Source organism: Lepeophtheirus salmonis, chromosome 3 (assembly GCF_016086655.4).
Source record: "Lepeophtheirus salmonis chromosome 3, UVic_Lsal_1.4, whole genome shotgun sequence".
Taxonomy (NCBI): Eukaryota; Metazoa; Arthropoda; class Copepoda; order Siphonostomatoida; family Caligidae; genus Lepeophtheirus; species Lepeophtheirus salmonis.
Genome location: NC_052133.2, coordinates 40577400 through 40649488, shown reverse-complemented (window position 1 = coordinate 40649488; position 72089 = coordinate 40577400). Strand labels below are relative to the sequence as shown.

At 32.5% G+C, this 72089-nt stretch overlaps 7 protein-coding genes and 2 long non-coding RNA genes across 16 annotated transcripts; 4 read left to right on the top strand and 5 right to left on the bottom strand.

Moving 5' to 3' along the window:
- Positions 1–27468: 27468 nt before the first annotated feature.
- LOC139904866 (uncharacterized) lies at positions 27469–27944 on the bottom strand. The gene is made up of 2 exons (XR_011779117.1): positions 27668–27944; positions 27469–27617 (listed from the first exon to the last, which is right to left on the bottom strand). It is a non-coding gene; the product is annotated as an uncharacterized lncRNA (long non-coding RNA).
- A 2854-nt stretch (positions 27945–30798) lies between these two features.
- Positions 30799–32134, top strand: Etfb (Electron transfer flavoprotein beta subunit). Its single transcript, XM_040709293.2, has 3 exons — positions 30799–31121; positions 31178–31630; positions 31695–32134. Exons 1-3 carry the CDS (start codon positions 30915–30917, stop codon positions 31788–31790), a joined length of 756 nt encoding a protein of 251 aa, XP_040565227.1. The 5' UTR covers positions 30799–30914; the 3' UTR covers positions 31791–32134.
- LOC121115119 (speedy protein A) lies at positions 31873–33528 on the bottom strand. Its single transcript, XM_071887400.1, has 3 exons — positions 32581–33528; positions 32164–32468; positions 31873–32097 (listed from the first exon to the last, which is right to left on the bottom strand). Exons 1-3 carry the CDS (start codon positions 32744–32746, stop codon positions 31957–31959), a joined length of 612 nt encoding a protein of 203 aa, XP_071743501.1. The 5' UTR covers positions 32747–33528; the 3' UTR covers positions 31873–31956.
- Positions 33529–33672: 144 nt separating this feature from the next.
- On the bottom strand, positions 33673–44421 carry LOC121115117 (AKT-interacting protein). Of its 3 annotated transcripts, none has more exons than XM_071887398.1 (6): positions 44283–44421; positions 35604–35889; positions 34812–34912; positions 34545–34735; positions 34134–34317; positions 33673–34072 (listed from the first exon to the last, which is right to left on the bottom strand). In XM_071887398.1, exons 2-6 carry the CDS (start codon positions 35809–35811, stop codon positions 33947–33949), a joined length of 810 nt encoding a protein of 269 aa, XP_071743499.1. In that variant the 5' UTR covers positions 35812–35889; positions 44283–44421; the 3' UTR covers positions 33673–33946. The 3 variants fall into 3 exon arrangements, with proteins under 3 accessions (XP_071743499.1, XP_040565223.1, XP_040565222.1); XM_040709289.2 differs by lacking the exon at positions 44283–44421 and adding an exon at positions 41029–41162; XM_040709288.2 differs by lacking the exon at positions 44283–44421 and adding an exon at positions 36048–36181.
- LOC139905010 (uncharacterized) lies at positions 37583–43748 on the top strand. 2 transcript variants are annotated; one of them, XR_011779427.1, is made up of 3 exons: positions 37583–37944; positions 38571–41343; positions 41409–43748. It is a non-coding gene; the product is annotated as an uncharacterized lncRNA (long non-coding RNA). The 2 variants fall into 2 exon arrangements; XR_011779428.1 differs by having other exon boundaries at positions 37584–37944; positions 38694–41343.
- Positions 44422–44725: 304 nt separating the features above from the next.
- On the top strand, positions 44726–46445 carry LOC121115118 (uncharacterized). The gene is made up of 2 exons (XM_040709291.2): positions 44726–45566; positions 45630–46445. The coding sequence occupies exon 1, from the start codon at positions 44726–44728 to the stop codon at positions 45545–45547; it is 822 nt and encodes a 273-aa protein (XP_040565225.1). The 3' UTR covers positions 45548–45566; positions 45630–46445.
- On the bottom strand, positions 46378–48484 carry LOC121115116 (ferroportin). The gene is given in 3 exon segments (XM_071887397.1): positions 46378–46802; positions 46867–47300; positions 47365–48484. Coding segments are annotated over 3 exon segments (1350 nt in total). The 5' UTR covers positions 47931–48484; the 3' UTR covers positions 46378–46452.
- LOC121115366 (uncharacterized) lies at positions 48480–48857 on the bottom strand. The gene has a single exon (XM_040709588.1). It carries the CDS (start codon positions 48855–48857, stop codon positions 48480–48482), a length of 378 nt encoding a protein of 125 aa, XP_040565522.1.
- An 8175-nt stretch (positions 48858–57032) lies between these two features.
- On the top strand, positions 57033–60034 carry LOC121115115 (ribonuclease H1). Of its 5 annotated transcripts, none has more exons than XM_040709283.2 (6): positions 57041–57244; positions 57343–57492; positions 57561–57655; positions 57706–57882; positions 58000–58385; positions 58453–58827. In XM_040709283.2, the coding sequence occupies exons 1-6, from the start codon at positions 57236–57238 to the stop codon at positions 58761–58763; spliced, it is 1128 nt and encodes a 375-aa protein (XP_040565217.1). In that variant the 5' UTR covers positions 57041–57235; the 3' UTR covers positions 58764–58827. The 5 variants fall into 5 exon arrangements, with proteins under 5 accessions (XP_040565218.1, XP_040565217.1, XP_040565219.1 ...); XM_040709282.2 differs by having other exon boundaries at positions 57104–57244; positions 57558–57655; XM_040709281.2 differs by having other exon boundaries at positions 57104–57244; positions 57555–57655.
- The last annotated feature ends 12055 nt before the right edge of the window (positions 60035–72089 follow it).

Sequence of the window (72089 nt, the reverse complement as noted above, 5' to 3'; positions counted from 1 at the left end):
ATGATGATAAATGACCTTAAAGTACGTAAAAATAAACATTTTACAATGGTTATGTTTTTGATTAATTTTTTTCTCCTGTATAAAGACCAACGACTCACTTTGGCAAAGTTCAACGTCTCCTTGACTATTGTAATTGTCCAAAATGGGATTTTTGGGTCAAAATTCGCAGAAATGGGGACTTGGAATCAAGACATGCTATCCGACTTGAACTCAAGTCTATATTTTAAAGAGTAAAAAAGAGTTTAAAAAGTAGAATAGTTTGTACATGGGCGTCCACAAGAAGTAGGCTAGAGGGGCTCTAGCCCCCTCCCAAAAATTAAGGAATTTAATCTTTGAAAAAAAAAAAAAAAAAAAAAATTAATTTTTCAAATTTCTAAAAAAAAATCATTTTTGGATTTTTTTTCTAAAAACCAAGTCTTCCCCCCCCCCCAAGAAAAAAATTATATATAATCCGACTGTACCTTGCCAAAAATAACATGAAATACTTCAAAGATTGCCAAAGTCAGTTTTTTTTTTTATATTTCCCATTAGAAAATTAGAAAATATCCTTGCACAGTGTGTAAAAAATATGAACTCGAAAATGGGAGAGTCTAACGTAGATATCTATGTTAAGGAGCTTCACTAAGTAAAGATAATAGGAATTGTATTCTATATAGTGTTGTGTCGAGCCTTATTCAAGACTGAAGACTGCAATCCCCTCGAGTTCAGTCTTACATATCAGTCCTAAAATTTATAAAGTTCGGTCCTTGATGACGTCACTCAACATTATTTCTTCTGTTATTAATCAGTTCTAGAAGTGATGGTCCGAAGGCCCGACGGTTTTAAGGACCTGTTCTAAGACTGAACCGAATAAATAATCACTGATACACCACTAATTTAGTATAGATTTAACGAGGAAATAACTAAGAGCCTCAAGAAAGAGAAAATTCATTTCTTTTGAACACAATCAAGCATTTAAATAAAATCATGAGTAAGAATTATTCACGGATAATAATATTAATTTGTTGGAATGTACATACGTGGTAGGGAAGAAAAATAAGTTCCAGGAAGGGACTGGATTTATCATCTCATTTCATTTACACAATGAAGACAAAAAGAATGATTTTAAAGTATCATCATCATTCATCATGTCAAATACCTTTTTTAAACAGGCAGCGCAAAAAAATGGCCATAAAAATATCGGTGATTCAATTTCGTATACAATGCCATATGTAATAGTCTTGTTGTCTTAAATCGTTTGAGTCGAGTCGAGTTATTAATAGTATTGGGTGGTTATCCGGTCCTATAGAGGAACTGGGAGACTGACGTGTTTAAAAGGTCCGATACTAAATTGGTACTTGACAGATGCGTCCCCAGGGGAGAAGGGGTTGTAGCCCCTTCAAATTAAGAATTGTTGCTTTTAAAATATTTTTTTGTTGAGGATGAAAAAAATTTAAGCAAAAATCAAGGCAAATTATGCAGCAATGCAATAAATTAAATATCATAGTTGTTTTTCCAAAAAAATTAATTTTTTGTGAATAGCTGTAGATTTAAAAAAAAAAATCAAAAGTTAATATTTGAAATTTCATTTTTGAACTATTTTCCCAAAAATTCAATTTTCTGTGAATTGTAGATTTTGACGTTTTTTTTTCTATAAATTTAATTTTTGAACTATCTTTTGTGAAATTTAGTTTTTGTATTTTCATTTTTTTTCAACAAAATTCTAGAAACCAAGCCCTTCGTATATATATACATGGTTCGGAAGTAAAACGTGGACTGTTAATAAATACTAATTATGTAATTAAAAATTGGGAAGTTTTTTGATTTTTTCCTGAATATTCCGAATTTCTTGTCCTTTCTTCATAAGCAAACTATTATAAACATTTCTCTAATCTTTCATCATGAGTGAGCAAGAAGCAAAATGGCAAAGGATCTCAGACCTTCTGGACGCCAAAATTGAGGTGGCAGAGATTATGGGCATTTTGAAGTGCTCCAGGAGCCTCATTTTCAAAGTGGCCAAGATGAAAAGGGATTGAAAAGACCTATGAAGGAAAAAAGGAAGTGGGGGACACAACTTGAAAAGGGATTCTGAGTTTCTGGGGGACCTGAAGAAGAAGATCAAGGAGGACCCCAAAAAATCCATGAATCGCCTCTCCAACGATTTTGACGTTGACGTAGGGACAATCAGGAGGAATGTGAAGGAGGACTTCCTAAATAATTTACCTTTTTTTTCGTAATATCAAATGGTAAACCAATAAAAACAAAAAAAAATTGTAAAACAAGTTTTTTAAAGGACCATGAGCAGCTGAGATGGAGGCCAAAAGCAATCGATTGTCAGCACTTCTTGACGTAGGAATGAGATATAACGAGACGTTCCGGATCATCACCTGCAACAAAGGTACCATTCAGTGTTTTTTAAGATTTAAGATTCATTAAGATTTAATTATTTATATAAAGTTAAATAAATATATAAAATTTCATTGTTCTACAACTTGTACTTTTTGAGAATCTTGATGAAGTTCATCTGGGGAAAATATTAACCTCCCCATCTTGTAAACACTTAAATTTCTGAGCTTTCCCCTCTTTCCAATTAAAAATGTCCTGTATAAAACAACCAAGAATTATTATTATAAAAAAAGTCATCAAATTTCAGAACTACCTCCACCCCAAACAAAAATCCTGCGGACGCCCACGTAAATTACTTTTAACGATCATTTTGTATTATATTTTTACCTAAAAAAGTATGGAAAGTATTGAAATACTGATAGTTATTTTAGTAGAACTGGTACAAAATATTGGCATCATGCCTACAGTAGTCGTCCTTAGTTGGTCCAATAATGGAAGAAAAAAAAATTATTGAATGTCTCATGTAAAGAATATTCCTTCCTTAAAGTCGTTCCCTCAATTGAACATTTGTTACAGAATATCCAATAGAGTCCCAGAAGGTCTTTGAATTATGGGAAATAATCATTATTTTATGAAAAGTCTTTTTATAATGAATAAATGCATTAGAAATCCGTTTTGAGTTCAACAATAGATTATAATACTTTACAGATTCCTACATTTTTGTATATCCAATATATGTCCTACTCATTTACCCTCAAGGATATTTATTTTTTTATCTTCTTGAGAGTAAGTATTATTAGTGTTCATGCTCGGTCTGAGACCGAATATTCCCCCCCACCCCCAGTGATAAATTTAGACCAATAACAGCGTTACCTTAATAACTAAAAATTACTGGTTATTTTTTCGTCTAATCAGTGTTCTGAACGTTAATTGATCGAATTCAAAATTATCTATTGTTAAACTACGATAATCCCCTACAATTATTGAACAATAGTTCCATAGTTACAAAGAATAGGGGTACCTTTTTTATGTTTCTTTTTACAATGAAAGGCTGCGTGAAGTCATCAAAGTTCTGTTCAATCGGGTGCAGAATAACAGCTCTATATGAAATCATATATAATTATAAAGACACGAATACCATGGGATTCATATTTTCAAATACGTGTTTGTGTACAAATACCTATAAAATAAAGGGTACTCATGTGTACAGGTGGGGGATACTCGATACATCTCTGTTTTCAACTATAGAATCAATGCTGAGAAGATAAAATCGATTTGATGTATCCTCAGCTGGGTTGCGTTTGCATTGAATGTATGCTACACACATAGATAATTTAAAATGCAAATTCTTTAAAATATATTTTAAAGAAAAAAAAAATCAAGGCTAAATTGCACGGTGTAGTACTTAATGTCTATGAATGAAAGAGGCCCAATAGTTTATCATGAGATATGGGTATTAGGGTGACGATTTTTTCACAATCTCATATCTCTGAAACTTTTTGGGATTAATGTTATGTAAAATTTGAATAAAATTTAGTTATAGTATTAATTTGAGCAAAAGACGTCATGCATAGAAGGATTTCAAATTTAGGACATTGGCTCATACAATATATATATTTTGGGATAAACAAATGGTATTATAATTATTTTAATACAAACTTAAGAATCGAATGAATACAAAATTAAATCAATATCATTCAACTCTTCAAGAATCTAAATGAGATGTAATACAGTTATTGGGGATAGAATGAATCTAAGAAATGAGCTATCTTTTAGACGACAGAATCTTTATAAATCTTTTATTAAACAACTTTTAATTAACTTATAATAATAAATTATTTCGAAACTCCTTATTTCGAGGCAACCCCTGTTTGATTAGATCCTGTTTTTTACAGATCATCGATGATCTCTTTGATCCACTCTCTGTATCCGACCTATAAGAGCTCCATGACCCTCTTTTGGGTAACAACTAGCGACCCACCTATTGAGAAAAACATTTCAGAAACACATGGTAATGATATTCAAATAACTATAAACAATAGATATATGCATTATGTATTTGTAGAAACCAAGAGCGAACAGGGATTAGGGATCCTCCAATAAACATTAGAAACTACCAAATAAAAGAATAAATTTCTTTGTCGGGGCCCCAAAAATGTACAAAATTACACGTTAAATACTGTGTTAATCTTATACTAATATAATACTATCAATGACCATAAAAATAACTTATGCGTGATTAAAAAAATATATATATTCAAGCAAGACAATTTTTGTAATTTTGTTGTACACATTCATTCATTAGCATTTCAGGACATTGATTTTGAAGGAAAGTTAAAAAATCATTACCTTATTATTATTTTATGCAAATACTAATGTATGTAGTATCGATACTTAAAATCTTGTATTGAACAAAGAATGCCACAGGGAAGGAATCTACTCCTGATACATTATACATTTCCCATACCAAAGACAATTTAATATGGGATATCCAATCCATGATACGCATATTTAGTAGACCATGAATGTACTCATACTTACTTACTCTTCATAGGGAACATATATCCTTCATATTATAAACAGCATGGAGTTACAACTTGTTTTGGACTCGACTTCACTAAATCCGATAATTTTCTGAAAATTACTCAAACACATCCGAAATATTTTTGGATAAATTTGACTAAACTTGAACTTGAATAATCCATGATATATCAGGCATCCTTTTTTCTACAACGACAGGCAAACATGACGCAAGGAATATAAATTTAATTTATCTTCCTCCCCGTGTTGAGTTTTTGATGGCTGGTGATTTAAAATGTGGTCCTTCTCTTATGGGTAGTTGTAAGATTTATACTTAATACGTTACAAAATTGGGACCCCTTTTCAATCCGTTTTCTTATGAAAACAGTGTCTCTCACAAACTTTGTCGCAAGATATTTAGGAACTGTTAAAATAAATCGAAACATTCGTGTAATGAATAGTCAAATCTGGAATTTCTATTATCCCTCATAAGCAGACTTAGAATTTGTTAGCAATCGCTCATTCGCACAAAAATTGCTCATTTTGACTTCTTTTTTTTATATGGCTTATATTGCTATGTTTTTTGTGAAAATTGCATGTGGTTTGGAATATAAATAGAAATTTTGGGTTTTAGCTAGATTACACAACAGCTTTTGATTATTATTTGATGATATTTTTCAAGGCAACATCTACCTGCAAAAACCTTCCTTCACTAGGCTCTCTTTTGGGAGGTAAAATATGTATATTATCAAATCAGGGTTATGATTACCTGATCGGATATGTAAGGTAGCCAGATTCTAACAATAGCCAAATAAAGGAAACATAAATTTGGGGTAAACTTGACTGTTGAATAATCCACATTTAACCTTGCAACAAATGAGAAATACATTTACGCCAAATTGCCAAATCATCATCTTCCATTCATGCAAAAGGTTGGACGTAAAATCAGTGGTGGTGACGATGAGATCCCTCTATTTTATGTATAGCGTAGTTATACATTTGTAATTCCTTTCTACCCTAGCTATTTTAGATACAAACATCAAAATATTGCAATAAGAATCTGATCACCCTGAGTCTCAGTACATCTACGATATGTGTTACATCTCATATCTCATCCTCTTTCTGTTTATACCCTTTTATGGTCAAAAGGGTATAAATATAAATAGTTAAATTAAAATTTTAAAAAATGAGTGAAAAATCCGTAGACATAACGATGCAAAACAAGATACCGCCCTTCTATGAATGCGTCATTTACGACGTACTATCATCATCAGTGGAGATTATTGCCACGCACGGTGCGACCCACTCAAAATCTGACGCAAAATTCAAATCCTTTATGGATGAATTTTATAAGTTAAACAGTGTGTCGATTTACAACTGGCTATAACGATAGCAAATCCGGAAATTACGCGCTTGGAGGTAGTGCCACAATTAACTAGTCTAACTGACATACACAAGAATTTCAGATTGACTTCTAGACCCATTATGGGGCCTATGAGGAAATAATTAATATTTCTAGATAGTTAACTGTGATCCCTACCTCTGCCGATCTTTTGAATGAAGTAACAAGCAAGGAAAGAAACTACGATTTTTTCGAAGCCATGGCCATGTGATTAAAGGAATGGGATCATTACCGTGTTTCCTTCATGGAACACTTCCCTTCTATGAAAGGGTATTTTTTTTACTGCGTGCAATTCCTGAGAAGAATGAAAAAGCTCTTTAAGGATGCTATAAGGATACAGGGAGCGGGGATCAAATTGTCGGCAAAATATTTTTCTACAAAAAGCAACACAAAATATACATTTTTTAACTTTTTTATTGAAAATCAAACTATGACGAGAATATAGGTATAGAGTAGCCATTCATTCGATATAATCACCGTTGGCATCAATAACGGCCTCAATACGACCTCTGAACCAACCGCAGGCTCTTCTGACCATCTCATTGTCCATGTTGCCGAATACCTCCTTGATGGAGTCCATCAAGCTGGCCTTGGTGCTATGGGGATGTCTGTTGGTATGTCTCTCGATATAGCCCCAGACAAAATAGTCCAAAGGATTAAGGTTGGGAGAGTTAGGAGCCACAAATCCTTGGTTACGACGTCATAACAGTTCTCGGTTAACCACTGCATGGAGATTTTGGACACATGGCAGGGTGCTGAGATAGACAGTCCCTTATTGTTTTCTCATGGCAGCCCAGATCCCTCGCCATGGCCTTCATGGACCTGGTAGGGTCATCCTCAGCCATCTTCTTCACCTTGTTGACAAAGTCGGTGCCCTTGACCTTCCTGTCGGGCCCTCCTCCTTGGGTGCCCTCTTTATGGTGGCATCAACATCCCAGGTATCCTCTAGCTTCTTACAGATACGCTGAACAGTCCGTAAATTCACTCCTAAGGTTGAAACAATCGTTGAATTGGAGATTTCACCTACATTATTAACCAATGCCATGACTACGGCGGACCTCGAAAGTTCCTCATTCCACTTATAGCTCTTTATCTCCTCATATGATGACGGCATGATGCTAACTGAACTACGTATCGTCAGCTGACAAGAATAGCTTTCCTATTTGAAACCAGTTTTTATTTGATAATGTCGTCTTCCAGTTATCAAGGTTTAAAGTAGGCGACAATCTTATCCCCGCTCCCTGTACTTTTTGTCTATGCCTTAAAAGAGCCCCTTCTAACATCAATCCTTGCGGAGGAATCACAAGCCTCGACACAAAACCATCTTATATCTGGTATTTCATCAATCAAGATGATGACGGACAATGTTCGGAATGACCGAGCATTGTTTAATGCAATATGGAAGGGGGCAGGGTATCGAAAGATACCTTTTGGGTAGACAACGGCTAACAAGCCTTAAAATCCTAACCCTTCCTTAAGGTCAACACTCCGCCTAATATTTTTATGGGACCTCCAAGAGAAGGATACAGAAGTACTCTTCCTTGAGTTATTCCTCATTTAGGTATATTTTAGATTTTGAAACTTTAGATAAAGTAATTCAAATACTTTCAAATTTGGGGCTTAACTTCTTTTCTGATTACTTTTTCCAGCTACTCATAGGACTAGGACTATGTTTACATAACTGTACCATTTTAATTAAAATTAAATCTATATTTAATATTTTGAATATGGTTATAAACCACAATTTTTATCTAAAGCACCTTCTTATTCTTATGCGGGATGCAACCCTCCTTTATACACTGAGACTAAGCAAGCAATGAATAAAGAAGTTGTATAGTTGTTTTCCGGAGCTATTGAGACGGTTGCTGAAAGTGATTAGTCTCCTTTCTTCATTTCCGGAATATTCTCTGTAAAAAGAAAGACTCTCCATGGAGTGTATCAATAAATCTGAAGGCATTTTATAAATTTAATCTAAATTTAAATTAGAATCAGGTTCCTTTTTATGCTCTTCAGATCTGTTGGATACATATCATTCATTTATGAATTTTCCTGACCACCATCGTTTTTTTTGTTTTGTTTTTCAGGTTTCAGTGGAAAAACAATGTTTACCAGTTCAATGCTTATTGTTTCGCTCTGTCATCAGCACCAATAATTTTTACTAAGCTTTTGAAACAAATAGTTTAATATATGTTTTAGGTGACAGCTTAAGACAAGTTGTAGCATCTATTTAGATGACTTAATTTTGCAGGGACTGCTGTTGTGCATGCCTCACTCTCTCCGTGTTTAGGATAGTATGTTATACTAATCCTTGGTTTCAAGGTCAATTTGACTAAGAGTTCTTGGATTTCAAGGACCCAACTTATTCATTTAGGGTTGTTATGGGATCATTTGTCCTTAGCTATTATCCTTGCTGAGAAGAAAGCGCAAAAGATATTTATTATTCAATATTAAGATTTGAAAACGTCACACCCCATGAAATTGTAATTTATTATGAACCATATTCTCAGAATAATAACTAATTATTTGCAAGACACAACCCAGACGTGGAGTTTAATCAAAAAGATCATCACCCCTTTTTCTTCATATGGAAGTTGCTATATACAATTGTGTACAGGATAGACATATCTCTACCGATGAGATCTAAATAATTATTAATAGTAAAGTAAATGTCAAAATCATAAAATTAGGCAATAAATATACTAATAAAAAAATGTTACAAATAAATCCATCTTAAAGATTTAGAGCAAAAGCTAATTATGTAGTAATGTCCGGCGATATTACTCCTTATTAAGAGCATCAAAAAAGATTTTCCCCTCGTTATTTATGCTTGTATAACAACATACTATTATCATGAAGGATACGCACAATTGCTAATTATAATGCTACACCCAATGTAACTACCCCCTTTGTTGTGACCATTTAAGCAGTTGTTTTTGCCTTTTATTAGTTTTCTGAACACCATTTCTTGGAGTTTATCAACCATAGCTAATCCATAAGTGATAAAAAAGTAATATTTATTGACTATGTAATTTTGGAAAACCTAATGATCATACCAAAGTCTTTAAGTGAAGAAATTAGTGTCAGAAAACTAGTTGTGAACCATCCAAAGCTACTACCCACGTTGATGTGACCATTTAACCAGTTGTTTTTGCCATTTAATGAGCTGTGTATTATAATTCTTGATATTTTTAGCTGAAATAGAATCATATTTTATGGTTAGATTTAAAAAAATGAATACTTACTGTTAGATGGTACAAAATTCAGAGTTCCATTTCGAAATTAGTAAATATTTTATACTTTTTACTGATAACTTTGATCGTAATTTGGTGTGGATGACTCAAAACATGCTGAAAATTATCTCAACTTCACAATTTACAATGGGGGTATTTCTATAAATGACATAATTACCAACATCATCCATTAATTTAATTATTGTTCCTCGGGAAGGGATGGGTTTAAACGTATATTTCTCCATATTTATTTTAAAAGTAGGATGATTAGCAACGTATGAGGGCATATTGCATGCAATAATCATCTTTGTGAGATCAGAGTTAAAGTCTGACTTGATGTATTCATCATTAACTTGATTTTTTAGATGAATATCCATTCTCTTGATAGGAGAAGAGGATAATGAGGGGCGTTTAATTCTAGACGGGGGACTAAAGGGACATTTATATCAACAAATCCGGCAAGCCATCTATTTCTTGTCTCGTAAGTATTTCCAAATTCCTGGGTCTCCATTTCCAGAAATCCAGACAAAGGGAAACGTTATTTAAGGAATGTTATTCAGTTCTTTATTGACTATCAGTATCTAATATTATATTAATATTGAATAATAAAGGCGGGAATTGATAGGGTTCTTGATGGAGGAAGATGTTTATTATTTTAGTCAATGGACAATGATACCATAAGTATTTCTTCTCTTCTCCTCGCACGCTTTTGTATCCATATCAAAATGATCAACCTTACACATCTCGTAGAGGTAGTGAGATTCAGGGTGACCAGTTCTCATTGTAAAGTTTTGGTGTCTGTTTCTAAAATAGCTAGCGTAGAGCGGAATTACAAATGTATAGCTACGGTTTTAATAAAATATGACATTAATACGGTAGGCTTAGTTAATGTCTACTATTTAACAAGACTCCAGAAGATCTTACCAACTTCAAATTTCCTTCAACTATTCATGTGGACGTCTACCAACACTGATCGAAGGCAAAAATTAACGGAAGAAAATATTTTTTAAATCATGCATTGTCGAAATGAAATAGCCAGATTTATGAATAAGTTAAAAAATACTAAATAACACCAATTACTTTAATTCATCCTAATAAAACTGTCATTTTCTTTAAATAAAAAATGCTAAATTTTGATATATTTTCGGTGTCCATTTTCAAAAATTAAACAGAAACTAAATGTGAACAAAAGTTTTCTAAATACATGTGGACTGTGCAGATATGGTTATTTTATGGGAATCAGTTTTGTAAAGGGATCAAGGAAAGCTCCTTGTGCAAAATTTGCCTACAGAAAGTTTGCCGTGGGATTACTTGCCCTTTGAAAAATCGCCAAGCAAAAAGCTCACCGGGTAGAGGAATAGTATCAAGTGAAACGAGGGAATCGACAGCCGACAACACAATATACTGGGTATTTTTGTGTTAGCGAATTAATGCCATGTTTAAGAATGTAGTCCAAGGACCAATCCAACACTAATAATTGCCATTCCAAACTAAATTAATGATATTCAACTTTGATGGACTGACAGTTTTATAAAAAGTTAACAAATCAGTTTTAGTTGAGGTTGTAGGATTCTCTTGTTAGCGGACTCAATAAAATTATGAAGTCGTCTTTTCAAAGGGGAATACCTACAAATTAATTATATTAGCATGTTATATCCATACTCTATAGGCCGGTATAAAGGTCTACATATGAGTATTGAATATAATTATTTGTAATTTTCCTTACAATACAATGTTTCTAGACATTATTAGATTCTTCATTTAATGTTTGTTTTTTTAACAACAATACATTATGTTGTTTTGTATAATAATGGAAGATATTACATACAAATAATAGCCATTCAATTCATTCCTTTCTAAGTAAATGACTATGCTGTTTTTTTCCTTATTTTACATTATAAAATAATAGCACATCGTACAATACACATGTGTATTCAAGAATAAATACATAACATTACAGAGCTATATTTTAAAAAAAACAGATATCTCAATATATGTTCTAGAGAGGAGCGGAGCTCCTAAAAAATTGCTTTTTTCTTCTTCTTTTAAGTCTCACTCAAATTTGAATAATAGGTACATAATAAGTGATGTTTAATTTATTTGATGGAAGGAAATTTGCTATGGGTTTTTAAGAAAAGAGTTGTTCATTTTAGAAGCTGTATGCATAATGTACAATTATGGCAAGTCATAGTGGTATCTAAACTTTCTCATTTCCCAGGAAATTGTCTTTGAGAATTTTAGGAGAAAAATGGGAAGGAAAGGTGACAAAGTGAGGAAAATGGCAAATTATTTTAAGCTGATTTAAAAGCCATCACCAATATAATACATGATTAGATCAGGCTTGTTGTCCTTCACCTTTTTTAATCCTTTAGTTCACTTTCCAAATTCATTCAGTTCACTAAATCGTTCACATTGAATTTGTTTAATCGTTCATTTTTTAAATGACTTTTCGTTTCGCTTTAACCAGTTTCAGAAAAAAAGCAATTATATGTAGTAAATTAAAGAAATTCCTGCATATTTTAATACAAGGGTCGTCAAACTAAGACTTCGAGCCACATCCGGATCGACATGACCTTTTGATGGGCCCCCAAATAGTGTAGTTGATTTATTTCCTTTCATTAAATATCCTTACATCTTTAGACAGAGTAAGATTCAGAGTAAATTATTATAATTTAATAGTATTATTATTATTGGACTACCTTGTTAGAGCACATTAGAAGTTGCTCCTCAAAATGCTGAAAGGATATCATCATCCTATTATCCCTTAGGATTAATGTTCCTTGGCTGAAGAGCCGTTCCCCCAGTGTTGAGGTTGGGATAATGGTGTTATATTTAATAAAAACCTTCTTGATCCTTCTGTAGGATAAGACGGACTCCAAGCTCATGGACCAGTCATCCAAAAATCGATTTACTTCATAGACTGGCTTATCTTCCATATCTGATTCAATTCAAAAGTATCCAATATTGTTATATGCTTTGATTTCTTGGTTCTTCAATGTATCTTCCAATGAAGTTTCCTCTTCTATTAAGTACTTTCTTGCTAGATCTTTCAGATTAGAGTTGAACATACGTGTTTTTTTAATTCAGGGAGATAGCTTGTTGCTACCAATATCTCTCTGGACTCAAAATATGAGTGAAACAGATCATGAACCCACTTGAGCAATGGATTCGCTAATGTTCTGAATTTGGTTAGCTTTTCCCTATTTCTTCACAAATGAAAGCGAGGAGACAATAAAATAGGAAGAAACTCGAATCGGCCAAGAAAAAGTTGGATTTTACGCCCTAGAGAATATCTAAGGCCTGGCCAGGGGGCTGGAGATAGACATCCATTCTTCCAGAAACAACCACTTCTGTGTTCGTAATGGTATGGTCGACACATCAACGAATAGGCCGGCCAGGGCAGATTGGTCTTGCTTCTTTAGCAGAATAATTCTTTGCACCGAGTCGTACAGGCTATTCTAGTGAGTTTGAGTCGGTGTGACCAATTATGCCTTGCTACCAAACTTTACTTTAAATTCATCGCAGAATTTGGAAGAGTGGTTGTATCTTGTCCAAAGTGCTTGCAAACCCCCAAAAATTGTACGTGATATTCGACTGTATTCTTTGGAGTACTAATCGTTCCTCTGGTTGGTGGTCTTCTTAGCATCTGTGACTGCGATTAAATTCAAGGAATGAGCTGCAATCTTGTTGGAAAGAAAATAATTTGTCTTCTGAAATATGTATATCGTAAAATCGAGAAAAAAAAATATGCAGTTAGAACGCTATCAAATCTTTTTGTCAAATAAAGACATATATTACCTAAAATGTATCAGAAGGTTGCAGTTCATGTTGCTAGGCTATCATCTAAAATATTTTAGGTACTGAATTCCTTCTAATCCTGCATCATCCTGTTCCTTCTCTTCTAAATCCTCTTGGATCTGATCTGTTGCTGGGAGAAGAAAGGCTTGAGTAGGATCGTCACCCTCATGCAAGGCTTCACTCTGCGTACCATAGATAAAAAATACTTTTGAGAAATAAGAAGAGTTGTCTATGGTAATTTCTACGGATTTCTATTGGATGTTTACCTAGTCCTAGAGAACTTTTTGAGCAAATATTTCCCTCTAGATCCTTCCATTTTTGACTACCAGCACGTGGGAAGGCATTCCCAGATAACTTTAGTGGCTCCTTGACCAAATATCGTAGGTTGTTCCAAAAAATACACCTGTTGCAAACTTGGCTTGCGATGGATCTTCATATCATTGTATACCCTGCTAATTTTTCAATAGAGGACATTCCTGGACATGGCTTGTTTTTTTGGGCTGAAGAGTCTTGATCAACTTGATGATTTTTTTTATATTCAATATGATTAAACGAAGGCCGCAGTTGACTGAGTCACATAAAATGGCTTCTTATCAGAAGAATCAGGTCTCTCTCTAGCATTGCTTAGAAATAGACTATCAAGGCAGCAAACTCTCGCATGTGAAATGTTTTCATGTGCCAATTGAGATTTGTACGCCTGCTCGAATTGAGTTTCAATATATTTCTGTTGCCACAATTGCAGCTTACTTAAAGTAAACTAATAATGAAGTGGACCATTCTTATAATATAAAAAAAGAAGTAATCGTTGTGTCTAAAGTTGTTATAAATGACTTATTTGGATAACTACGAAATGATTTTGGTCCTCTTTTCTGTTTCTTTTTGGATGAAAAATTTCGTGATACAATAAAGGTGAGGACGTGAGTACTGACATTCCGATGAAATGGTATCCAGCAATTTCGTAAATAAATTATATAATTTAAAAGATGCTGGAAACACAAGCTGGATTAAATACCCAGCACTTGACTAGTACCTATGTAGCTCGATCAATGTCTTATTGTCTTACAATAACTCATTCTTATCCAACCAATCAATAGAATAAGTAGAGTTTACATTTTTGTAAGGAAAAAAAGGAGAAGGCGGGAAGGAGACATATGGTATTACCAAATTAAGACCATTGATAATATCTACTCCCTATTATATAATTTTTTGGGAGAAAATGAATTACTGTTTATAAGAGGAGAACCTTCTTCATTTAAAATAGCATTAGTATAGGAAAAATATCATCATTATATTCAAATTCATATTTATGTATTTTATTATATAATTTAAAAACAATTTACACCAAAGATATGCGAGTATGCTTACTTCAGACAGAGAAGTAACACCACCACGACCTATTAAATAATGAACAAAAAAGACGAAAGAGAACACACAACAACCGTTTTTCCTTTTCTAACTTTTAGATGTATTCTACATTCTCCTCAACCTTTCCTCAAAAAAGGAACAGAAAAATGCCCAATTGTGTTATAACTTCTGCCCCGTACATATGCATAGATTTGTTGTTTTTTCCCCATATTTTTTTAGATGTGAAACTGGACTGCGGTCCTTGAGCCTAAACTAAGACCAACACAACCCTATGCAGTCAAAAACATTTCTGGGGAGAACTGTGTCCTCAGTTAATTTTACAGAAAGTTTAATGACTAATTAATATAATTACTAGCAATTAAACATTATAAATGCATGATAGTTATGACGCTGCGTGACTTCCGCTGGGTTGTCCACCGCTTTTGGACGTAAAAATGTAAACAATAACTAAATAAATGACAGTCATTTCGTTGTCAACATTTTTCTTCCAAAAGCTTCACACATCATCAAATTATTACTTGAGTGTATTCACAGACTGCATCATAGCCAAAAGCAACGGCATTTTAGGGGCCTAGAGTTGGTTAATATTTTTATTAAATAAAATGGAGAAATTTATCAAAGAAAAAATCTTGAATTTTTTTTTCTAATGGCAATAAAAAAAAGAAACTTAACACCTGTATTGAATACAACTTGATGCAAAAGATAAATACTAAAAACCCTTTGATAGGTGTATATTTTTACAATTTATTCTGTTCCGGATGAATTAAGGACGACAAAAGTAGAATAATTGGAAAAAACTATGTAATCTCTCAAATTTACTAGTTAAATTAATGTCCAAACAAGTGGTTCTCAAACTGTTGTACGCGTACCACTGATGGTATACAAACTCCCTCTACTGATAAACGGAGTAACGGCATACATATGTTAAACGTCTTCTATTGTTTATTCAGTTAAGTCATAATTAACAAAGGGATCTGTGTAAAGAAAGACTTAGTATATTGATTAGAAAGGGAAAAACGGTTGATACATGTGGTTTTTCTTCTTTTTTGTTAATTATTTAATAAGTTTTTGGTGTGTTAACATATCCCTCTAAAAGAAGAATTCTCCCCTATCTTTGGTGCAAAATGATTTAAAAATCCATAATAAAATAATCATAATTGGATTTTACAATACATATAATTATAATATTTTCACTGCACTTAAGCTATTTTTAAATGAAGAAAGTTATCCTCTTTATATCATTACTTCATTTTCTCCCTCCAAAATCATGTAACAGGCAGCTGACATTAACAAAAGTCTTAATTTAGTAATGCCATAAATCTTGCTCCCCTTTTCTCCTACCACTCTTACAAAAAAAGCCATAGTCATAATAAAGGTAGTACTTAGAGATATTGATAATATTTTCTCAGGTGGACTAGACTGTGAAAATAGTGAGAATCACTAGTCTACACCATGTTAATAATTATTTGTAATGATTGATAACATATTATTAATTTAATACAAATTATATTCTGAAATATAATATAACTAGGCACTAGAACTATAGATTTTTGATGGACAATATGTAAATTTTAAGTCATTTTGTTCCCATTTTGGCACTCAAGCACATAAGTGAAGTTTGGGGATGGGTGCAACTAGCTTTTTTATCCACTCTCGACCTCAACTCTCAAAAGGGTAAAGGAAATTATTAAATATATATATATATAGCCAGCTTTCTGTATTTTTTTTGTTGCAAACTATGAAGTAAATTATTCATAGCAGTTATTCCCAACCTGTGGGCCTCGCATAATATACATTGTGTACATTGTATATATAAGATATTTTAAGAATTGGTGTCGTTTCCTAATTACTTGATATGAAATGAGTAGATATATTTGAAAGGTTGGGAGCAACTGATTTAGAAAATAGATATTACTTATTATTTTGATTGAATTAATAATTTTAACGAAATAAGTATCAATAACGGAGTATGAAATGACACAAATTCTAAACAAAGGTTCTTAATTTCTAAAAATGAATATAAAAAACGAAATCATTTGTATTCATAATATGTAAAGTCGACTTATGAAAATTAATGAACATCACCTTAGAAGCAGTAATTCACATTTTTTCCTAATCTTATTTTTTATGTTTATATTCTTATCAAACTTTATTGTTTAGGTCCCATGATGGCCGACATCAACAATGCTGACGTTACATTAAAATGCTCTATTGTAAAATCAAGACAATACGCTAAAAGTAAATATTGACTTGGAATTATTGAAGAAATATAAATTTGTGTAGAAATGAAATTTGAAATCCAAAGTGTAAAGGGATTTTTAAGCGTCATGTTCTTTATAATTTCACATTTGAATTTCACTACATGTACAGTTAAACAAACTCCTTTGAAGTTTGAAAAATAAATAAATATATACAAAAATAAGGAATAGGTCAGAAGTTAGTTATAAAACAGATGTTTATTTCAATAACAGGAGGAATTTTTGCGAATTTTGAAAACAGTTATTTTTTTTTTTTTTTTTGCTTAGATAAATGTGCTCAATGTCTTGAACTTCAATATTTCCACTTTTAAATATTTAATAGCCAAAAAATTAAAGAGAATGGTTTACATAGATAGTTACGAATAATTAACTAAATAACTTGTGACTTCAGATTACAATGGATTTTTTTGTTGTTGTTTAATATTGTATTATTAGAGATACACCGAAATTACACTATTATGAATGATGACGATAGAGAATTAGATTAATTATGTTTCACTTTTTGTATCTTGCAAACCTTTCTTACAAAAACAAAGAGGGGAGGAAAACATTCAAAATAATTGATTAATAAATAGTTGTTAAATAGTTGTAAACTCAGAAGATAATAATTTTTTTCGCCTACAACATTTCTGTTATCTATATTCACGCAACCTAACCCGCGTATTATATTTAAATTTCTTAATAAATGTTAAAAACTAAATTGGCCCAAAATCCATCAATCCTTTTTTAAATGCATTTTTTTAATCGTATTTAAGTTTGGAAAATTAATTTACGAATAAGAAAGATTTTTTTTTAATGTAATCTCCACACTCCAAGGAGCTGGCGGTGTCTCTGAAGGAAGTTACGTCTGACTTTAAAGTGGCCAGCTAAATGAGTGGCAAACTCATCAATTGAAGACAGCAGAGTGCCACAGATACAGCATGGAAAAAAAGATTCTAGCTTGTCTTGAGACATAAATTTAACTGTCTCTTCTTGTAATCTTTAACATTATTTTTTAATTCTCAAATTTTCGATGTTATCTCATAAGATGTAGAAAACGCAAAACGCAATACAAATTAATACAAATGAGCGCAAATTCGAGTGATATTTTTGTTCTTTTAAAATGGCGAGCGCGCTCTCACTCTCGCTTGCTATTTAAAGCAATGAGCGCGCTCCTGCTCTCCCTTGATAATTATGAGAAGCGCTCAATTGAGCACAGCTCACTTATGCTTTGTAAATTAGTCAAACACACATAACAATCTTTATTAGGTCCCTCAACCTTCCCTCTTTTTAATAGATAATTATATTAATAATAATTTAGAGTGTGTTAGTGATGCATTCAAATTTGAGGGATCGTACTCGAGTCTTAATATAGCCTCCATAAATTATGACTCATAACTTGACTTGGATTAATAAAAAATGAATTGTGAATAGTTCTACATGAGGAGACTAACGCAACAATTGAAATTTAATCACATTCATTCGATATGTTAGCGGTGATTTTTTCTTTTTTTTATAATGAAAATGATTAATTAGCAAGTATTTTTGGCACATCAAAAAATTAAAGAGGTCACAGTTCCATCACTCGTATTATGTGCATAATAAAAATGTAATTTCAATAGATCAAAATGAAATGCTATCATCAATTAATATTATATAATCAAATATGTAACGCAATATGAGACGTACAAGCTTTAACTAGTTCAATATGCTACTACAAGACGTACCAAATTATGTACAATATTCAATATTGTGTACAGCTTCCTACATAAAAATCTATAGCATTTCAGAATTATGTTAAATGATCACGCAACCATATAGTGATAAGGTAATTATCTAATATTATATGAATAAAGCAAAATTAAGTAATAACTTTCACTAAAGAAATACTAAATGATACTGTCTACAGGGGGGTCCGCAGGATTATATTGGAGAGGGGAAATTCAGAGCTGTTCACAAAATATTAAATTAGATATTAATATTAAAAACAGATACATACTTTAGACATAAAATAAAAGTAGTTTAGAATTTTGAGTTACATACTTAAGGCTATATTTCAGTCTGATCAAACCAGATTCCTGGCTCTGGATGGCAAGTTTGTTTTTTCACTAATAAGTTTACTCTCTTCATAAAGCATGATCGATTCCCCCATGTCTCAAAGTTTTTTTAAGGTATGAGCTGTCGATTCGAAAATGTACGGGGAAAAAATCCAAAATCCAAAACATGAACTATTGTACTAACGGAAAAAGGGCAAAAGTATATTGAGTAAGAATTAAAAAAGGGAATTAGGTAAATGAAGGAAGAAGAGGATGAGTGAGTTAGTATTAGGATGCATCTTCATTATGGTTGAAGGAAGAACAGATTTTGAATTATCCTAATTATAATGACCAAGGGATGGAAGAACTTCAAATATTGACAAGTTTTACTAAATTTTGGAGTTATTTAAAGCATTAATCAAATAATTCAAAGTAAAATATATAAATATATAGAAGAGTAGATATATTTGTATATAGCACTAACATTGTTTCTCGCACGAATGTTACTTTAAATGTAGAAGACTCTTCTCTTTATAGTAGATATTTATTCTCCCTCCAAAATCATATAGAAAAGAAGCTGATATTAACATGGGTCTTTATTCAGTAATGCCATACGTCTCGCTCCCCTCTTCTCCTTGTCCTCTTTATATAAAAAATAATCTCTAATCATGACTAAGAACACAGTCCTTGGAGCAGTAGTAGTGAGATTGGGTCGTCATATTTCCTCCGGGTGTGGTAAATGCCTGAATTTCTTTTTGACCTCGTCTCGAGTAAATGATTGGTGCAAATAAATGAATAATTTTTGCCCTCAATTTCCTCTACATATTAATTTAAATACGTCTTTAAAATAGTCTGCATGTATCTAATCGACCCTTTATAGGATGATAAACTCTTTGCATTCTCTTTTTTTATCTATATTTTTTAAGCATGTGGATAAACAATTAGGCTTGATCGACCAAAATATATCAGAAATACTTTCCCCACTTCTTTTTCTAGAGTTTTATTATTAGAAACTTGAAATGATACGGACTTGTTGCATGTATTTTTCATACATGTACAAAAATAGCAACAACAACAATTTTGCATTTCTCACCAATGCAAGGGATGAATGAAGAGGAAAAACACGCGAGGGTCTTTAAAATAAGTATAATTAGGTCAAACACGGATTAAAACAAACATTTATGGATGGATCCCAATCTACTTGTCAGATAACCTCTGGCAAAAAACAACAAAGACAGGAATTGAAATTTAACGATTGGTTCCATGAATAAGAATTAACAATAAGACTATGAATACCAAGGATAAACTTTATCCTTAAATAATGACGACATGGATTATGTGGTTATAGTACACTTTGCTGAAAAAAATTATAAATATATTTGATGAGGATTCATGAGCTATATAATTAACTATTAGACTACTCTTGATAGTCGAGCACATCTTGATAATTATAAGGTCAGAGACAACCTCGGTATAGAGGAGTTTCAATACAGACTTGACCAGATACATAAGAGCTCCAACAGGTTCGATATAAACGATTTATTTATTCGTATTGTCAATTGAATCTCAATCGTTGATTGCTTTATTGACTTCTTCTCTTCTTTAGACATTATTCCTCTTTTTAATTTATTATTGAACAGTTGTCATTTTGGCCTAATAGCGGGTTTAGTCAACTGTTGAAGTATCCTTATAACGAAATGAATCAACTATTAATTAATTACAACTTAATCATTGCAATTATTTCTAATGTATTTAATATTTTTTTCGGCAAATGTCCGTTTGGTAAAGTGACCACACAATGGGTAATTGGACATCGCTGTGCAAAAATTATTTCAATATAACTTATTTTGTTGAATAAAATTCGATGATGGATCAAGTTTCTTATTTGACGTCATTTATTTGTGTTTACTACGTTGTTTTACCAACATAAAAAAATACTATATATTTAGCCGTCAGTTGTCGATTATTCTGCTAATTTCCCCTTATTTTTAGTGTTCTGAACTTTGATTGGTTTAATTTAGATCAATTGTTTTTGTAGTTTTATAAAATAATAAATCTATTTTTGGGAAGAAATCGCTTACGGATTAATAGATTTCGTGAAACTTGAATGGCTTTAACTCTGTTTGTTTTTGTTTTTTTGCCAAAGTAAGGATAGGATTTTAGAATATGTCCTGATGGACCGTTTTAAGTCAACAACAAAGATGGGAGTTCTCTTCATGTTATAGAACATCTTGTGGATGTCTCTACTATCCCGGTCATCGATCACTAAAATGTGTTCTTGGATTAACCAAGTAAGTTATTGATTACTCCAGGACGGTAATCCACGTAAGCTAAAAACTGTAAAACGGATTAGGGCCTTTTTTATATATTTCCTTGTTAAGGAAAGGTTGTGAGATACACAAAAAGTAGTGACGTGATTTTGAAAAATAGAAAATAATTTCCTCCTTTTCACTAAGCCATCTTCAATGCATCCCTCAGCCTCCCACTCTCTCCAAAAAGAAGGTGGGAATCAACTGGTGGTAAGCTCTTTTAGCCATATATCCAACAGTTAGACTATTCGGTATGTACCTAATAGTAGGGATATTCACAGACGCTGAAGCTAAGCATGTAATCGATATTAATAAAGTTCAACATCTTGCTTCTTTCAATCAAGAAGGATGTTCCGTTACGGAAATGAGGACATTTCATTATGTGATTATATTTAAGTATTCAGGGATTTGATACAATTTGACTGAATTGAGTGAAACATCTCCTCTTTTGGTTATTAAAAAGTAACACTGATTCAAATTAAAAACCCAGAGTAAAAAAGTAGATGTGTGTAATCTGTACAGTCATTTTTGCTCATTATTATTATTAAAAAAAATACAAATGTGGGTATATAAAATAATGAAGTCGACATAAGGCATATAATAATTGAAACCTGTTAGTGAAGGCCCAAGGGCGCCTACTACAAATGGTGTAGAAGGACAGAAAAATCACTTCAATGGCATAACAAAAGTTCAAAAGGGTATTTGTCAAGGTTAATAGAAATACAAAGTTTTACCATAACGCGTGTACGACTGATGTTTGACTTCCACCACGCTTTTAATATTGACGTCATAGTAAATGAGTGGTTGCGTGTTTTGTCAAAATCTACCGATATTACTCAGCAGTCGGTACGATACATCAAATTGAAAATTCTAGCAACTCCGATTGCATGACCCTTGTATGTCTATTAACCTTGGCATTTATCATATTTTTGGAAAAAGAAATGTTAGATTTACATTGTCAAACATATATATATATATAATCAGGCCTGTGTCATTCATATATCACACCTTTATAAAAATATTTAATTACAATATCAACCCTATCATAGACCCTTTTTTATGTATAGGCATACGTTCCACTGATTGAATCAAATAAATGGGTGTTTTTTTCCATAAAAATACGACAAATGGTTGATAAATGACCTAATGATCCCATTTGTAACGGGTGCTCTTGTGCCTTCCCTTACAGGTTTCTAGTATCATTATTGAGATGTAAATTTTTTTCCTTCGACAACTCCACACAAAGAATTCCCTATCGTGTTAGCCCAAGACTCTAACAGCTTCAATTTTCTGATGAAATAAAGTACATTCTTTGAACAATATATCAGCACATGAAGGAGAAATCCTCATCTTTAAGTGCCAGGACCCTGGATGTAAATGATGTCTTGAAGATTTAGTAAGTGGAAACCCATATTTTCCATTATTTATCAGGGAGTTTGTGGTACGGTTCAAGTCATGAACAGTAATTATATTATCAGTATAGTTGATAATATTGTAGAGAAAAACGCGTGCGAGGAGACAGGGGGGAGAAAGACACATGGTATCATTGTTTAAAATACTGATGTGATTATCACTGATAATCACATCAGTATTTATCAGTTGCCTGCTTTATTATGATTTTTGAGGGTGTAACGAAAGTATTTATTAGCAAAATGTTTAATAAAGATATACTACGTATAATTGACTTAGACGATTTTTATCCCTTACAGTAGATTTGGAAACGTCACACTCCATGAAATAGTAATTTATTGTGAACCATATTCTCAGAAAAATAACTAATAAAACGACAAAATAAGAGTATTTCGAAATATATTTCAAGTTCCAAATTTAAAATAGAAGGGTTAAATTAAATATAATCTACATACTAAAAATAAACCATCATACATTTAAGTTAAATATACAAAATTAAACAATTAGAATCATATAACTAATAATAACAATAAATTATAAATACAGAATATTGAAATAATAGATTGATCCAAATAATATCTTCTTGTTCTAACATCGGAATTCAGTTCAATATGTCATAACTTGAGGTTGCAAAATACAAGCCATATACAATTGTGCACAGGATAGATATATTTCTACCGATGAGATTTTAATAATTATTAATAATAAAGTAAATCATAAAATAATGTTATATTTCAATCCATATCTTCTTCCAATCTTAGTAAGAACAGCTTTTAGAATCCCACTTTCATTTATTTTATATTTATCTAAAAAAGAAAAGTTAATCCATGCAGTCAAATTTAACTGATAAGACAATTCAGGCAACCATTCTTGACTTATTGTAGTTTTCTAACATGACATCGTAAAGATTTAGAGCAAAAGCTAATTATGTAGTAATGTCCGGCGATATTACTCCTTATTAAGAGCATCAAAAAAGATTTTTTTCTCCGCTATTTATGCTTATATAACAACATATATGCACAATTGGTCATTATAATGCTACATCCAATGCAACTACCCCCGTTGTTGTGACCATTTAAGCAGTTGTTTTTGCCTTTTATGAGTTTTCTGAACACCATTTCTTGGAGCCTATCAACCATAGCTAAGCCTTAAGTGATAAAGAAGTAATATTTATTGACTATGTAATATTGGAAAACCTAATGATCATACCCAAGTCTTTAAGTGAAGAAACTAGTCTCAGACAAACTAGTTGCAAACCATCCAAAGCCACTACCCCCGTTGTTGTGACCATTTAAGCAGTTGTTTTTACTATTTAATGAGTTGTGTATCATAATTCTTGATATGTTTAGCTAAAATAGAATCATATTTTAGGGTTAGATTTAAAAAAAATTGAATACTTACTGTTAGATAGTACAAAATTCAGAGTTTCATTTCGAAATTAGTAAATATTTTATACTTTTTACTGATAACTTGATCGTCATTTGGTGTGGACGACTCAAAACATTTTTACATGTATTTCTATAAATGACATCAGTACCAACATTCTCCATTAATTTAATGATGGCTCCTCGGGAAGGGATAGGTTTACTCGTGTATTTCTTCATAAATTTTTTGAACATAAATGATTAGCAATTGATAAGGTTATATTACATGCAATAAGCATCTTTGTGAGATCAGAGTTAAAGTTTGACTTGATGTATTCATCATTAACTTGATTTTATAGATGAATATCCATACTCTTGTTATGAGATGAGAATAATGAGTGGCGTGTAATTCTAGATAGGAGACCAAAGGCACATTTATTTGACAAATCCGACAAACCATCTGTTTCTCATCTGGTAAGTATTTACCAAATTCCTGGGCCTCCATTTTCATAAATCCAGACAGAAGGCGACGTCATTTTGGGGATTTTATTCAGTTCTCTATCGACTATCACCATCTAATATTATATTAATATTGAATAATAAAGGCGGGAATGATGATGTTCTTGATTGATAGAAGAAGATGTATATTATTTAATCAATGATGCCATAAGTATTTCTTCTCTTCTGCTCGCACGCTTTTCTATTCTTACCAAAATTATCACCCTTAATTATCAGTTATCGCTTTCATTTATAAGTCCCTAGGATTTTCTAGGACTCTTGAAAAAATATCTTATGTTTGCATTTTGTCTCACGATATACACTTTTGACGTAGAATTAAAGACAGGATCCCCATGCAATATAATTCTTTGAACTGATGCCCAAGTTTGAGGGATGGACTCCAAAAAACTATTTGATTGGTCAGAGCTGAGCATAATCCAAGAATATATACTTGAATTACACACAGCCGATCTCCATTCAAGATTGGGTTTATTGGACATATCAATTAATTTTTTTAAATATTTTTGGTAAAACTCTGTTCGAAGGTACGAATCGACCACCGAGATATTTTCTAAGTATTTTAAGAGCCGAAATATAACACTTGTGAAAGAGAAACAAAAGTCATTTGCTCTCCTCTTTATTTACCAAATCTGCCAATTATGGTAGAGATGATCCCTTGTATAGGACTAAAGGAATTATAAATGTATTATAAAAGTCAATACGTGTCTGAAGGTTCAAAATTCGACGAAAAGAGATTGTTTTATAAGCTCTAAGTATAACCCAATTTGAATCAGATTACCCTTGACTTTCCTACTCAATGCCCAAAACAGTAGTTTTTCCTTTGATAGTGCAATCCACCAGCTTTGATCTTATAATAGGACTCAATTCACTTAATGGTAGAATACTCGTTTTTCTGTGATTAATTTCTAACCCAGACTTCTATTTCATTTTTTTTTTTTAAATACAAAATAACCTCAATTCTCCTAATGAGTTGGTTTGATGAGTTGGCTTCTATAAACAACGTCACATTGTTGACGTAGAGGTAAATTATATGGGATTTGTCATCAAGTAAAATACCACAGTCACCATACTTTTGTTTAATTTTTATGGTTAATTCTTCTATGGCCATAACAAACAATAGAGGAGCAGTCGGATATCCTTGACAACAGCTTCTATTTAACATTATTGGATTACATTTTTCTCACTCTATATTAATTGTAGAGGTCCTGTTTTCTTCCTTTTAGGAGACCTTTCGGATGTGTAACAATCTTCTTATTCAATATTGTCTGAATCTGGTAGGCAATTACTCCAGATAAAATTCGATATCTCTCGTTTATCACTGTTATCAACCTCCAGTGACCAATGTCCGCCCCATCTTCCTTTTTTGGAATTAATACAATTCTTCCCTCTGTGATTGATCTAAGAAGCTTTCCGTATATTTCCATAGATTTAACAAACACATAAAATATGGAACAATCTCATCTTTAAACAAAGAATAAACTTTTCCTCCTATTCCATCAGGACCAGGAGCTTTGTTGTCCTTAAAGGTTATTTTGAATATTATTTCAGAAGAAAAAACAGGAGTTTTATTTTTCAAAAATTTATCAATCTTCTCTTGTAAGCCATTAGCTGCCCTCCTTGCAGTGAAGGATGCATTGAATTTCTCTTTTGATCTTTCCTACAGTAGTTATATATATTTATCGTCTATTAAAATCCACTTTGGGATTTTGAATATACGTGATGAAGAAACACTCCTAAACTCAAGTTCCAATATTTTATGGTCTGAAGATAGTTCAGCAAGAGACGACGTTTTTCTCGAATACATGTGAAAATATTTAAAGCTATGAAGGAACTGATAATCCATGAAAAGTTTTCGTTATTGAGATCTAATAAGAATCTTTTCTCTATACTCTATAATGAGAGGTATATCTGAAAGGAATTGAAAATTTCTTATGTACAAACAAATTATCCCTTCCTTCCAATAAATCGAGTTATTCTTGAAGAAAGAGTTTAATTATAATTGGATTGGCCCTACATAAATTATGTCAAATTGGAGAGAAGAATATATGCGGAACATTTTTACCCTCTAACAACACCAATGTACTTGATAATGACCACGAATGGTCTTTGAAGAAGTCGTTCATATATAAAAATGAAATCTGTCACTAGACGATTCACATCTACATTTCCATCTTCAATTAATGTAATGAAGGTCTTCTCAGAGATATGGAAGATCAAAATTAGTCAATCTAAAACTTCTTTTTTTTAAATAATGTAATTCTTTTTACAAAAGAAAGGTGCTATATATGGAAATTGTGCGGCAATTGTCTATCTAGGCTTTATTATTCATGCCTTGACACAATTCTTAAGTATCTATTGGAATAATAACAATATTATGAAAAAAAAAATGAAAAAAAGAACATGTAAGATTAAGATATTTAATGAGGTTCAAATGTATTTATTAAATATTATAATCCTGATTAACTTAATAAAAGTCAAAAATGCAGTCTGCTGGTTTGATTAAATAAGTAATAGGGCATCTAAGGACTTTTCATAAGTTCATAAAATGTCCAGTTATAAGAAAGGCAAATGGTACATTTAAAAAATCAACTTAAAGAAAGACAAAAAACCAAAATAAGTTATGTAAAAAAGCAAGAAACAAAATATATTTTCTAAATAAAGAACTCTAAACAAGAATGAATAAGTGTATATTGAAACTTCAAAATGAGAAAACATAGACGGGGTTTGCTGCGTCTATGTGAGAATTAAGCCTTCTTTGACCCAAAGGATTTATTATATGAATTTGTATATTTTATGCACGAGTACTTATTTTTATATTTTAAAAAATGGGATCCTTGTACAAATTACAAACTCATCCTATGACCTCCTAGCTACCTAAGCCAAATAAAAATATGGTCAACCTAGTCTATAATATATATCCTTGAGTATCTTGAAACAATATATCATTAACAAATTTAATACTTCCCAATTATTTATTTAATTTTGTATATTTATTTATAAAACTCGGAACTTTAATTTATGTAACACTTAACCTCGAGTAAATGTTTCATCAACACCGAAATATGTAGATGCAGGGATGCCACACCGAATTTTATTGAATCCCTAAAAAACTCCGAAGAAAATAATGATAGATTACAGAATATTAATACAACTTGATACACATATTGGATCAGTAATATTTCGTCCATATTCTTCACCTTAAATAATATCCGCTGATAAGTGTATACGATCATTTTCTCTATGCGTTCTAAGCCTATCTTTGTATTGTTGAGTAGCATTGCCTTGTCCAATTTCCGTTATTTAGGATGTCAGTTCCAACAAGTTCCACCTTTCCTTCTAATATATTATTTAGCCTCAGTTAAAATAAATGAAAGTGAGAACGAGTTCTGAACGAGTTGTAAACTATTAAATGAGTAGTAAACTCTTAACGCTTTAGATAAACAAAGTGTTAAGATATCATTAATATAATCAAACGACCGACATGTTGCATGTATCCAATCCAAAGATTTTAACATTTATGATAAAAATCATCCATAAGATCTTGGATAAATTCAGTGATTAACTCATATATATTATGTTTTATTCATGATTAATATTGCATATTTTTGAAGCATATTAAATAAAATTGTAAATTACTTATGTAGGATCGGTGATTGATGAATTATAATTTTTTTATACATTTTATATCATAATAATTCTAATAAACTTTCATTTAGATCATGCAATTTTATGGGTAAAAACCAGACTTTTAAGCGATCAGGAAAAAATTGCGCTCTGATCAAAAATGGCGATCAGAAATTTACTGCGATATAAGTTTATTACGATCAGGGTCATTTGCTATCAGCGATCCGATCAATTTAGTTGCGATCATATTCAAATATAGAATTTCTTTAAACCTATAATCGAGCCTATGGTAGGTCAATATCATTTCTAGACCTTCAAAGTAATCAACCAGATATCTTTTTACGTCTTGTTTGGCCGTACCCATACGTTTGGTGATTTAATTACTCTCTTTCTGCACATCATGAGGCTGGATGCCTAATCTTCAAATAAGGTCGTCAAAAAGGAACTGTTTTCTTTTTCTTGAGTCTCCTCAGTAAGAAAGGCTACTTTGAATTGAAGGAAATAATCTGAGGCGACCAGCATCCCCTCAATTCAAAGTAGGTTCTGAAGCGTTTGTCTATCCCGGGTGCATTTTTCGACGTTGTTATTCTTCTCGTCAGGGTATAGCTTTAGATATCCCCAAAAATATACCCTTGTCCCCCTGGAGCACATCAAGGATGTCAACTAGGTGCTCCATCACAAACCAAGACTTTGATGTGCTAAGACCGTGACGAGACCTAAGCCATACAAAAGCAGTCTCGAGAGCAGTCTCAAGACAAAAACGGCCTCGAGAACCACAGCACTATTACATGATATGTAATTTTGTACAAATTGATCAGATCGCATTTCTATTTCTGTTGCGATATAGCGATATAAAGATCTCGACCGGTTGCGATACTGCGATCAGCGATATAATATCGACATATCCTTATTGATCTCCGATCAGAAAAAACTCCAATCTACAAGCCTAGTAAAAGCTTAATTGAGGTAGTATTAGTCTACGCTCGATGTTTAGTTAAAATGGACTTCAGTAATTATTGCTTATTATGATTCAATAGTTGATTAACTACCAGTATGTACACAATATATGTATATATTTAACATTTGTTGATAGATCAATTGAACAATTAATACCTTCGGTATCAATGGATAAAATGTTATTTTATGGACTAAGGAATATATACTCATGACATTTTGATCTAATGCCATAAGAAAGGTTAGTATAAATGCCTAATGTAATGTGTTTTGTTTTGTTTTATTTACGGGTTCTTTATCAATATTTAACACATATTATCACCGTCTATTTTTTTCACTGGTATCTGCTAAGGAATTATTCTTATACGAATAGAGAGGCTTTAAAACATAATCCAATTATAATCTTACCCATGATTAATAATAGTAAATTTCACGTTATTCAGTCATTTGTATGTAATATAGGGGAAATACAAGAAAAATATCGCAAACAAGAATAATACAAAATGCATAGTCCCCATTTTAAGGTTGTATTTTGGAAACTCTCTGTCCGGCATCCACTCTTCTTTAATTTGATCATTTGAATTTCTAAATTCAGAGCAAAGATAGGTTTCATGACTCTATTGAAAAATGAAAGTATTTTTTTCACAAAATTTGTCTCTCTTATGAGGAATTTCTTATGGACTAAATGAATTATTTCTAGTCTGAGTCTAATTTCTAGAAAAATCTGAAGGTTTCTAAAGCTCAGGAAGCACTGAGGAACTTTGCATCTTTTTTTTTTTTCCCCGTTTTTTTTTTTTAAATCACTGAATGTAATTCCCACATGTTCTGAATGTCGGATATCCTTTAGGGTGTAAAGTATATAAAAAATAATGAGATAATCAAGTACCTATAATGGGATTAAATGGAATGATTGAAAATCCTTATATTTATTATAAAATGTGTGTAGAAGAATTACTCAAAGGCATTATATTGGAAATCCAATACAAATCTTAAGTTTTTGTTTATGCTAGGTGTCATTATTTAGCTTAGCCCCAAAAATAGTTAACAAAACTATTTAATTACTTTTATAAATAGGTGTATTTTTTAAATATATATACAGTCAAATCCAATTCCTTTTTGTTACAAAACAACTTGGTTTTTTAACTTCAACTAAACTATCTTTATAAATGAAAATGTAGATTTTTTTTTTTCATTTGTAAAAAGTCATTTAAGTATGTTAAAAATGTTATTGTTCTATTGATTTATCAAAATAAGAAAGAATTAATGCATGAAACTATGTAACTTTCATGTTTAAGTTGAATATTGAGGCCAAGGGCCGGGAGTAGAGGAACAGTTGACACTGATCCCCTAAAATCATGGATGGATACTATTCTCAAGTTTTTTTCAAAAAATTTAATTATGTCATTGAAACCTGACTAGACAAAATTACCGTAGTAGACAAAGATATAGACAGTATGATAAAATAGAATAATTAATCTCATGTGGTCTATACAATATACTTATCCTTGAAGGGAAAAAAATAAGGTAAAAAAAATGAACTAAAAGTAGAAAGGTATTGCCATCCTTATTTTAATGCCTTTATTTGCTATGTCGTATCAAATATTATCACTATGTGCTTTTGACAAAGTGTCATGAACTCGGGACCTGACTGTAATATTTTAAAAGGGGTAAATCGCGCAACCTTTCTTGGTGTAGTAAATATTATGTATGTTTCTCTTTCCCTTTCGATATAATTGTCAGTTGTCACTACTCCATAAGTTCAGTCATCTGTGTATACCTAATCAGGTTTCTAAATAAAATAAGTCACGGGATTCGGGAATAATGAGGATCTTGGTGGGTGTTAAGCGAGTCATCGACTACGCTGTCAAGATTCGTATTCGTCCAGATGGAAAGGGCGTTGTAACGGATGGAGTCAAACACTCCATGAACCCCTTCGATGAAATCGCAGTCGAAGAAGCTGTGAGGCTAAAGGAGAAGAAGATTGCTAAGGAGATCATCGTAATGACCTGTGGACCCACTCAATCCCAAGTATGATAAGTCATAATTCATATGTCTTATACCTTTGGTATTTCATTATTATTTAGGATACACTCAGAACGGCCCTAGCAATGGGTGCGGATCGAGGGATCCACGTTGAAGTCCCTCCATCAGAGGCAGAGACGATTTTACCCATCCAAATCAGTAAAATGTTTAGTGAGGTCGCTAAAAAAGAAGAAGTGGATCTAGTTATATTAGGGAAGCAGGCCATTGATGATGACTGTAATCAAACTGCTCAAATGACAGCATCTATCCTTGACTGGCCTCAAGGTGTATATGCCTCTAAACTTGAAGTAAAGGACAAAAAATTGGAGGTTATACGTGAAATCGATGGTGGCCTCGAAACTATATTGCTTGATCTCCCCGCTGTTGTATCCGCGGATCTCCGACTCAATGAACCTCGCTACGCAACTCTACCTAACATTATGAAAGCAAAGAAGAAGAAAATTGCTAAAATGAAGCCCTCTGATTTAGGAGTGGATTCAGCACCTAGAATAGAAGTAAAATAGCCCAGTGTTCTCACTCAATACACAAATATTTTTATACTTTTTTTTCTGTTTATAGGTCATCAAAGTCGAAGATCCTCCTGTAAGAGAGCCTGGCATCATCGTAGAGGACGTTGACACCCTTATCACTAAGTTAAAAGACAAGGGTCTTTAACAGATATTACTATAATAATATTAATTACCTCATATATTCTATTTATGATCACATGGTAACTCAATTTTAGAGATTCTTTTAGTTTGATTATATATTTTTATTTGGTTTTTAATGAGCTCATTTTATAAATAATCTTAAGTAATATGTATTGCAAAAAACGGACTAATTATTCCACAAGGATGTCTATAAAAGAAGTTCTACTGATCCCTCGAAGGCGAAGCCGCTTTATTTGATCCGCATCAATAAAGTTTTCATTTTCAATTGTCCGTTTATTCACTGGAGATTTATCAGTGGATACATCAAAACCCTATAATAAATTGTTCAAACGATTTTAATTTACATTATCTCATGGTTTATAATTATTGTGTCTTACTGGAAGTGTTTTTGTTATCACTTTTTGTGGTTTCTTGATTGTGCGCTCAGCGACTTTTCCACATACTATACACGGTAGTGGGTCTTTATTTGGCCCTGATGGAAAATATTCCCTTGTTTCAGGGACGGCTCTTCTTGCACCCCCATGATCTTCTTTTCTAATACGTTTCCATATGGGATGATGGGGTTTTAGTTGTATGACTTGATCGCATGTACTTTTGGAAACGATACCTCGAAAATCCATTTTTTGAAACAAGCTATTTTTACGCTTCTTGAATGACTTTCTCTTAAGATCCCAGTTATCTCCTACAAAAAAAGAAAGAACTTAATTCATCACTTTGACTACCTTCTAAGCTCTGTTTCAAATTTTATGCGTGCTCAATGTATTGTACATATTATTTGAGTGACATGTATTTACCAAGAGCGTAGGGTAAAAGTTCCCATTTGCATTCCAAGAGTTCTTCTTCAATTTCTATGGCTAGATATAGTAGCGCAAAAAAGTCCCTTCGATTCCATTGTCCTCCAAGACCTGACCATTGAAAATAACTGAAAACTGAGGCAATTAAATATGCATCTGACATCATGTAGCAAATGTCGTTCTCTAAAAGCTTGGAAATTGCCTCTCATATCCCAAAAGAAAAATAATTGAGTATATCTTCAAAAATTACCCCTAAACATACGTATATTCTTATGTCTTCGAGAAAAAGCTGGATCATGAGAGATAGACTCTTATGTGACAATCCGAAAAATAAATAACCTCTAATCTTTCATTTATGTAAGGATTATATTAAATTAATATAAAGTATATCTTAAAATAGGAATAATACGCTTATTATCAGTCTGATTTAACTAAAATGCTCCAAAGGAATTTAAGAAGATATGTACATATCATTATCATGCCTCATCAGATTCCAAAAAGTTGATAAATGACTCCATATCAAGGTCTGAGACCTCATAATTTCGCGAAGATATCTTCCTAGAGTGGTCAAAGGAAGGGATTCCTAAGCGGAGCCTTAGACGTCGTGACTTTCTTACCAATTCGTCTGACATTTTATTATTTGAAGGAAGAGGGAGGTTAAATCTTTTCGGATAAAAAAAAGAAACTTGTTTTAATTATTTGAAATTGAGGGCGGGAAAGGGGTGCCAGTTACAGTCAATAACCTTCTCATTACTCCCTAACTAATATTCGTTATTATCATTAATCAGAATTACAATCCGCTTAGTTCATCATGTCCCTTATGCTACTCGTCGATGCACTAATAGGCTCCTTCAGGATATCGGAAGAGTTACGAATCATCTTAATTACAGAGCTAGAAGAACTCGGATATGAACTTTATCTGGTAAATTGATACAATGTACTAATTTCATGAGTTATTTTTATTTTTCTTATTAGGATGATCCCGATATAGAGGAGTTACTTCGGGAAATACTATTTCAAATAATTTCTCAATCCTTTTTACATTAATGAATAATTCATTAAGATAATGAGGATAATTAATTACGACTGTACTACTTATTAAAAGCATATATTATGTAATTTCAAAAATGGTTAGTGGGTAAAAATCATGTGTCTTCTTTTTATCACAGCACAAGTCTATTAAATATTTCTTTTACTTAAAAAAAACATAAATATGATAAACTACACAACTCTACATAAATTACACCTAATTAATTTATATTATTATCAAACAGAATGAATTAATGATATTTATTAACAGCATTTACAATGCTGTAAATTAAATATGATGATGAAGAAAGTGAATCCACGTTTTGTGTGTATTTTGTCATGAGGCAGGACTGTGATTAGGTGTGGCTCTAGAGAAAACTTTTAAAGAACTAGGTTCCATGAAGGACAACCCGCGTTGGGCATCATCAAAATAAGAGCGACTGTTGTCACTGGATTCGTTTTCCTGATAAATAAATATATTATTATAAAAATAATGATGTGTATTCTCAACAAAAGGATCTTACTATTTTTTCAAATTCATTCATGGCATTCTTGAATCCATTGTGGATTTCTGAATTAAATGGTTGAAAAACAAGATAGTGAGGGTCATCTTGAGATATTTCAGGATCAATCTCGTAGAGGCGTAGCTTCCACTCTTCAATACAAGCATTCACCTTCGTTTTGAATTCGTTCACATTAGATTCGTATCTACATTAATGTATAAAAAACAAATCTGGTTGGTTGCTGACTGTTAAATATTAAATTACATGGAAGTTGTATATAAAAAAAAAATGACTGACAAGAGAGAGTTGTGATGGATAAAGAGATGTTCATCTTTCATTTCAAGGAACAACAACAAAGGAAAGAAAACATTCTTTTAAACATCAACACGACTAGGAACAACAATGGTTATAATTAAATAATTAATGACTTACAATTCTGCAGCTTCAGAATCTGAAGGATTTGTAATATCAATTTTCTTATAAAACACTTTTCTCATATAGTTGACAATCTGCCAAATATGATTGATATTCCTTCTCCATTTTCGAAACACTCTTTTTAAATCCAATTCAAATGAAAAGGGATCGATCAATGGATGATACAATTTATGCTCAAAATACAATTTCTAAAGAGAAAGTGGCAAACTAAATTATTGTAGTCAATATATGTATGTACTATGATGGTATTTGGATCAGACTTACGGGAGTGTCGCCATCTGGATAATTATCGGGGATGATGATTTGAAATCGAAAAATTCCGCCTTGATAATTTCCTGAACGAACAAACATGACTCCATACCATTCTAACAAGAGACAGAATATTAATATTTTTTTTAATAAATATAGGAAGAAACTATATTTATAAATACATTTTTAAAGTTAAATTATATGTAGATGATTGATTAATCTATTAGACAACTAAAACACGACATCAAGGACGTCTTTCTATATTATAATAATATCATGCACAATGGAAGAAAAACCACGAAAAATAATTTTATTTAAAAAAATATATATATTTATTTATAAATGTGATTCTATTTTTGACAGAGAGATTACCTACAAATATACAGTAATACCTTGACATACGGATTTATTTCGTTCTTGGACCGAGCTCATGAGCATTGGAGTCTAAGCAACTCTCGTGTCCCGTCAACAACTCTCAATCCGCTCGTATTGCAAAAAAAATAAACGTTTTTTATGCCAATGCAAATTTTTGCTCAGGAACCAGCTCATATCAATGTTAATTTCGTCCAGTTTAGTCTCATCTTTATTTTGTAAGGAAAATAAAGGATTTGCTTTCATCAGCCGAAATATTAAAAAAAAAAAAATATTTTGTATTCGTCTCGTTATCTTCATGCAAAAAACATTTGTTGACAAATACATTTGGTCTAGTCCTAGATGACAAAATTAACACTTGCTCGTATGCTGAGGCACTCGTATCTCAAGGTATTACTTATATACTTATTTCAACAAATAAGTATAAATGCTTACTTAAAGGCGATATGGCCGAAGGAATGATGTAAACTCCTGGTAACTTTTGCTTCTGTAGCAGATTATACTCTGCAAGAAGGGAGTATTCAAGGAAGAATGGGGCGTAGCTATGGTTTCCCTTGGGAGTGCATGTCTTTTTGTCAATCATTTTAGCGGAGAGAGACAATTGTGCATCCATATCCGGAACAGGCGGTAATATTTTCCTCATAGAGCCCCGTGCTGATCCTTGACGACGGAAATAAGATCCTTGGGAGGAGGAGGATGATGAACTTGGATTTGAACTGACCTAGAATAATGATGTGATAAGGAAGAGGATTAATAATTAGGATATAAATGCTTATCAAACATTATTTGAAAGATAAATAGTGAATATAAAAGAGTAGATATTATGTAATGTATATACGATCAAATTATAATACATCCTACAATAGTAATAGTATTTACAATGTCAAAAGTATGATGAAGGAATGATGCACGGGAAAAAGTGTATGTATAATGATGATAATAATTATTATTAATCATTATTATTGTAACTCCACTACCAAGGCTAGATAATAACAAACATTCAACAACAAAAAAAAAATATCAACATCACAAACAAATACAAATACACCCCTATATGTGCTGAGTTAACTCAAAAGCAACCCAGAATGATTTTCCTAAAAATTAAATCTGGTTTACATATTTTGTATACTTTTATTAATTATCGTTGATTTATATATACTAATCATTCTGATTACTCCGTTGGAGTTGCCGCAAATTACACTCCATGTAGTACAAATTCATCAGTATTTTTACTTACATATGTTCGCACAAAAACAAGCTAGAATGGTTCGTCTTCAAATGGAGTATGGAATACATTTTTATTATTCTACTAACTATATTTCATTTCCTCTCAGCAAATTATGCGTCAGTTTTATTCAATATGTGTCCCGTCAGTACAAAAGCAAGCTAGAATGATTTCCCTCAAAATTAAGTCGGTATAACATATGTTGTATTCTTCGACAAATTATCGCTGATTTCCATCAACAAAATAATGTGATTAATCCTTAGAGAGCAAAAATGCATCGTCATAATGAAAATTAATTAGAAATTCATAGATGTTTTGTACTTGAAAGGGGGGGCCTAGTCTCCCACCATTTTTATTACTGGGGAAACAAAAGGTGTAGTTAACTTTGCCCGAATATTTAGGTCTATTTTTTTGTTTTATGACCTTTTTTAAAAGATAATTGAACCTTTGATAACTTTTTTAAAGAAAATACATTTTTAACGATCTTAACCTCGCGGAACCTCGTCTAGGAATACTGCTCTTAAGTATAGTTAACATTCTTGAATATATCTCATATCTTAACTGATTACATTCTTTTGAATACAATAATTGGTCCTTTCATGAATTTTGTTCAAGATTGTTTTTTATTTTAACTCACTAAATAATATTTATAAGGTAGGTAATTGAAATCATTTCAAAAACACCTCAAGATCCAAAAACGCATATGGCTCTAGAAATACATAAATGAGACACATCAATTCATCGCTTACAAAGATTGTTTTGAGGTTTCTGTGGTGGAAGATATGTGTAGAGATGTATAGTTACAACACAAAAAAGTAAAGGAATGATTTCCTTGCTTTCAACAGCAACATTCATTTGTTACAAATTAATTATTATATTTGCAATGTTTTTATGAATTTGGGGGTAGTAGTTCATTATACCATGTAGGTGGAGGGGATACTTTAGGCGGAGCAGGTGTCGCGCGTTTTGCCCTCACAATTACTGCTATTAGTGAAGCACTAATTGGCACACTTATTAATAGAGTGTAACTTCATTTTTTTTCTTTATTAGTAGTTCTCAGTGGAATAGGAGTGAATAATAAATAATATAATTCATTCTTTGCGCCTTTGATTGGTACTTTAAAACAAATAAACTAATATCTCATCATCCTCGAGCAGTTTTGCTTGAACGACGATTATGTACATAATATAATAGTGGAGCTAGGGTGTCATAAAGAAAGATGGCGTCTATTTACTCTCTCTCTTTCTATGTACATTATAATATAAATACACAATAACAATTAGCTAAGCATATGTGTAATGATATGCACATCATATTAAATAAATACATCATAATATATTCAAATCAAATCAATCGATAAAGTTTCACTTATAGATATCTTGTGAGTACACACTGTAGTCTTATGTCGCACGTTATACGAGTAGTATAGGCAGCATACTGCCACATTTAAAACGGTACTATACTAAATTGGTATTGGAACAAAGTACTTGGAGAGCAAGTACGCCAAACAAAAAAATGGCTTGCTATTGACGTAACCCCCGAATTTAAGAGGTACCTCTCAAACAAAATTGTATTTTATACTAATGTCCTCTAATTTCTAAGCCTAACCTTAATCCGAAATAAAATTTATGCGGACGGCCCATTAAGTGCTTGTGAATTGCACTTAACGACATTTTTGTTTTATATTTTTAGTCAAACAAGTAATGAAATGTACTTAAATACCGATACCTATTTTGGTACCTTTTTTTAGAGAAGAAATCCTAATAAAAAAAATTTCCTCTTAACCTTTTTTTATTTTATTTTAATTCTCCATTTGGGGGGCTGTCCCCCCCCCATGCGGACGCCCCTGCAGGGCTGAAATATAGGTGTCGTGACAACACTAATGTCCTGTTTTCGAATTAATAATGTTTCTCTCTTTCATATAGACTTTTCTTTTCGAGTTTTGGGTCGAAATTGGCCATTTACAGGCCTCTATCAAAGATAATATTCCTCCTTTATGTACAAAACTATCCCTCCGACCTTTAGCTATATTACGTATGATAAAGTATGGGGAGCCGCTAATCATTGAGCACATCATAAAAGACCCTATAATTTATTGAAACAAGTTACACAATATTTGTTACCCATAAACCAAATACTAATAAATATACTTAAAAGTTACAATTTTTGATTCATAGGTTTGTCATATTTGGAACGGTACTTAAGGCCCAAGAATGGCAAATTCAAATCATTTTTTTTTAAAAATTAGAATGGCTTGAGATGCCTCAAACTTTTCCAACATTAATGAAGTTACTTTTTAGATTGTGCCCAATTGTTTACATGCAGTGAAAACGGAAATACATTGTACACAGCTAGAGAAACTGAAAAGACATGCTATGCAACATTTCCTCCAAGCTACAGGTCAGATCTCTTTTTCACCCCAAAAAACAACTCCTTCAAGGCATTAATCATATACCTACATACATATGTATCTAGGTATAATAATGCCTTGTTCACATGATTTCTACCGCATTAAGAGTCATCATAGCAGTAAGTAATTAGTGTATGTGAGGAAACGCGATTTATGTACAATTGAGTATATTTAAGTTGATTCACTTCCTGGCTCAGCTACTACAAGAATTTCCCTCTTACAACACTCGTAAATAACTAATAATTAGAGATGTGAATATTTACTAAATTGCGTTGAGCGTAAATTTAAAAAAAAAAGCTTTCACGTGACGTCACAATTTTGATGTAGTCCATTTTAGAGTCCTAAACAACCAAGTTTTATAACAATTTTTCATTAATATTAAGGGGAAAAAATAGAACCAACGAATAAGGACTCAAACCTAACGTTCTATAAATTGTTTATAGCCCAATTGCCTAGTTTTATTATATGACTCTAAAATGTATTAAAAATTAACAATTGCAATGGAAATAATAAGCTATTTTTCTCTAATTATCCTACTTTTCTCGTTCCAAATCGATAAAGAAAAAAAATTGCACAAATCAACCCATTTTTTATTCAATTCAAATATCATTGTTCAACACGAGCATCAAGTGGTATCCAATGCAGTTTTTGAGTATTTTCTATTTATTAAACTATTTTATGGAGTTTCATCCAGGTTTATTGGAAATTTGTCCATTTTATGTAGTAAAAATATCAACTTTGAGCCCCCAATATAGTGTCTCCTTCAACTATGATGCAATTTATGACTTCATTAAAAATCCTGGCAACTTGCAAGATATCGGTGGTATAATTGTTTATACATTTCCCTATTTTGACCATTCAAACGTATAAGCGATCACACTAGCTTATAATGATATCTGACAGCAGATGAGTCATCTCTTAAAGTGACAATATTTCTATGAAATTTTCTCAGGCCTGGTTTTTGGGCTCACCGCAATTTGGCCAATATTCACATCCCTAATAATACGTAACAAACAAACTAACTACACATTTTACTTCCAAATAAATCATAAACAAGAGAGTGAGAGAGAGAGATTACGCAAATCAAAGCATACAGAGAGAGAAAATAATTACATATTTTGTATCGTTATTTTGTAATACATAATATATTATAATATCCTGCATACATCGTATTTCATGTCCATTTAAATAAAATTCTCTAAATGAACAAATACATGAATGTATTTGTATAATATTAGAGTGGTTCATAAATTTTGTTTTTTCGAAACCTTGGGCCGCAAAAATGGTTTTTAAATGAGTATTTCTGTTACTCATTTAAAAAATATATATGACCAAACCGCGTATAGCGCGCACCTTTTTAGCATTTTATGTATAATATTGGACTTTTTGAAGAGGGTTTCCCTTAGTCAAAAGACTATATTTTTATTGAATATCATGGCCTTCACTTACGCTACGGAACGGTTAGATATTATTTCTCGTTGTATAGTATCGCCCCCAACATTTCGATAGAAAAAAAAAAAAATTAAGAACCAGTCTAATGGGCATTGTACAAATCATATAATGTCGATGTGTGTAAAGCCTTTATCTAAGTCAAGGAAAGTAGGTATGAATAAAGCGCGACGGCTTTTTTTCTATCATCTATACACCCACACATTGACAACCAACCTACAACTCAATTTTTCGGACCAAAAGAACCATACTGAGTAGTGACTCAGTATTATTGCATGATGTTAATTAACACAAAGGCAAGCTATAATGATTACCCTCAAAATAGACTCTGGATTACATTTATCTCTTATTTCACTTCATATGTACAATGATTGTCGCAAATTGCAATAAACAAAGTAGCACACATTCATCAGTAGCAATACATCTGTGATGATGATTTAACACAAAGGCAAGCTGGAATGATTTTTTCTCAAAATGGAGTACATGTACATTAGGTTCATTTCTTTAAACAAATTATTTTGATTAACCCTTCTGGAGACGTCACAAATTACAAATTAAAGAGGTCAAAATTCCTCGTCTCAATGAAATCTAATTATAAGTTGATATATTATACTGAAAAGGGATCTTACTAGTACAATTGATTTGAATATAAAGCCTATTCAGTAATAATGCTACATTTTCTCCATTCCTTGCTTTGTGTTCAAGAGCTAACTCATCATCACATATGTATGTTTGATTAATAGCAGAATAAAATATAATAATGATCAACTCCTTACGCCATGCCAGCTGTGATATCCTAGATCCGAATTGGATTTGAGAAACTGCATAGGAGAGGATGATGAATCCATAAAGCCCAAAAAAAGCAAATGCCGGTTCTCCTTGTGCTTGCTTGAGAGTAACTTAATAAATAGGTATGCTTCACTTCATCAAGTTGAAGGGGATACGGACAACTGAGGAGAGAGAGAGGGGAAACGAGTTTGATTCAAGTCGAGAAGAAGGAGAGACGACGACACAGCAGTGGAGGTGGTAGTGGTGATGATGATGATGATGATTCATGCGGCACGGCTTAAGTACAATCGACTACTAAATAAGTAAGTAATACTATGAATCCCTCCTACCTTTACTTTTCATTACTTTTGTTATTATTATGTTAAAGCTACAGGTTTAAAGTAAAAAAATAATACAGAAAAGCAGAAGAGAGGGGGGAGAGAGAATGAAAATATCATGCCCGGAACAAAGCATGAAAAGCGCACTAATGGTACACTATTATTATTATTATTGTTAATAATATGTAACGCAGGAGTACTACGAACAAAACCACATAAAAAATAAAGGTAGATAGGATCCATCAATCCATCTACATATCATCCATCTTCAATAAGTCAAACTTAGCATTAATGGTCGTGGTATTATGGTATTGAAGAGCAATTTATATACAACATACATCATGAGTAGTTACATCGTATTATTATTGACATTGGTACTGGTAGGTACTGATAGGACCACATAATAATAATAAGCAGTCATCATAATTGCCAATTGATACGTAGGGGAGACCGGGAAACTTGTACAAAATACCTCTTTTTTTTATTATCCAATATTCAAAAAACGCTACATCCACTAAATTGTATCATATAATGACGATTATATTATGAAACACAACCTATGATTTTTGTTATTTTTTCTTTGAGATATTGAATAAAAACTCATTTGAAAGGATTAAAAGTAATATTCATTGAAGGAGCAATATTTTTGTAATATTACAGTCCGTTTCCCAATGCTTTTTGCTCTAAATTACAAGTCTGTGACTAGGAAAAGCTTGTCAAATTTCTATTTCAAAAAATAAAAATACCCTGTCAAAATTTGGATTTTTTGTTCACAAATTGAAATTAATAATATGAATTGCTTTTAAAAAAAATATGTACGCAAGTTTTTCTTCCCCCTACTACCGTCGTACGTACTTTGTAGATAGCCCCTAACACCACTGATAAATTATATCATTTTAATTATTGATTTTTTTTGCAATTACTTCAAATAATTGGATCAAAATTCCAATCTTCGCTCATTGAGAAGAAGAAATTTGAGATATTGGTACGCTTAGTTTATCATTGTTATTGCTGTAAATTGAATTATTTTATTGATCCTTTTCCTATTAGTTGATATAATTCGATCAAAATTAAAAACTCACTCAGTGAGGATACATTTAAGATATTTAAACGCTCAGTACAAAGGGGTCAGTTGCAACAAGATCTGCAATTTTCTTTCCTATCCTTTTTTCTTCTTTATTACTCAATATATTTTCGCTTAACAGCAAACATTTTTAATAGCCAGGGCAGAGCTTTGAAGAGGATTTGAGAGTGAATTTCCATGATCTATAATAAAAACAATACTATATCTAGGGGTGTCTAGAGAGTAGTGTGGACTGGAGGGGCTGTAGCAGCCCCTTCCCAAATTAAGAAATGTTTCCTTTTTACTAGAAAATTCAATATTTGATTATTTTTTTAATTGAATTTTCTGTGAATAGCTATGGATTTTTGAAAAAGTTTTACCAAAAATTTGATATTTGAAATTTTTTTGTGAACAGCTGGAGATTTTGAATTTTTTTTCTACATGATTTAATTTTGTGAGAATATCTACAGATTTTTGAAATTTAAAAAAAAAAAATTTAATAATTAAATGTTTTTTTCTAAAGGATTTAATTTTTTGTAAACAGCAGTGGATTTTTGATGACAAAAAATCCAAAAATCAAGACCCTAAAGAATCTAGGGATATTACAAAATTCTGAGCGACATCCCTGGTTGCAACGATCCTCAGGTCCAGAGACAGCTGCACCATTTGTTTTTTGTACCAAAACTACTCACTTCCCATCGTATAATCTCTAAATAGAATGAAACAATAGTAGACATATGTTGACATGCCGTGTGATTAACTGAACCGAAAGTAAAGTCTTGGAACTCCCTCGGGTCTCCCCTACTTAATTATCTACATAAATGTAACTCCAATTTCACTAAAGGGGTTAAGCATTCCACATAGTTATGCAAGAAGTATTATGAAAAAATTATGTACATATAATAATATGGATAAAATTATTATTACCGACTGACGCTAGAAAATGAATCAATAATAACTGACACATTAATACGAAATTGCATATAAAAATGTTTAAGGAGAGAAGCAAAGAAAGAAGATATACATGATGATGAAAGTGCAGTAAGAATTGTTTCTAACAGGGGTCTCCGCAGGATTATATATATATATATAATGGGGGCTTGGTTTTTAGATTTTTTTAGAAAAAAAAATTCTTAAATTACAATTTTTTGGAAAAAATTTCAAAAATCCTCAGCCATTCGCAAACAAATCAATTTTTTGAAAAAAAAATTTCTAAAATCCATGGCTATTCTCAAAAAATTAAATTTTTTGGCAAAAAGTTTCAAACATAAAAATTTTGAAAAAAAAAAATCAAATATTAGATTTTTTGGAGAAAAATTTCAAAAATTCCAACCTGTTTAAAAAAAAACTGAAATCTCAAATTAAATTTTATATATAAAATTGTTTTTTTTAAATTTCAGTTTTTTCTGAACAAGTTGGGATTTTTGAAATTTTTCTCCGAAAAATCTAATATTTGATTTTTTTTTTCAAAAATTTTATGTTTGAAACTTTTTGCCAAAAATATTTAATTTTTTAAGAATAGCTATGGATTTTTGAAATTTTTATCCCCAAAATTAAGATTTGAATTTTTTTCCCAAAATATTTAATTTTTTGTAAACAACTCAATATTTTGTTGACAATTTTTTTTTTTTTTTTTTTAATATTTCATTTTTTTGTAAGAATTAAAAAAATTCCTTATTTTTTTTTTTTGGGGGGGGGGGATTATACAACCCCTCCAGCCGCACCCCCTGCGGACACCCCTGTCCAAGGAAGGAGTATAATACACCTATGTTTGTATGTCATTCACATCCATGACAACATAATTTTAATGTCAATATGAAACAACTGCGTTGTTGGCACGATCAAAACTAAGGTTACTTACCTACATCGATAGAGTACAAATTACTTAACTAAATAATATACAAAGTGACTTGTTCCTAACTCAAATGTTTTAATTTGTTTTTTTAATGCATTAGATCCCTTTTTTCTCCTCTTCTCCAAACTTGCTTTTCACTATATTCATACTAGAGAGCTTCTTCATTTGTCAATTAAAGTCATTATAAGAAAAAAACAAAGTAAACTTTGTATGAGTTTCCATGCAACTTACAAAGTACAGACATTCTACACGGTGCTTTCTCTACTTTTCAAACAAATAACAACAATAATCGTCCTTTGTAGTAAATAAGGAAGGAATAAAGATGACAACGGGGAAATAATCAAAACTACGTCTTATTTCCGCATATATAAAGGCCCAAATTCCTAAAAATGTAAGTAATTCTCACAAGAACTACATACAAATCAAGCAATCACTTAGAAAAAGATATTATGGAAACACAATTTCATTGTGGAAGCATACTAGAAGACATCTACTATGGATACAACATGAATAGCAACAATGTTTTCCCCGATGAAGAAAACGCTCCTCGTACACGAACGCGAAAAGTCACTCTCACGGAAATTACTGATGAATTCAATGACGTTTTGGATAGTGATATCCCAGAGGAAATTAATGCAAATGATGCATTTCAAGCTCTAGATGAAGGGATAAAAGAATGGAAGAGTCGATTGGAGCAAGTCGTGACTGATGGACTGAAAAAGTTGAAGAAAAACCTCAAGGAAAAGAAATTGATGGTGAAATACATTCCAGGCGTAAATTGTGGGAAAGATGAATTAGGGATCCTTAACGAGGCTAAGCTTCAGGCTATTAGAGGCTGCGAATTGGATAATGGGAAAATTATGAGGGATATACAAAGAAGAGTGGATCGTATATTCCAAGTAGCGAATCCAAAATCTCATTTTATAGAAAGGATGGATAATAATAACATCAATCAACATAAAAAGAAATTAATTAACATTAATTGTGCAGCTGGTGGAGGATTGGACAACTTTAAGGAATTGCTTAAGAGCATTGGTAGCTTGACTGAATCATCCCCTTGGACATTGAAAAACAATACCATACCCATCTATTCGCCCAATTGTGACCTCAAAGACAAGTATGCTCTCGTCACAAGGGGGTGTACGGACGTACTACCAGCTTACAACAGATGGTTTTTCAATGACATCATCATGAATCCTATAATTCAAAGCCAAAAAAAAGATGATATCCTATCAGGAACCACCCAAAAAGTCCATGAGATCCTGCCTTAACATTAATGAGGAATTCAAGGTACTAATACATATATAACTCATATAAATCAAGTTTAGTATTTACATATGCATACCATTTCAGATCCAGCACTTTATAACAACCCAATCTTCAGCGTTGAAAAAAAAGAATATCAAGACCTAAGGCGAAACAGACAAAACAGAAGCTCAATAAAAGATATGAACTGAGAGAATTTGTAACAAAGAATGGAGTTACTAAGATATTTATATCTAAACGGAATGAACGACAAAGAAGTTTCAATAACGTTGAAGACGTATATTCTGATTGGGTAAAATTAATGGAAAAACCACATGAAGACATCGTCATTCCTCCTCCATCTCCAAAAACTTTGTTAAATGGGCCTTTCCTCTATTCTGAAATCCTCAAAAGAAACTTGATAATTCCTCCAGAAGCACCTGAAGATATTTATGAATCTTGGAGGGATGGGATATATGCAGAAGCGGTAGATAGTGACCAAAAGAAGTTGCAAAGGGGAAATGAGCCAGAAGATTACTTCCATTGCTGGAGACATAATTTTAATTATTATTTGATGGGCTATGAGTCAAAGCCTTTCATAGTCGAAAATATTTTCAAATCATGGAGAAGAAATCTTTTCGAGCCGAGAAATGCATTAAACTCACATAATTCTATGTCTGAGAATTATTTCTGGGACTGGCTAAATAATTTTCAAGTGAAAGAACCATCTAAATTTAACAGAAAAAATAGCAAGAGACAATCAAGGCGTAAAAGAACGATCCGAAAAGATATTATTGATCAAGAAATATTAGATGCAATATAAAGATAAATCAAAATACTATGTAAACACTTAATATAGTAGTATACATTTATAATATTTATTTGATATAGATATATATAATATAATAAAATATAATTTATTTATATGACTTTAGACGGGAGAACTTATTAACTTTGACAAATAAGTAAAGTAAAATGCTACAAATACAATTCCACCTAGTGAGACTGACACATAACTACAAAGTATTAACCAACCAAATGAGTCTTTTAATGGAAAACTAATTACCAATAAAAATTTCAATATATCCATTATATTATTTAGCGAGCATTGAATGCCATTAAATGATCCACGGAAATCATCTTGAACCTCTTCCTGGAAAATTTGAGAAACTGAAAGGTCCGTGATCCATAAGCCAAACCTCGCACTTATTACACCTGACAAAAAGACTCCAATGGACCAATAACTTGACTCTATGTCAGACAATAAATAAAAAGGTGAACCTGGAACCAAAGGACAGGATAATAATATTTCAAAAAATAAATGAATCATTTTTCAAAAACTTGCCTTTAATCCAAATCGAGACTACACAAGGAATAAGAGAAATTGAGAGGCATGAGAAGCCAATGATACCCGTTTTATATAACCCAAAACTTTTCCTAATCAAAGGAAAGGTTAAACTAGCTATCACACCTACAAGAGCTGAAATAGCAGTAGAAACGCCTAAAATGGTTTCACTGATTCCAAGACTAAGACAGTAAGCCCATGTTATATTGTCAAATCCCAAAACTGTGAGATAAAGTAATGCAAGTGAGAGACCCCCATACTTGAGAGGACTATTGACATAATATTTCAAAGACTGAATTTGACCCTTTTTCGAATCTTTGTTTGAGGTATCTTTATTAGACAGATTCTTAAAGTCATTGTACACAAACCAATAAAGAATGAATTCAATGAGAAAGGAGATAATGTTCCATAATCCAATGGACAATGCAGTTATCCTATACATTTGATAGAGATAATTATCAAAGCAATCTTTTATAATTCTGTATAAAATATTCAAACCTATTTGATGTATATTCAAATAAGAGACCCGCTCCAAGTGGAGATAAAATCAGACACAATAGATCAATGGTCCGAAATATGGAATTAAGTTTAGCCAGTAGCTCAGAATTTCCACTGGCAATAACGATAATCCAGTCTTTTTCTAGCAAAATGTTTGAACCTTGGGATGCAAGATTTGATATGGACGCAATGAAAATGATGAGGTAGGGTAGATACTCCCAAGTCAATTCAGACGCTATCAAGGCGCAGGCAATGAGAGTACTCAAGTTCTAATTACATACAAGATCAAGATAATAAAAAAAAACTAAACAAAAATATGAATTATAAGATGATACCTGTACAAACAATAGAGATAAGGCGGCAGGAAAGCGTTTACTTCCATCAATCCAATGACCAAGGGTTGTACCAAAGAGGACGACAGTAAGACAAAGAGTGAACCCATAGAGACCAACAAGACGGTAGTGGCTTTCATCAAATTTAGCCATGAAAACGCCAGCTCCGAATGTCCAAAGTCTGTCGCCCCATGCTGATGAAGCTCTTAATGCAAGTAGCTTAGAATATTTCATGATCAACAATTCATACTCAAAAATAATTAAACTCTCTTTCAAACAAGAAAATGGACTAGGAATAATAGGGACACTAGATATTACTAATGAGTAATGACTGTTATCGAAATAAAATGAGAACAAACAAATAATGAACTGATAAATGAGAAAATGGATTCAACTTCAATCGACTTCCTCTCATGGGATCTGTCTTTGTTTTGAGACATGTCAACTATACATAGGATTAGATTAATAAAATATCGTACATAAGGAAGAGGTTAAGAAAATCCTCGTACTACGAAAGAAAGAAACAGTAGTACTAGTAGTAATTGATGTAGAAAGCCAAAACAAAGAAAAACAAGGTAACGTCAAATATTTGTTTTCTCTCTTTCGACTCTCATATCCAAGATGAAATATCAAAATAGGCATAAAAGTAACTGACATGTAATCTTTCATTTATTGAGGTACAACAAGGTACAATGATAAATGTTGGTGAAGGCAATGGAAATGATACGAGAAGAAAAACAACAAATTATAACATATAAATATACACGCGCACAGGAATGTTCCTTATTCCCCGGCCACTTTGTCCATATCTTCTTGAAGTTGTTTCTCAAAGAGTTTTTTAAAGTCAATAAATCCTTGTTTCGTTTTTCCAAAGGAATTGGGTCCACTGGAGGTCACTGTTTCTCGCCCAACGTTCCTCATTCGCATACGAGCTTCAGCAGGCATTTCCTCTTCGTCAGAGGAAGAAGAAGCAAAGACGGAGGCAGCCGGTGGGAGAGAGTCTTTCTCTTCTTTCTTTTTGAGCTTAATGGGTCCCAGTCCGCCGCCGCCCACTGTCCCATTCGGATCCTCTTTCTTCTTCCCTTCCTCTTTCACGGGATCACTCGACTTGCGTTTCAGGCAAATACTCATTTTCATGCTCTTCTTCAGCGTCTCCGACATCACGATCTGGAGTCCGGGTGGATGAGGATGGACTGGGATGGAGGAGGATGATGATGATGGATTAGGAGGACTTTTTTAAATACACTTTAAAATTGGTCTGACATTTTAACTGTAAAATACACCTGGAGAATCTTTAAAAACTTCGAGTCAAAATTCAAGTCCCCCCCTTCCTTCCTTCCCCCAAACATAGCATTAGCGGCTTAGCCCCTCAAACCCATGTGCGCGTGTACTAAGCAAGCGTAGACTACTTACCCCTCACTAACGGCATTCCTAGGAGACATTCCACGCTACGGATACAAGGGGGTCTTCGGGCAGGAATTCGTCCAACTCCAACTACGACACCACTTCCAATCCGACAATAATCCAAGGATCACAGCTCCCGTACTTAGTACTTAAATACAAAAAATTAAATTTTTTTTTTTCTTCTCTTTAATTAAATTCTTCTCTTCTCTTTTTTCCTCTTTTCTTCTTCTCTGAATTCTCTCTCTCTTTATTCTCCCCCCCATTCAGCAGCTCCGTTCGCATCATCACCATGCACCACTATCCGCGTATTATCAGGAGAATTTTCTCTCTTTTTTTTTTGCCCCCCTTTCTCACATAGAACAGCAACGTCAACACAGAACAGCTTGCTCAATTCTTCTACTTTATTCCAAAAAAATATGACTCCTACAAGTACGTACAATTTTAAATTATATATATACTCTCTCTCTCTTTCTGTTTGTCTTTTTTTTCTCTCTCTAAACAAATTTATTTGCAGCAAAAATACAAATCCTTTACTACTTCTATCTCTCTGTCTTTTTATACCTCCTTTTCTCTATATTCCATTTGATTAGGGATAGATTGATATATATCCAACACCGATTTTAACAAGTGTTTTTCAAACACCTACTAATATTATTACTCAATTATTAGTATGTAGATACATATTATTATATAATTAGACAAATAAACAAATATTTTACTCACATTATATGGTCATGTAATTTCATATTATACCTGAAAAACGAACCCCTCTCAAATAATGTACGGAAATATAATATACAACAGCCATACATTTTTCTTGTTCTCTGCTATTCTATCTCGTATCAAAACTATGATGTACATTTAACATCATTATGAGGAAGTTTCCATTATTTATTGAAACTAGCATGTCAAATCATGTAGAACTACGTGGAGCATGGAGGAACATCAAAGCACTGCTGTGATGTTGGGGATAAATATTATAAATTATAATGTACGGAGCTAAGGTTATAAATTATAATATAATACTTAACATAGAGGAAAAATAATTAATTATATCGTACAAAGGTTCAATCAGAATGAAATTATATTTTTTTCCCAAGCATTTAAAGAAACTTTAAATGCACTCATTATCTTATTTAGGATGTCAAGTTCATTTATTTAAAATATATAATTGAGTTATTCGTATAAAATTTACAATTACATAATATTAGAAAAAATGTCAGATATTTCTTTGTTTCTTCATAAACATTCATATTTCATTTTGGCTTAATAATCATAAATTTGAATATATATTTGAAGGAAAATTATTCATTTTATAATCATTAGTCAATATAATTAACTATCTAATCTATAGACTTACCAGATTTGAGGTAATTGACATTATTTTATACATAAATATTTCCTTAAAAATTCTACTTTTGAAAAGACATTTAAACCTTCAAAAGTTTTTCTAAGGAAAAATATATTTTATTATGGTAATGGTTCTTAAACTATAGTGTACAAAATTTATATATTTTTAAAGAAATGTCTACTAAATAAAAAGTCATTAAAATACTGCATTCTGTTAAAAATATCAACGCAATTTTTCAAAAAAATCATAAATGTCACCTGCACAATAAAGAAAAGGCTTCTGTATTTTGTCATTGCTCACGATCAAATCGGCTCTGCATATGTCTCGTATTTTGACGTAAAAAATAAGGGTGCACAATTATTTAATAAAAAAGTCTAGTACACTTATGCTTGATTTAGAACTCATCCTCAGTAAAACATAAATAGATTCTTATCCCTATACTGTTAGGGCGTATATAGGGCCCACTTTTAGGTGAACAATTCAAATATGGAAACAATATATTTTGTTATCAATATGTAAATATCGTTTACAACTTGGGGTTTTTGTACATGTGTAATTTATACAAATATGTTGTCCAAGTTGCAATTTCTACTTCACATAAAGTTAAATTTAATTTAGGGCGAACATATTTTGATTTCCAAAAAGAGTAGATGTTTTGAACTAGGGAGTAATATTTAGAAATTTTTACTGATGTCATAAATTGCATCATAGTTGAAGGAGACGCCATCTTGGGTGTTCAAAGATGATATTTTTACTACATAAAATGTACAAATTTCCCAATAAATATTGATAAAAGGTCATCAAATGGTCATAAATAAAGTCTTTACACTTGCATTGAATTCTGATTGATGCCAATGATAAAAACTGATATTATTTGAATTAAGTCAAAGTAATATGTACTGAAAATTCCTTAAAATTGCTAAATTAGTACAATTTTCTTTTGAAGAATTAGGGTAGTAGTTAAGTAGTAAACCTTTCTAATGCTTTAGAACGTAGTAGTGTTTTGTCAATCCTTATTTATTCAAGTCCACTCTTACGGACCTTGAGTCCAGTCCAAGGACTGGTCGTTAAGACTGTCGGGCATTCGGACTGTAAGTACTATAACTGATTATAGAAAGAAAAATCAAGTTAAGAGACGTCATCAAGGACCAAACACTATAAGAATTTGAACCGATATGCAGGACCATTGAATTCTTAGATAAGGAAGGGAAGCTTCAGTTGTCGAGCTACGAACTAGGAGACAAACAAAAAATAAGAGAATAGAAATAATATATAATGATTTATTAATGAATGTATTCTCATATTTTTGTGGACTGAGTGGAAAGATCCTTGTATATTGTCATTGTGGATTAAAAATTATTGGAACTGGAATTATCCATATCGATGGAACCTCTGATAGACATCAGGTCCGGTACCTGGACGGATCTGACAAAGTGAAGTCGTTATATTCTGATAACTTTTCCTCAATTATGTTTTAAGAGAACTCATTAACCTCGTGCGATACGGACTCTTCTTGGACTTGAGATTATGGTAACTTATCCTGGACTCTATACTACAATAACTCTCCAAAAAATTATGTGCTACGCGAACTTATCAATATTTACTTAGTGCCATGAGGACTCATCTAGGACTTGATTTTACTACAACTCATCCTATACTCAGCGACATAATTATTTGTCCTGATCGATTAAGAGTTGTCTATCCTTGCTCTAGATTATATTTGCTTAAATAAATACACTTTTTGCATCAGATTCGAAAATCATTTTTTATTAGAACAAATTATTTTTTTTATTGCGTTGCGTAATTGATGGACTGGTAACTCCATCAAACATGATTGACATCGACCTCATCCAGTAATTCTTGAGACATCATATATAGTCCAGTTGATGTTTGTTTAGCTGCTAAAAACGTATCCTTGGTGAGACTTGTTGCTTCGTCTCCGAGTCTTTCCCATTCATCAAGCCAACATGAGAAATCTTTTAAAAAGTGAAGCAGAGATAAAGATCTACAATATGTGAAACTTTTCCCTCCATTAACTTTCCTCTGAAGTTGGGGCATACGAAATGAGTTCGGGACAAGAAGTTGTTAAAAAAGTTCTTCATGACATCAACTGAGTCAAAAAGTAAATAGATTTTAGATTTTGGACTGTTAGGATTGAAAATATAGGGCCTAAGATTTCTATGACAAAGATCAGATGAATACATTTTTTGATTTATTGTATGGGCATCACATATTGTAGCACGAACTTTGAATCCAATTTGAGAAACGACTTGGGCAACTTGGTCAAAAACATTTTTTTTTACAGTTTCAGCATTCAATTTGGATATGGGATGTATCGCTATTTCGTTATGAGTAGAATGAAGGCTCTTAATCAGAACACAAAATATTGTCTTGGATATATGTTCACCTTCTCTAAGTCCAAAAAACGATCCAGAGAAGTACTCGACTCCTCCTGTGCAGTACGTTTCGTCAAATACAATACTAATGTTTTTCTTGTATGATTTTGAAAAGAGTTCAAACGAGTATTCATATATTTAACCGTTGTGTCCGAAAGTCCTGTTTCTAAATTAAATGATGTTGACAATTCTGAAAGTTGACGTATATTGGGAAGAGTAAGGATTTCTTTGCGGAGGTCTCTGTATAAAGCAGTTGAAAAACTTTTGCCATGCATACATCGGTATGGTGTACCTCCTCTGTGAAGGATCTTTTAAAAGGAGGGATAATTGTTCTGTCAGAAGCTAAGTTTTTTTCTTGATGTTCATCCAAATAAGGATTGAGGCTTTGGAGACGCTTAATAACTGATTCTATTTCATCTTCAACATTGGTTTCAGTTGAAATTTCAGAAACAAAAGCGGAAGTAGACAAAGAATTCAAATAGTCAATTATGTTCAATAAAATATCACACTTATTAATATTATTATTGTCAATGATGTGTTTCAGTAGTTGAAATGAAAGTTCATTGTTCCTGTAACTTAAAAATTGAAATATACATGATTATCGGCCATTTCACATGCATGAATCTTATTCATAATATTTTCTTTTTCTTTTAAGATCCGAGTGGAAGAGAGAGATGCTTTGCTCCTTACTATTTTGGCTGGCTTGGAAAAATAGGAGGGCATGTTTGGAAACTGGGTTGGTATAGCATCCTTGCTTAATATTTTTATAGAGATATCCGTACTCCGATATTTGTTCGTATCCTCAGATTGAAGTTTATAGTCGGAGGATAAAAAATGCAGATCACATAGAGCAGAATATTTTGAAGGCTCCCAATTATTATAAGAGAGAGCTTTAATCCAAAGACTTCGTCGTTCCTTATCCTTTGGAAACATATGGAAACGTCTTTTGGCGGGAGGAGGATCCTTCTTCTCAGACTTCGTTAGCCTGTAGCCACTACGACATCCAGGCGCGACACAGAGTTTTCCCATTACTTGGATGAACTTTTACCTAACAATGTCGAGCAGTCAAATTTCCTCCGTGAAGCGAAAACGAATCCTACTTGATAAGACTACTTTTGAAAGGTTGCGAGAGCCTTCTTTTCTTTATCTAAGAACTCATTGGCAGGACTAAGCTGGACGGGAATTCTCTTAAATAAGGACTGACACAAAACTAAGTAGCGGAATAATAAAGAAAAATATTTTATTCCTTCTATTTTAGTAGCTAATTTTTTTTTCACAACACGGAAATAAGATTGTGTAAAGATGTAATAGCATTTTTTATAATAGATGTTAGGGTCAGATATATAATAATAAAACTAGGCAATGGAGGTATAGATTTTTTGATAGGCACCAAGGTTTAAATCCTTTTATTTCTTGGTCCCATTTTGACATTCAATAAATAGTTGACTATTCTACTCTATATTAATGAAAAAAAAAGGTTTCCATTGATATCAACTTGGTCGTTTGACCATAGAAATATAAAAAACATATTGAATTGATTCTCATCAATAGTAAAAGAATATTTTGAGATCGGTCGGCCGTCGAAGAAAAAAAGATTGCGCCCAAAACAAACAAATCTATAGTGTTTTTTCAAAACAAATTAACTCTTAAAATCAAATAATATTGTTAATTGGGATTAATTTGCCTCCTCTTTTTAATTAAAATGCGTGTTATAGGTAAATTATCATATTATGTATGTATTCCATAAACTCCCTGTTGCACTTATTATATCCACAATTTGTAGGGTCAAAATGCATATTTGTGTGGCGTTCAATTGCACCTCCAGGACGGTAATTTTCACTCAATCTTCCAAGACTAAGGATTAACCTCATGGATTGAATGAGAATGCCATTAATTTGTTCATTCTCTTCGAACGATACCTGCAGCTTAGACTCCATCAACTCATGACCAATAAAACGTTAAAAGTATCGTGGAATCGACTTCAACCTAATTATGTAATAAGTATGTAAATTTATGTTGTATAAATTGGCAAGTATTTTTCCTTATATTTCGTAGAAAATAAATAAACCTAATTCGAAGGAGTATTTTACTATAATAATCAATTTATTAAATTGAAATATAATTTAGTCTTTCAAAATATTAATGACAATGTAAAAATTATTGATTTTTGAATTGGGCGAGATTGGTGAGAATACTTCGAAATCGGGTCCCTTGAATCTTCTCACTTTCTTGTTTTCCCAAATGATATAATTTGATCCTTGCATAACATTTAGCGATTTCTTTTATGAGGGAAAACAAATGATTTGATTCTGGAGATGAATCAAATACATGTCCATAAGAGATTGAAAGGCCTATTTTTTTTTTTTTTGGTTAAAACCAATATTTTTTACTACAGCAATATAAATATTTAAAATTAAGTTTGAGTCTCTAGGCAGTGCATAACTTGTCGAGATGAATAGTCTTTGTAAAACTTTATCGATTTCCTGACAAACATAGATTAAATCTTTTGAAAAATATTTAATGCCGTCTGAAAAAATCTTCCCCAGTCCTTTCTCTTTATTAAAGCATAATCCTTTGACTGGTTTTCATGACAATACAAAGATGCTTGACATGTATCACAGAATATTTTTTGTTCTAATTTCATAACTGCTATAAAGTAGTCAGAAATTACAACCCAGAAATAAGGTTTTTTTCTTTAAATGATTAAATAGATCTTTGATCGTTTTGATCCGCTTTTGAAGTCTTAAGGCTTTCTGCTTGAATCTCTTTTTTTCGTTTTTTAAGGTCTTTAAATTTTCTAAGAGCTGCTCATTTTCTTCAGCAAGGGTTATAATTTGAAGCCTGGCTTTTTTGTTCTCTACGCCCAGGAGATCCATTGAATTTGGCAAAGAGTACGAATGATCCGAAAGTACATTTGAAGCGTGATTATTGTCATCGTCTATATCTTCTTCGATAATGACTTCCCTTTTTTCATCAGGAGCAGATCGTTTTAATACTCTTCGATTTGACTCAATTATAATTAAGTGCTTGGGAAAATCAAAAATAGTTGGTACTGCTCCATCAACAAGACTACACTTGACTTTATGTCGAATGATTAAATCCTTCTTGAAATGTTTTGAACAAATTCTCGACCACTTAGAGGGATTCCAATTTTCTCTCCGGCAGTTAATCAACCAGCGATTTCGAAGCTCTTGATTTTTTGGAAATCTAAAAGAAAATATGTTTAAACCAATAAAGTGGTCCAATATGTAGTTAGATATGAAGAAGCGGGTAGTAAAAGGGCATGGATAGGGGGAAAAATAATTAAAACAGCATTTGTTTTTTTTAAATTGTCATATAAATATATTAATTTTACATACGTGAAAAAACTAATACATTCGTGATGTCGCCTTCCATATCTCTCCTCTAGTCCATGGTCATAAGGATTAGTATCATTCTCAGCATGCTGAAAATAATGCTGACCCTCATGATATTTAGTCCCGAAGGACTGAGAGAAGGTTGCCGTTCTGGAGGTGCAATTATAAGCCACGCAAGTAGGCATTGTAAACCTACAAATTGTAAAATAATAAGTAGTAACATATAGTTAAAGGAATATATATTTTAATAACTTACTAACGACGAGGATTACAATCCAGAAGGGATGATAAATGAATTTTAAATAACAAAGTTCATATTACTAATAGTATTGGAGAAGTACAAACGACTTGTTTGTTTTGGGCGCAATATTTTTTTCCTCAACAGATGAGCAATCTCACTTTTTTCTCCAAATCAGTACTCTATTATTTTAATATCTCTAATGTTTAGACCCCCAAAATGGCCAAAATCAAAAACGTTGACGTCACGTGATAAAAGTCTATTTATCTAATTTTTGGGTTGGAATTTGGTTAAACAAGTAACAACTTTTACACTACATGTTAATACATATTATCAGAGGCAAAAATATTTTTTATCTCTGGCTAAGCAACATATTAAATGTACATGGCAAATGTATAGCTACGCTTTTAGTAAAATACGACGTTTATACAGTAGACTTAGTTAAAGTCTACAAAAGGACTCAAGGGAGTCCCCTGAGTCATTTAATGTCTACTATTCATAGGTTAGTAGCAATATTGGAATTGTAAAAAATATATTCCCCACGTTCATTTAAAATTAAGTACTTTGACGCTAACAAGTGTCTATGACGTCATAACTCTAGTGACATCTTTTGTTATTCTATTTTACATCGTATATAATAATAAATAATTAAGTTAATATTCTTTTAAAATATTAAATAAACTTTAGTTTTTCATTGCTTGGTTGGATGTCGGTTCCTTCCTGAACCAGGAAGATAAACTCCAATTCAGATAGGGACCCCCCCCCTCTTCAGTTACTTTGAACGATATATATTAATGAATAAGGTAAGTTTTTCATAAGAAATTGATTCATGAATGTCACACGCATTGTTAACATAAAACTAAAGCCATTCTTCTAATGATAATAATTAATATTGAGGAAGGCGAATTCTTGCATTGTTAGAATATTAGAGTTAGTTTCCAATCCATTGGCATTAAGTATGGACTGCTCAGTGGAATTAGAAAGAAGTTGTACGTTGCTATCGGATTCGTTAAAGAAGTTTCACGAACATCTTCACCTTGACCTTAAACCCGTAACTCATTTTCATTCAGTCTTTCACGAAAAAACCTTTTTTATTTAATATTATTTTCAAAGAAGCAGAGCGATGAAGAACCGAATATTCTTCATGAAGTTTGCAAAAAGTCCAAAGATATGGTTCAAAAGGATTTAGTCATTCTTGGAGCTCAAAGTTTGAGGTAGACGCAACATTAAAATGAACTCTCAAATATCTGATATAATATTCCAGCTTTAATTATTGGAGTCAAAGAATAGTTGGATCATTACTCCCAAATGACTCGACTCTAAAATACTCTATTTGCCCATTGGATAAGATGTGGCAAAACGTGGAATCCATTGAGTTGATAGCGCATTCATTTGCTTATATCATCATTCTCAATAAGGAACTATTGTTTTGGCTCTCTAGGTATTTTATTTTAAAAAAATCATTATATAATTTCTCGCTCATATTTCGACAACTTTGTATTTTAAATTCATGAGTTATGAAACTATATAATGAACACACATAAAATTCAACTTTAAGTCATCCGAATGTAACAATTGGCCGTATTATTCGTTCTCCAAATAAGACCATTGGGCTTTTCATTGGCGATGGAAAGTATTTGAATAAATGTCATAGGGAGCAACTTATACATTTCCACCGTTGGAATCGAGTCATAGATGCAAATTTAGATTGTCCCAATACAACAGATAGACTTATAAAAATTACTCTTGAAAGAGTTTTGTCATACTCGAATGTGTCGGGCTCTAGTTTTAAAGTTATATCCCCAGATGAATTTGTTTCTTGGAAAAGAAATCGTTTATTAATACTTATACAAGGGCTTGAGCTGGATATTAACTCAAGAGTAGAGTTGGAGATTGACAAAGGTGCATCATCAGTTCAGACATTTAGTCGATATTCGGGACAAGGTATTCTTGCAGCATTAATTAAGTAATGATAGAAGATACATAAATATAATTATAATTAAAAATATAGTACTTGAGTTCAACATGCCGCCCATTTGTCATCCCACTTCTATTGAGCTGATTGTTGATGGAAACTCACTTGGTCGGGCCTGTATTAAAGTACGGGATCCAAATAGTGAACTTGTTTTGTTGAATTCATATCTTAATCCTCGGGAAGCTTCAGTGACGCAAAGTTTAGGTTATATTACATTGAGTGAGGCTCAAACATCCTCGTCATCCAAAATGAGAAACGCATATTATTCCGTTCCAAAATCCAATTATGATCGACCGCCATCCAGAATTAGACCTATTACAAATACAATTGACATGTATAAATTTTAATTAAATACTGATATGTTATTTTTTTTATTTATTGATGAATGTAAAATAAACTCTTAAGTCAAAAGATATTGTCGTTTTATCCTTACTTTTAGAAGTGGTATTGCTTTATGTCAACAATAGTTAATTGATTTTAATTTCATTTCCTAAGAATATTTGATTATTATAGGTTATAACTGCCATACGTAGAGCTATGGGTAAATCTAAATCGGGTGGATATTATGCAGTTGCACGTGGGCGTAACGTGGGTATATACAACTCTTGGTCAGAATGCCGTTCTTCAGTGGACGGATTTGGTGGAGCACGGTATAAAAAGTTTTACAGTAAAGCAGATGCTGAAAAATTTGTTAAGGAAGAGAGTGCTAAAGAACCGTTGACTGGAGAAACTTCGAATATATTTAGCAGTAACCAAACTTCCAAGTCAGGCCCTTATTACGCAATTGCATGTGGACATGAAGTGGGTGTATTCGATTCTTGGTCAAAATGCCGTTCTTTAGTGGACGGATTTGATAGAGCACGCTATAAAAAATTCTCGAGTCGAGAAGAAGCTGAAAAATTTGTGAAGGAAGAGGCTGCTAAAGATGCATGGACTGGAGAAAAGTCAAATAATTTAAGGAAGAACCATATGAAAATTGAAAATGAAAGTGGATTTTCAGTTGATAACACTGATTGGACTTACTCTAAAGGTTGAATTTATTTATGGAAAGTCGAATACTACAAAATATTAATATATTTTATTTTATTTGAATAGATAAGGGGTATTATATGAATGACGATGGATGGGTTAAAGTTTTCACAGATGGAGCTTGTTCTAATAATGGAGGAATAGGGGCGAGGGCAGGAATTGGTGTATTTTTTGGCATTAATAGTGGAAAGAACATTTCAGAGCCTGTCTCGAGAAATAATCAAACAAACAATAGTGCAGAAATTCAAGCTATATCTCAAGCTATCAAAAGAGTTAAGGACGATGGACTAAAGAAAATAGTCATCTATACAGATTCTAAATTTGCGATAAATTCAGTAGAAGACTGGGTGCCTAAATGGAAGAAAAATGGTTGGAAGAAATCCTGTGGAGGACATGTGATAAACAAAAATGATTTTTGTGAATTAGAGGACATAAAAGAAGGAATGACGGTTAAATTTATCCATGTTCGGGGTCATAAAGGTATTGAGGGAAACGAACATGCAGATGAGTTGGCTCGAAATGGTGCTAAATAGTGAATTTGGATTGTATTTATTCATTCTGTAACAATAAACGTATTAATTTATTTTAATGCCACTCTCAGTAAAGTTGTATATAAAGAAGAAAAAATTAGAATTGAAAAGCTCAAGTTCAAAAATAATCATTATTAATTATTTTAATGCGTATAACAATTTATATATAAAATTGTATAAATTCCAAAGACAAATTTATATTTCATCGCATTATTTTGAAATGAGTAATATGAACAGACTAGTGTCATTTTCTTAATAACCCAAACATTATTTTCCTAATTTACTTAAATATTCAATGGATAATTACGTGAATTTAATAAGGATTTGAACTATTAAGATATTATTAAATTTAGTTATAGTGTCAGAATCACCAAAAGGGCTTCACCTCGACAACTTAGAATTTGAAGAAATTTAGTATTTTTATAGATATTTACCCAAAATTAAATGAAATCAAATGATTTGCTTCCGAGATACGAAGCCAATAGGGTATGAGCTAACTTAAATAAATATATATTATCTGCTAGGTGGTGTGACAGTCTGTATCTTGTTGCTTAAAAAATGAGGCATATTCAGAAGAATTTTGACAGCCCCTTCCATATGAGAAATATACGTAAATCAAAGGCTGGGCACGTTTGGTCAAATAAATTACTGTTTTGAGATTAGAAAAGGAAAACGGTTGTTGCGTGTCCTCCTCCTTCCTTATGATTTTTTAATTCATTATTTACTAATTATTCTTGGGATAAAATCTCTCTATAATAAAGACGATAGTTAGGCGCTTACCCTACTGTAATATTGAATATAATTAATTTTATTAGTCAATTGTCTTAAAAAGTCCCCCCCCGCCTGTATTGCAAAATTAATTGGATCTGCATCTATCCATTTCCCTAGGATACTCATACATTTCCATTTGGATATCCTATCCACACGTCTTCTGATCCTCTCTTCATGTTCTGTTGAAGGGATCTCGTCTCTGTGTGCCTCACTCGGTGGATTTCATCTTTTTTAATGGAAGGATCGTATATTGAACAGATGCTCCTTCTCATTAATGTATGTGATAGTGACTTATGACCTCGTGACTCATTGCCTCTTTTTTTTAAAATACATAAATTCCTCCAAATCTTCTACAGAATAATCGTATACTGCTATAAGAACTAATGAGATCCATAAATAGACAGAATAACCGACAGAAAGAGTTCTCATCCTCTATCCAGTGCTCCTTCATTGAAAATTATTAAGTCCTCGTCTTGTTAAGTTTACTCTGCTTCGTTTTTTACTTAAAGAAAAATATTTCATTGATAAGAGTCTTTCAGCTTCTGCAGAAATAACTTATTTCAATCACAATTCCATTTATAAGGCGGAGTTTGTGATGGTCCGATGGATAATTATATAACCTGGACCCTCAATTTCTTTATTACATGTGTGCCTCTTTTGTCGTTGGAAAACGAGTGGAAGATAATGTTAGACTCTTAAAGAAAATGTGCCTCTCTTTTCTCGATAGTTTTGGATACATTGCCAATACATATTCTCTTCTGCCAATAAGTATGTTTATTTCTGTATAAAAATGTATCATTTAGTTTTGTATATGTATAATGTCACTAACTAATTTGAATATAAATTAACTCGACGTTAGAAATCTACAGTTCATCGAGTATAGACTCAGGTTCAATGCCTAATAATCTTTTATTTGTCAGTACTAATGAAAAATGGTTTTTCATCGATAGTGGATCTCAGCAGTCCATAGTTCCGAAAACATCCCATTCCAGCTATATTGACCTTCAAAGCTTGTTGCTGCCAACGGAGCTCCCGTAGAAAGGTATGGTTTGAGGAAATTATGGATCAAATTCGAGTCTGTTGGTCGGATTGTATGGGAGTTAGTTGTGGCAAACATAGAATACGGTGTTATTGGTGCCGATTTCCTTGTTCATTTCAGATTGTCTGTCGATATAGAATGTAGGATTTTACGACGTAACCATGTGCTGACAAAAATAGAAGAGCGCTGTAATATCGTCAATAAATTCTGTACCGAATATCCTACACCTCAGTCTGAGGAGGAATTCTATTCTGAGCCTTGTCATGGTGCCAAACACGAGATCTACACAACAGGGAGCCCTTGTTACTAGCGTACTCGTCGAATAACTCCAGAGAAGGAAGCTATAGTTAAGGCGGAGATATCCAAACTAATCTGAGCGGGAATTTTGCGAAGGTCAAAATAAAATTGGTCGTCTCCAAAACATTCAGTGGAAAAGCAAGACGGTAACTGGCGTATGGTAGGAGACTATAGGCAATTGAACAATCTCTCGCCCCTAGATCGATACCCAATGCCTCATATTCACGGCTTCATTCAAATATTGGAGGTTGCAAATACTTCACCACATTGGACATCACTCGTGCCAACCATCAGGTTCCTATGTCGAATGAAGACGCCAAGAAAACAGCTATTACTAAATGTGCCGGATTGTACGAGTTTACGAGGATACCCTTTGGACTCCGTAATGCCTCTAATACATTCCAATGATAGATGGATTTGTTATTTGGAAAGACGGAGTTTGTATTTGCTTACATCGATCATATAATGGTGGTTTTCGCAGTCAGAAAGATGTCATCACAATCACATCATTCAGGTTCTTCAAGTTCTGAGGGAAATTTTTCTTGCTGATAGTGAAGAGAAAAGGGAGTTTTGCTAAGCAAGGATTTAATTTTTGGGACATATCATCAGCGAAAACGGTATTCGTCCCATCCAAGAAAAACCACGATCAGATGAGAGTGATTGATCGACCCAGAAAAGGTAAATACTTGCATAAGTTAATTGGGATGGTTAATTATTATAGAAGATTTTTTCCGGATCTGGGTGCACTGTTGGGCCATTCTATAAATTGTTACCCAAGTTCAAAGGTTCCTCTGTGGAGTGGACGGAAGAAGGCAAGTCATCGTTCCTCAAATTACGGGATTTTCTTTCCAGTGTTGCTACCCTGAGGCATTATTCCCCAAGAGGGACCTTTTTCTGACTGTCGACGCGTCTGAAAAAGCTATTGGTGGAGTGCTTGAACAGCAAGATGATCGGTGCCATTTCCTCCCATTAGGTATATTTAATAAGGCTTTAAATGCAACACAGACTCTATATTCGACTTCGAGAGAGAGCTCTTCGTGGTTAGAGAGGCCCTTCGATATTTTAGAGTTTTCATTGAAGGATGTATGATTACTGTGTTTACGAACCATCGGCCCCTAGCTATTAAATCTAAGAATCCTACTTGGTCAAATAAAGTTTATCGAGATTTCTCGGAAATTTCTGAATATGTTGCTAAATTACAGCACATAAATGGTAAACATAATGTTCCAGCAGATTTCCTTTCCAGAATAAACAACATTCTAATCGACGTGGTGGATTAGGAAGAATTCTAGACGATTCAGGAGCAGGAAGGTGTACCACTGGATGAAAATCGCAAGCATCAAAATGTGAATAGATTCAAAAGAGTATGTGACATGCGCAATCCAGTCCCCCTACCAGTCGTCCCATCATCATTAGTGCTGAAAATAATTAGGAAAGTCCATAATGAGAGCCATAGAGGCGTCCAAGCCACAACAAGAAAAATCGCCTCCTGTTATTTTTGGGAAAGACTCAAGGATGACGTTAGGACTTTCGTTGCTAGTTGCAATACATGTACCAAGGCAAAAATCACGACTCATATGAACAAGAAGTCTGCGACTATGGATGTGCCTGATAAAACATTAACGTGGATTTAGTTGGTCCTTTCGCACCAGTTAATGAAATAAGGTATTTATTGACCATGATTGATAGAAGAACGCGATGGTTAGAAGTAGTGCATCTAAAAAAATATACTAGCTGCTGTCGTTGCTGAGGCATTTCAAGTGGGATGGATATCGAGATTTGGGGTACCTTCTATCATAATCTTAGATTGAGGCAGACAATTCATCTCTGACGTATGGAACTGAATGTGTAGGAAATTAAAAAATGGACAGCAAACACCCCCCTCCCCCACCTCCAGGCCAATGGATTGGTCGAAAGAGCACATAGGACTCTAAAAGAGCATTAAGATCTCGGCTTTCCGAAAATGACGAAAGTTGGATCACGGCTCTACATAGGGTATTATGGGACTTGAGGACAACTCCTCGATGTGACTCTGGAGTTACTCCCGCACAGGAGATGTATGGTGAGGATATTCGTTCGACTTCTCTCCCCGACGTATTTGAAAGAGAGATTTTAGTTAATCTTAATATCAAAGCTAATCATCACTCGGCCGTTGGAAGAGGAGTCTCTTCAGAGGAGATGAAGTTATGCGTTGCAGAAAAGGCCCTTATCATGAACGCTCATATTAGGCACCCCCTTGATATTCCATTCAAGGGACCTTTCAGAATTAAGGAAAAACGTGAAGACTACTTCTTTCTGGATAGACAAGGGAAACCTACAAGGCAATCAATTAAACGACTATAAGCTGCATACATAGCTGTTTAATTATTATTTTTTTTAAATTTATTGTGGACTTGTCTTAAGTATGATTATTTAGTGCAAAAAAATTTTTTTATATATTTTTTAGAAAACATCTATGGTTTGCAGATTTGAACAGGGAGGACAGGACTTTAGTGTTCAGCTACACGAGTTCATCTCCTTTGAGACATTGTACCTCTCAGTTTTATTCGGATACTGAGATAAAGAAGTGCTAGCCTTCAATTATCACGTTTAATTCTGGAAACATTAAATATATATATCGCCCTCGGTATATGTTAATTTGTATTAAATAATATTAATATTTAATATTATCATTCAGACAGTTTTATTATTTTACCGCAAGACTTTGTTATAAGCAAATAACAGTAAAAACAGTTATTGCTACATTATTTTTACGATTTTAGTCAAAACTCTGTTGCACAATAAATTTCAAATAGTCATATCTCCTGAGCCCCTGGTTTAATTTCAACAAGTTATTTATAAAAAGTAGAAATATATATTTAAAAGTTTTGATAATAGCTCTTTTTTAAAACCATGGCCTTGAATTTGCCCATTTTTAGCTCTGAATGTCATGTTCAATATATTATGTAAATATGGAGAAGAATAAAATGGTTATTTACAAATATTTCGATTTGAATTTCGAATATCATTTCCTGGGTCCGAATTTTCTAGTGACACCCCTAATTTTAAGTGCCTGTTACCAAATTGATGATGTATAAAAAAAGAACCGAGACCGAACCCGTTGAAATAAAAGAACTGGGACCGATAGAACCACCAAACCTCAACCAGACCCAACCTTGCAAATAACTAAAATACGAGTATAAGTATACTGTGGCACATTATAAAGTTCAAATGCCCATATATTACTCATATATGCATAATAACTATGTAATTTTAATAGATCAAAATGAAATAAGAGTATCAGGTAATAGTTGGAAATTAGAATGAACAATGCTTTAATTAAATGATGGAGTTTAAGACGAAGCAGTTGCAACATGTACAGACGTGGCAACTTGTGTAGAACACATACAAACTATATGTTATATTTTCTCTCTCTTTTATTTATATCTGTGGTTCTTAACCTGGGTTCTATCGAACCCCAGGGGTTCGAAGGAGGTAAAGACATATATGGTTTGTGATGACACTCTACGCTTGATCAATAAAATAGAGTTCATTAATGCTTAATATGAAACTGGTAGGGGTTCTTCAAGGAGGCCAATAACACTAAATCATTTAGCTGTCGGAAAAATATATATTTAAAAAAACACTCTGTAGGCCACAAAATCAGAAATTTACAGTTTTATAGGTAATTTTCATGGAGTAAAATCAATCAGGAACACACCATCTCAATCAAAGGGCAAAAAAAAGTTGACATTTGGTTGACTAATCTCAATGATATCATTAGAAAGGATCTTTTTTTAAAGAATGACGTCTGTGCCTAAATAACTTTCACACCAAATTATATCTAAGAAAAGAAAATTGGAGTACAAATCCATATTTTTAAAGTAAAGTTTGTATGTTGACGCCTTCTTTTTAAGTGCGCACTTAATATCTTCGAACTACGTTACGTGATAACTTGATCTAAGAATTAAAAATTTAGCAACAAGTGTATGGTGGTAAAATTCAGCCATAAAATACAGTATTGTTTTATACTAGCGGGTGTACCCGGCATTGGTTGGTGTTATTACGCTTGGATAAACGGACAAGTAAACTTTGATTTAAAAATATAAAGATGTGTACTTTTCTTTTTTGATATGAAGTGATAAGCTTTAGCTACACACATTCGGAGCTACATTGCTATTTCTTAGATCAAGTAGTCACACAATTCTAAGATATTAACCAAACACTCAAAAACGAGGCCTCAACGACAGACAAACTTTGCTTAATTGATATATGAAGATGGGATGCTTTTTTTAAAAATAAGTGCAAGAATTGTCCGAAGGCAATTTTGAGCACTTTTGGCCTTCCCTTCACCTGATCTTAACCCCCTTGACCTGCCATAGTAGTATGTGGCCGAGAGGATTTTCCAGGCACATCAAGGTAGCCGAGTGCGGAAAAATTCTGGAAGACATTGTGTGTACTAGGTACAAGTCCCTGACAAGGCGTCTTGACCAAGTTTTTCCGAACTAAGGCAAGTCATATATGTACATTGAATGAGGTATTATTGACCAATGGTAGGACAATAATAAGCTTCTAAAAAATATTAATACATATTCCATTAAAGGCATAATCTGTTTATAATTTTTTCAAAAATTGGACTCCTATTACATATATTACGTAATATAATCTGATGCCTCATAGAATTGAAAATGAAATTATCCATCGTTCAATTTAGAATTGATTTGATTTTAATAGAGTTGTTTAATTTACACGATTTATATATATAAAAACTTAAGTTTCCCTTGAAATGAAGTACACACACATTTTAAATAAACGAATATACAATTTTATATTTTAAAGGGTTCAGTGCATTATCCAACGCTTCATAATTAATTTAACTTAAAATAAATCAACCATTGTATCGGTGGTTTTATTATTTATGGTGAGTAAACATGATTTTCTAATAAAGGCGTAAAGAACATTCTGGTTAGTGGATTACTAACCTTAAACCCGTACTTTTTATCTCAACAATTGAATTGTGTATGAAAATTACTAAAAATAGGCCTTCAAATTGATCTCGATATCAATATCCTTTACATATTAGGGGATACCGAAGACAGGTCCAAAATTTTTTGTTTATGCCTCAATTACTCCGAGTTAGATTGACTTGGACTCGCCAAATTTGATCATAACAGCCCTACATATGTTTTCTATTGTTTGAATCCATTTAATAGCAAATAACAGGGGCGTCTACAGGGGCTGAAGGAGCCAGAGCCCCCAAATTAAGGAAGTTTTTGCTTTTCACTAGGAAATGGAACATTTGATTATTTTTTTTTCAAAAATTTAAATATTAGAAATTGAACTTAATTTGCGAATTTTTTTTTCCAAAAATTAATTTTCCTTTGAGTAGCTATAGATTTTTGAAATTGTTCTCTACAAAATTTAATACATGAAATTTTTTTATAAAAATGTAATACTTGAAATGTAATTTTTGAAATTTTTTTCCAAAAATTTAATTTTTTGTATGTAGAGTTGGGTATTTTCAATTTTTTTTTTTTGATTGAAAAAGTGTAATAGTTGAAAATTTTTTCTACAGAATTTAATTTTTAGAATTTAAAAAAAAAAAAAATTCCAAAAACAAAGCCCCCTAAAACATAATCCTGTTGACCCCCCTTGAATAATGTTCCCACATATTACATTTGAATGCAAATCGTCAAATGTACCGACTGTCTTCGAAGCCATGGAAAGGTATAACAGGTTAAAAATCGAATTTGAGTTAGATAATTAACAAATTGAACTAAACAATATTTTTTGATGTATAAATAACTAGACTTTTCATAATGTTGAATGCTTCATTTTCTAATTAACATACAACAAAATTCACATTTAGTGAGGAAAATCCGCTGTATTTTTTTGCTTGCCCAACTATTTTGGAATTTGTAATATGAAGACTGAATTTTCTTTTCTTATGCTGTTGTCATTATTATTTAATTCCTGAGGAGTGAACATCCTTTTCTACTGCATTCAATTATATTCAAAACTTTATTGAACATTCGTATGTGCACATAAAAGATAGAGAATATCGACGAGTATTTATTGCAGATTTATAAATGTAAGTCTTTGTTAGAGTAGAATTGGGGATCAACATCGGAGTCATTCTTGCCAATATCCTTGTATATTTACTTCTCCCTCGTCACAGCTGATCTAATGAAACTTAATGACAGCTAAACTGCTCTCCTCCAAAACATTCTTCAAATTATCAGGTTTACCCTCTTGATTATCGGTTTTTTGTAGCACACCTAAAATACACAAGATTTTATCACTTATATTTATCACTGATCAGATCGGAAGAAATATAATCTCACAAACCTCTTCAATACCCTACTCTGGTTAAAAACATGCTAAATCGGAAGTTTAATCATATATAGATTTTAGTGGCAATCTGCAAAATGCCCAGGCTTCAAGGGACGCAGGCAGACAAATTTAGTTAGGTGAATTACTTAAAAATTCAATTTTCCAAAATTATTTTACCTAACAATGTAAATAAAAGTAAATTTTATACATTGCCCGCTCTAACGGGCATTTTGCACATTGCCCAGGCATTTTGCAAAATGCCCGATTTTCCACATTGCCCGTAACATATATAAATAAACAATCTCTATAAAATTACGTCACTTTATGCAACTGTCCCCTTTTAGTATAGTAATATTAGGGCTCAACCCGGAAAAATTCTAACTTAACAAATTTGATAGCAAAAGAAGCACAATTCTATTTAAATGAACATATCCAAAATCCGCTTTGATCGGTTTTGGGCAAAAAAATTTATTGGAGTTAGAGTAAAGGTGGGTATTTCTGTCAAATTTTAACATAACTCACCTTTTGAACTGTACCTCCACCCTCCAATAGCCCGGTTAACAACTGTACCAAAAATGCTGTGATCATGAAATTTGGCACACAATTACCATGTAATATATATTACATTATATATACATATTTTGTTACACAAAAAAACCGAAAAAAATGAGAACTTTTGATCGATAAAGATTTTAAACATCAAAGATATCGAATATATTTGTATCTGCTTCCTCGTCACTTCCAACACTGTCTTCGTCTGATATAACAATTATCGCACTCAACTCCATTGCAATTACCACAAGAGGAAACACTTGAAAGACCGTGTTGCCTACAGCTACAAACGTTGGTACTGCAAGGGCTTCTATTGGATACGTTACAATTGCATCGTATAAAGTGAAGAATATCATCTGGAGCAACGCTAAAATCCGTCATGATAGGCTCGTAACTGTCATTGAATAGTTTTCAGCCCCAATTAAGTGGACTTACTTCAACGCCCATAAATGTTTTCCATTCAATGACCTGCAGATGGATTCGCAAAAAGTGGTACTTTGCAGCATTTTTGGCTGGAGCAAGAGACTGTGGCTTGTCGTTGTAGACTTCGCTGCTGCCTTCATGAACTGATGATAATGCAAATCTCCCATCAGCCTGTTTCTTTTTCCGCCGTAGCTATAAAAGATGTAATTTGTATAAAGTCTAAACACAAATTTTCAAATTTTATTGAGGATTCTCTAAGGTAGGAAATTGTCATAGGCGTATGTGCTTATGTAGTAATATTTTCATTTACCTAACATTAACAATTCAAGTCATTTTTGCTCTACTTCCTCTGCTGTGGCTGTTTCGTCCTCAAATACTTTAGCAGATTCTTGAAAGACACGGTTTGTCTTAAACTTTTTCAGGGAACTTGTTTTTCCCAATCTATAAAAAAATATAAATATAAAAGTCCTGAACATTTTGAGTAGATGTGAGTAAATTTTGAACACTAGGCGAAAGTAATCTATTAATGGTTACTCAAAGTATTCAGTTTTTACCAGAAACACTTTATGTGTGTGTTTTTTGATTTACAAAGTTCGAAAGCAATGCTATTTCAAGACAATTATATATTAAATAAAAAATAATACGACGAGACGTATCATCGTCAACAATGTGAAACCAGTAAGTAAAATGAATTTCATCATTAATTCCTAGATGCATTAATAAAACACAAAATGAAGTTTACCATGTCCAAATAATGCAGACGTAGTGTCATAGCCCGACAAGGCATAAATGAACAAGATATGACTTGTGATGACATTCCCAGTTGAAATTACCAAATCTTCAATTCTCCACATTTCTTTGTCCTCTTTTTTGGTTGGTGCATCTGAAAGCATGTAGAGATGCATACCACTTTTCCAATGAAACATCAACAGCACTAGAATATCGGTCTCGGCCGCTACAACAACAACATCTTTGTCACTGTCTTTTGCATAGCCTAATGCGGCTGAAACGATTTGAGTGTCTGCATTTCCCAAACTGTTTCGAAGATCGTAAACTCCTCTTCGCAACTCATTGGACAGGAAAGATATGAACTACGATTTGTTCTTCTCGCTTTTCAAAAATACTTCCTGATTGAATGTTGGTATCACTTCCGAGTTATCCAAACTTATAAAGACGCAGATTTTCCCAGTTCTTCGTTTTTGTTCGTGATCTTTAACTTCCGTTGCTGTAACTCCTGTTGCGATACTTCTTAGTACAGGATCGTTTTCATCAAATTGGTTATGAATTTCAATCCAGGCTCGAATCTTCTCCAAATGATTGTTGTCTTGCTTCATACGGCTTTTCATGCAAACATGCATCATGTGTACCCAGGTCAACACAACATTTTCTGTCATCCCTCGTCCACGAGCTAGGCCACCTCGCGTTTTCAGCGACCGCATTAATACCTGCTCAATAGACAGGTTGGTCCAAAATCTCTTCCAAAAACGATCACTTCGTCGGACAACATGATATCCGTCTTTTTTAAACTGTTCTTGCAAATCGGGAAATGTTGATGGAAGGTCGTTCATCATTTGTAGATAAAGCCTGGCACTCTTACCGTAGTTGATGTGGCATGTTGCAGCAAATAAATTCAGCATTTGTAGAGTAGTAGCTAGATGATTTTGCCAGTTGCCAGTTCTTTCTGCAGCAATGAACAGATGTATAGCATCCAAAGCTTTGCTGTACGGGAAACGGAACCATCTCTATTCATCATCTGTTCTATGACACTGTTGATAAATAGTAACTCTAATGATGCAACCTTCAAACTTGGATCAATGTACTAATTATAACAAAAGAAGTGATTTTCCTATGTTTTATCTTTCAGATTTTGAATACAGAACTGAAAATCTTTTTGTAGATCTGCTCTGAAATGAGATTTGAAAATATACCAAAAATAACAAACATTTTTAAAATTTTGATGATGCCAGCAAAAACTATTACAAATTTTCAATTTTTTTATGAAGTTTTTGTAAACTATATAATACAAGGTACTTGTGGACAAAATTTCATGATCATAGCATTTCCGGTTCATATTTGAACTGGGATATTGGAGGACAATGGGAAAAGTGAGTTTTGATCAAATTTGATAGAAATACTCTAACTGCAATAATTTATCCCGCTTTGATCGGTTTTGGAATATGTTAATTTACATAGAATTGCACTTCTTTTGGTAATAAAATTTGTTTAGTTACGATTTCTTTCCGGGTTGACCATTTTTTATTACTTATATGACTATGCTATTATTTGTACTGAGCATTTATTTATCATATTACAATTTTTTCTTCACTGAATTTTTATAAAATTATATCAACTGTTAGCAAAGGGATCAAATCATATAAGTTAGAGCACAAACAATAGAAAATTATTTGTTCCTCAAACAAACTTCTTACCCTTCAAAAAAAGACATTATCTAGTATCTCAAAGACTAGTCGACATTAATTATTGATTTTTTCTCTCATAATAATCCACCTTATATTATACAATTGCAAGGCCGTAATCAACGGGAGCAAGGGGGGATGCTGCCCCCCTCCTCAAAATATAATCCAAAGGACGCCCCTGTAGCAATATGTGTAGTCTTATTAATAGTGAATCATCCACGGTCACTCCGATAACGAAACCGTGATTAAGGCACTGAATTGTGATTTAAATTGTATGGCTGGTTTTTTTTTTATGTTCGAGAA

What these genes read in the sequence shown, in the direction of transcription:
- LOC121115119 (XM_071887400.1), bottom strand. Translation starts at nt 32,746, where the DNA reads ATGATGTCAGATGCATATTTAATTGCCTCAGTTTTCAGTTATTTTCAA. An exon ending in ACTTTTACCCTACGCTCTTG is followed by an intron (nt 32,469 to 32,580) that starts GTAAATACATGT and finishes CTTTTTTTGTAG; the next exon opens with GAGATAACTGGGATCTTAAG. An exon ending in TGATAACAAAAACACTTCCA is followed by an intron (nt 32,098 to 32,163) that starts GTAAGACACAAT and finishes AATTTATTATAG; the next exon opens with GGTTTTGATGTATCCACTGA.
- LOC121115117 (XM_040709288.2), bottom strand. Translation starts at nt 36,125, where the DNA reads ATGATTAATAATAATTATTATCATCATTATACATACACTTTTTCCCGT. An exon ending in ATCCAGATGGCGACACTCCC is followed by an intron (nt 34,736 to 34,811) that starts GTAAGTCTGATC and finishes CTTTCTCTTTAG; the next exon opens with AAATTGTATTTTGAGCATAA. An exon ending in GATTCTGAAGCTGCAGAATT is followed by an intron (nt 34,318 to 34,544) that starts GTAAGTCATTAA and finishes ACATTAATGTAG; the next exon opens with ATACGAATCTAATGTGAACG.
- LOC121115115 (XM_040709281.2), top strand. An exon ending in TTCACCTTGACCTTAAACCC is followed by an intron (nt 57,493 to 57,554) that starts GTAACTCATTTT and finishes TTATTTTCAAAG; the next exon opens with AAGCAGAGCGATGAAGAACC. An exon ending in CTATTGTTTTGGCTCTCTAG is followed by an intron (nt 57,883 to 57,999) that starts GTATTTTATTTT and finishes TTCAACTTTAAG; the next exon opens with TCATCCGAATGTAACAATTG.
- Etfb (XM_040709293.2), top strand. Translation starts at nt 30,915, where the DNA reads ATGAGGATCTTGGTGGGTGTTAAGCGAGTCATCGACTACGCTGTCAAG. An exon ending in GTGGACCCACTCAATCCCAA is followed by an intron (nt 31,122 to 31,177) that starts GTATGATAAGTC and finishes ATTATTATTTAG; the next exon opens with GATACACTCAGAACGGCCCT. An exon ending in ATTCAGCACCTAGAATAGAA is followed by an intron (nt 31,631 to 31,694) that starts GTAAAATAGCCC and finishes TTCTGTTTATAG; the next exon opens with GTCATCAAAGTCGAAGATCC.
- LOC121115118 (XM_040709291.2), top strand. Translation starts at nt 44,726, where the DNA reads ATGGAAACACAATTTCATTGTGGAAGCATACTAGAAGACATCTACTAT.
- LOC121115366 (XM_040709588.1), bottom strand. Translation starts at nt 48,857, where the DNA reads ATGTCGGAGACGCTGAAGAAGAGCATGAAAATGAGTATTTGCCTGAAA.